Source organism: Lithobates pipiens, unplaced genomic scaffold (assembly GCF_037356315.1).
Source record: "Lithobates pipiens isolate NorthernLeopardFrog02 unplaced genomic scaffold, aLitPip1_a1.2 Scaffold_28, whole genome shotgun sequence".
NCBI classification, from domain to species: Eukaryota; Metazoa; Chordata; class Amphibia; order Anura; family Ranidae; genus Lithobates; species Lithobates pipiens.
This window is the reverse complement of record NW_027507789.1, coordinates 19,060,907-19,121,854: the sequence shown is the minus strand read 5'-3', so window position 1 is coordinate 19,121,854 and position 60,948 is coordinate 19,060,907. Positions and strand designations below refer to the sequence as shown.

At 44.6% G+C, this 60,948-nt stretch overlaps 2 protein-coding genes across 4 annotated transcripts; both read left to right on the top strand.

The window, feature by feature from the left end:
- Positions 1–2,073: 2,073 nt before the first annotated feature.
- Positions 2,074–26,334, top strand: LOC143935160 (adenosine deaminase-like). Of its 2 annotated transcripts, XM_077458817.1 has the most exons (11): positions 2,075–2,201; positions 5,401–5,462; positions 9,370–9,495; positions 14,578–14,721; positions 16,192–16,307; positions 16,641–16,765; positions 17,724–17,795; positions 19,314–19,415; positions 22,325–22,392; positions 24,440–24,572; positions 26,052–26,334. In XM_077458817.1, exons 1-11 carry the CDS (start codon positions 2,166–2,168, stop codon positions 26,145–26,147), a joined length of 1,080 nt encoding a protein of 359 aa, XP_077314943.1. In that variant the 5' UTR covers positions 2,075–2,165; the 3' UTR covers positions 26,148–26,334. The 2 variants fall into 2 exon arrangements, with proteins under 2 accessions (XP_077314944.1, XP_077314943.1); XM_077458818.1 differs by lacking the exon at positions 9,370–9,495 and having other exon boundaries at positions 2,074–2,201.
- Positions 26,335–42,387: 16,053 nt separating this feature from the next.
- On the top strand, positions 42,388–49,736 carry CCN5 (cellular communication network factor 5). Of its 2 annotated transcripts, none has more exons than XM_077458816.1 (5): positions 42,388–42,652; positions 43,866–44,085; positions 44,324–44,560; positions 45,792–45,970; positions 46,570–49,736. In XM_077458816.1, exons 1-5 carry the CDS (start codon positions 42,608–42,610, stop codon positions 46,786–46,788), a joined length of 900 nt encoding a protein of 299 aa, XP_077314942.1. In that variant the 5' UTR covers positions 42,388–42,607; the 3' UTR covers positions 46,789–49,736. The 2 variants fall into 2 exon arrangements, with proteins under 2 accessions (XP_077314942.1, XP_077314941.1); XM_077458815.1 differs by having other exon boundaries at positions 42,392–42,652; positions 45,789–45,970.
- The last annotated feature ends 11,212 nt before the right edge of the window (positions 49,737–60,948 follow it).

Genomic DNA, 60,948 nt, shown 5'->3' with positions numbered 1-60,948 from the left:
CACAAGCATTAAAACTTTGGTACCCGCCGTAGTTTTTGATATTTTACATTATTACATGTATAGATGTTTCCTTTATCAGGTCACAATATTTAGCACTACACATTCTTTGCACCTTACTTTGAACTTTGAGTGTTGGCTGCTTTTTGTATACACATCCGGTTTTTATTTTAGGTTTAGCGCAGTATTTTCCCTCCCCCATTTTCAGTTATACTGCATCAGCAAGGTCTCTCCCCCTGCAAAGATTTCAATGCAGGCTGAGGTTTCAAGATGTGCTGTTCAAGCTCTATTGAAGAAGCACAAAGAAACTGGCAACTATGAGGACCATAGACACAGGGATCGGCCAGGGACACTTGGGCCCCATTCACACCTGAGTGTAGCGTTTTCAGGCAGAAAATCACGCAATTTTTTGACGTTTTTTGCAGGGTTTTTTTTTTTTTTTTTTTTTTACGGCGTTGTGCTGCGATTTATTTTTATTTTTTATTTTTTTTGCAGGGCAAAAGGTCACCAATTTAAAAAGAAGGAAAAACGCCCAAATCTGCTTTTGAAAAAAAAAAAAGGTTCCATAACTTGTTTGAGCTTCAGGCGTTTTGTAGCTTCCAATGTTTTGGAGTGGAGATGTGAACCATCTCCATAAAGAATAATTGATTTTATTTTTTATTTTTTTCCCCCCCAGCGTTTTGTAGCTTCAAGCTACGAAACGCTCAGATGTGAATGGGGCCTTAATGCAGCAGATGAAAGACACATCGTGCTTGCTTCCCTTCCATGTCTAGCAGTGTCGCCACAGAACTGGCAAAAAAACAGTGGGACCCAGGTAATCCCAATCTACTGAAGTCTGGCCAGAAGTGGTCATCGTGGAAGCCATACCTCTGACATGGAAACAAGGCCAAGTAACTCAACTATGCGTGAGAACATGGGGTGCAGAAAAAATGGCAGCAGGTGCCCTGGGCTGGTGATAAGTCAATATGTGACATATTTGACTAGCAGGAGGCAGGTTGTTGGCAAAGGGCTGGAGAGCGGTGCAATAATGATTGTCTGCAGGCAACTGTGAAGCATGGTGGAGGTTCCATGCAAGTTCTGGGCTGTATTTCTGCAAATAGAGTTGGAGATTTGGTAGAGCTGCGCGATTAATCGTATATAGAATCGCAATCTCGATTCACACAACCGCAAACCCCCCCCCCCCCCCCCACGATCTTCAGCCAGGATTACTGCAATGTAGCGGATGTAGCCTGAGCTGTCGGAGCCAGCGTTGAACGCAAATGACGCCGATACCGGAACTAACGCCAGCAGCAGGAACTGACGTCAGCAGAGCAGAGCGCGTATTCGTCGGAGAGACCCCGGCTGGGAAACACTGCAGTGACTGCGCAGTTTCCATTCACAGAAGCAGGACCTGGAGGTTGCAGTAAAATGAATGCATCCTGAAGGTAACCTGAATGTTTGTGGTGTGATGAGTAATGCCGCGTACACCCGACCGGACTTTTCGAAGGACCAGGTCCGACGGTCTTCCCAGCGGACTTTCGGGGGAGGTCTGACGCACTTTCTGAACGAGCGAACTTTGCCACACACGACCGGACTAAGTCCGTTCGAAAGTCTGTTCATTTTGAACGTGATGACGTAAACGGGACTAAAAAAGGAAGTTCAGTAGCCAATAGCTGCCATTGCGTTGTATTTGGTCCATCGGACTAGCACATAGACGACCGGTTTTCCAGATTTTTATTTATTTATTTTGTTTTTAGTCCATCGGATAGATTTGAAACATGTTCTATTTCTAGGTCCGTCCTTCTTCTTTTTTTTTTTTTTTGTTTATAGCGCAAAAAATAAACACCGCAGTGGTTATCAAATACCACCAAAAGAAAGCTCTATTTGTGGGGGGAAAAAGGACGTGAATTATGTTTGGCTACAACGTTGCATGACCGCGCAATGACCAGTTAAAGCAACGCAGTGCTGTTTTGCAAGTCAAGAAGGAGGATAAATCCTTCCGGGGCTGAAGTGGTTAATCCGTCACTGATTGCAGCCAGCATTATCAGTAAACAAAGAATTTCTCTGTATTCCAATAATTACACATCTCTTTTTTTTTCTACAAGAAAAGATCACCACTCCCATCGGGCAACGTCCAACAGCCGCCTTCACCCCAGAGAAGCCTCAGAATCTTCACCGGAGCCGGAAGAATGGAGAATACCTTCAGCGTCTTTAACAAGCCAAAGGTAAGGTGCAGGCATATCGCCATGTTTATAAAGCAGCGATTTCCACATTCCGCTATCAATCTGCTGACCGAGAATCTTCCAGGACCATGTGACCGATTCTCCACCAAACAATGTTTAGTGATCACCTAACCTAAAATTTGTGGGGTTTTAGAGAAAATTTAGGGAGGACTCGCTATTTGAGAGTTGATGGGAAGATGGATGGAGCCAAATACAGAACAATCTTAGAAGATGTAATGGAAATTTGTAGGTTCTGTATATAATTGTATTCTATTTTATATGTATTGCACACTGCCCTCACTGTGCACACGGCACTAACAATGTTTTTAGTACATGTTTTGCATTCTTTCAAGTCCTGATTAGAATTAGCCTGCCTATGTTGTTACCATAAACGTACAATTGTAATATTAATGTGATACCTACGTAATCATGTGTATAAAAACCCTAAAATGCGTCATAATAAAGGAGAACGGTTATTTGGAAAGATGCTGAGCGTATGTTTTGTGTCTGTTCCCTACTGCAGTAGTTATTATTAATTTGGAACCACTAATCAATATGAGGATAGGAGTTGCCTATCTATAAAATATCCATTTCAAAGAAAATCCGTCTTGCATACACAGGGTCGCACAAAGTTGTCGGAAAATCCGATCGTTCAGAAGGCGGTGACGTACGACGGGACTATAAAGCGGGCAGTAGCCAATAGCTTTCATCTCGTAATTTATTCTGAGCCTGTGCGGCACTTTGTCCGTCGGAACTGTCTACACAGGATCGGAATTTAAACGATCGGATTTTGTTGTCAGGAAAATTTGAGATCCAGCTCTCAAAGTTTGTGTCGGAAATTCCCACGAAAAAAGTCTGATGGAGCCCACACACGACCGGATTTTCTGACAATACGGTCGGATCGCACATTTTTCCGTCGGAAAGTCCGACCGTGTGTACGTGGCATAAGAGTCTGCAAAAGACGCGAGACTGGGGGGCGGAGGTTCACCTTCCAGCAGGACAACGACCCTAAGAGTCGGTTCACCCAGGGGCAACTCGTCAGGCGACTTAGCTGCCTGACAAGTCGCGCCCCGTTCTGTGCAATGGAACTTGAGTCGCTCCGACTTAGAAAAAGGTTCCTGTACGACTTTTGGGACGACTTGCATTGACTTCTATACAGAAGTCATTTTGCAAGTCGCCGCTAAAGTCGGCAAATCGTGCTGCCTCAGTGTGAACCGACTCTTAACATACAGCCAGATCCTACAATGGAATGGTTTAGATCAAAGCATATTCATGTGTTAGAATGGCCCAGTCACAGTCCAGACCTAAATCCAATTGAGAATCTGTGGCAAGACTTGAAAATTGCTGTTCACAGACGCTCTCCATCCAATCTGACAGAGCTTGAGATATTTTGCAAAGAAGAATGGGCAAAAATGTCCCTCTCTAGATGTGCAAATCTGGTAGAGACATCCCCAAAAAGACTTGCAGCTGTAATTGCAGTGAAAGGAGGTTCTACAAAGTATTGATTCCGGGGGGCGCCATACAAATGTACCCCCCACACTTTTCACATATTTGTAACAAATGTTGAAAATCATTTTATCATTTCCTTCCACTTCCCAATAAAATACATTTACGTTTTTGGTTGTAACATAACAAAATGTGGAACATTTCAAGGGGTATGAATACTTTTTCAAGGCACTGTATATTGCAGCTTACCAATCATTAGATGTGGTGGCTGCATTCATTTTTTTTCTTTTTTAGGCCTTTTTTCCCCTCTGTTTTCACCTGGTGACCTGGCCAGTAACACAACTCCTGTATTAGAGTGCCTCCACTCTGGATGAAGTAAAACAGAGGGAGAGCATTTGGACAGCAGCATTGTCAGTCTGGGGGGGGTGTGGTGTTAAATGTACTAGCAGATTTAAATACACTAACAAATCGATGTCTGACTTCAGCCAATACTTTTTAAGCAGATGCAGCACACAGGTTTTTTTTCCTTTTTTAGGATAAAGGTTTTACATAAATAAAAAAAATCTGATTATTGTAAGCAAAGCTGTCAGTGGTAAATGGTTTGTCTCATCCTTGTAAACTGATACATTCTGCTGAGGAGCCTGCACCCTGAGACACTCCTCACCCCACACCTGAGACACTCCTCACCCCACACCTGAGACGCTCCTCACCCCACACCTGAGATATGCCTAGGGTTGCCACCTCATCCCCTTTTAATCTGAACACATATGAATTTAACGGGTTCTGAGGCTAATTGAATGCAGATAAGGCACCAAGTGAGTTAAATTATCACCTTAACCACTTGCTAACCGGGCACTTAAACCCCCCTCCTGCCCAGACCAATTTTCAGCTTTCAGCGCTGATGCACTTTGAATGACAATTGCACGGTCATACAACACTGTACCCAAATTACATTTTTATACTTTTTTTTCCCCCAAAAACCGCTTTCTTTTGGTGGTATTTGATCACAGCTGGGGCTTTTATTTTTTGTTAAACAAAAAAAATCATGTTTAATAGTTTGTTATAACATTTTGCAAACAGGTCATTTTTCTGCTTCATTGATATGCGCTGGTGAGGCGGCACTGGTGGGCACTGATAGGCTGCACTGATGGGGACAGATAAGTCGTTACTGATGGGCACTGATAAGATGACACTGATGGGTGGCACGGATGGGCACTGGTAGGTGACACTGATGGGCACTGATGGCACTGATGTGCAGCAGCGTTGTCCAGGCACTGATTGTGGCACTGACAGGTGGCACTGGTGTGCACTGGTAGGCGGCACTTGTAAATTCGGACAACGATTGTCCGATGGAGCATACAGAAGGTCGGATTGTCCAATAAAACACATCCATCGGACAATTGTTGTCGGAATATCCGATCGTGTGTACGGGACTTTTAGAGGGGATTATCTAATTTCCTGTCGTGTCTATGGGACAGGAACCAAAGAAAAATCTTATGAATGGGACACAGATGGAAGACAAAAATCTGATATGGGTAATTACAATTCCCCTATTCAAAATGGAAAATCATTTTTGATACGACTGATCTTTTATCAACATAACAAAATTCATCATTGCCCTTCCGAATCAAGGAAAAGGAGGAGGCACCCACCTCGCAGAGACAAAGAGGCTACAGCCAGCCCCTAATCGGTAGACTTTTTTTTTTTTTACATTTTGAAAATATTAACCATTCCATCCTTTCTATTTCTTTTACAGGTGGAGCTTCATATCCACCTGGATGCCTGCATAAGACCTGAAACGATTTTGTACTTTGCCAGGTAAGTGCCCCCTGTGCTGGGGGAGTTTAATTCCTGTCTGTATTTTCCTCTATATCCCCCCCACACCATTACACCCCCACCGCCAGCCTGACCCGGTGATACAAGGCAGGATGGATCCATGCTTTCATGTTGTTTACGCCAAATTCTGACCTGACCATCTGAATGTCGCAGCTGAAATCCGGACTCCTCAGACCAGGCAACGTTTTTCCAATCTTCTATTGTCCAATTTTGGTGAGCCTGTGCAAATTGTAGCCTCAGTTTCCTGTTAAATGACAGGAGTGGCACTCGGTGTGGCCTTCTGCTGCTGTAGCCCATCTGCTTGAAGGTTGGATGTATTGTGCATTCAGAGATGGTATTCTGCATACCTTGGATGTAACAAGTGTTTGAGTTAAGGCCCATGCACACAGTCGAACTTTTTGACAACAAACATGCAAATTAGCTGTTTTAAAGTGGTTGTAAACCCTCCCCCAATTGTAATTAAAAGCAATCGGACAGGACAGGTGTAGCCGATGGTTATTACACCTGTCTTGTCTGATTGCTTTTAATTACAAGCACCATGGAATGCTTATTCAATATTCTTTTCTAACACACAAAGAATGCATATGATATATGCAATGCATACATTCATGCTTTTCATTATTCTAATATATGCTATTTTACTTTTTGAGTAGAATTGTCCTGTGATTTTATACGTACCCCTGAAGGAGACGTAGGCTCTCCGAAACGCGTAGGGTGCTTAAGCATCAGAGATTGTTGTACTGTATATGTACTATTGATCATGTTGTCTATGCATTCCTTGTTATATTTGTATGACATTTATATTAAACTTTTTTTACATTCTATACATTTTATACTTGGTGGACGTGCCCTTAATAGTCCACCACTAGGGGTTCTCTAATCTTTGGTTCAAATTTGAGGAATTGGACACGTTGGAATTTTTTTTAAAAACGAACGATTTTCGAATCGATGAAGGGAGAATCGTGCGAGAAATGTAATAATGTCGGCAATACACTGTTAGATACGATTTGCGAAAGAAAATTCTCTTTCGAAATTCGAAGAATTTTCGTACCAATTAGTGGGGTTGCAGCAACGGACGATTTTTTTTTTTTTTTTTTTTGTACATACATCAAATTTGAGGAATCGGACATGTTGGAATTTTTTTGAAAAACAAACTATTTTCTAACCAATGAAGGAAGAACTTGTGCAATAAATGTAATAATGCCGGCCATACACTGTTCGTATTTCGAAAGAATTTTCTTTCGCAAATCGTATCTAAGAACTTTCATACCAATTAGTGGGGGTGCAGCAACGGCCGATTTTTTTTTTTCTTTTTTCTTTTTTTGTGCAGAAATCAAATTTGAGCAATCGAACATGTTGGAAATTTTTTGAGAAACAAATGATTTTATAATCAATGATGGGAGAATCGTGCGGGAAATGTAATAAGAAAAGAAAATTTACGGAGAGAAAAGAAGTTTCCCGGCCACGAAAATTATTTTCTGTATCCACATGGGGTGAAATTGTTGGCTTGGTCGGCCGAATTTCAAAAATCAATGGTGGCGTAATCAGATCACATAAAAAAACGTTCTGGTTTTGAAAAGATTTGTTCGAAATTTGACCATGTATGGCCTGCGTTAGGGCTTTTTTTTCTTCTAATTGAACAGGTGTACCTAATAATGTGGCCGGTGAGTGTATAACTTATCAAAAAAATAAATAAAATAAACAGAACATGTGCAAAATAAAGCCATAAATAAATTAACTGGACGCCTAATAAATTAATGACATTGGTTTGCACTTTTATAATCTTTATTATTATTAATCGCACACAATTAGCGCGGTTTATCATTTGGCTCACACGGATGGATTTTTTTCACATTGCACCTCAGTTACTTTTTTGCGGATTTCGCACAATGTGGATTTTTATTTATTTATGGCTCCATTTTACGTGTTATATTTGGCACATGATTATTCATTATATAGTAAATGGATATCAGTGTGGTTTAAAAAAAAATCTTCTAAAAGTATTTTGAATATCAGTAGATATACTAATAAAGCAGCTGGATAGGTAGGTTGTCCTTCCCATTTGGTACAGACATATCATTTCTAATATAACTCTATCAGTGGCATTGCCTGGGTTAGCTAACCTAGAACTAGTGATAGACAGGAGGGTGAAGCCTGTCATCGGTAGGTGGTGGCGGATTAGACATTAGCCGGCATGTTGTGGTTTATCAGCTGCTATTGTGGGGGGGGGGAACGTCAGGGGGGAGCCATGGAGGTCTTACAATAATTGGCCAGCATGCTGGTTGATTTTCAAGGAAATGCAACAGACGGCGATATCTTGTGGATCATCCGGTCTCCCTTGTTTCCATGGCCCTCGGGACCCCCACCCCGTCCATGATCAATGTTAGCCGGCTTAGTACATCATTCAGTGTCAGTTAGATACAGTTACATATCTTAGTACATCAGGCTGTCAGTTAGCTAAAGTTACTCGGCTTAGTCCATCACCCTGTTCGATGAAGGTACTCGGCTTAGTACATCAGGCTGTTAGTTAGATGAAGTTACTCGGCTTAGTCCATCACCCTGTTAGATGAAGGTACTCGGCTTAGTCCATCACCCTGTTAGATGAAGGTACTCGGCATAGTACATCAGGCTGTTAGTTAGATGAAGTTACTCGGCTTAGTCCATCACCCTGTTAGATGAAGGTACTCGGCTTAGTACATCAGGCTGTTAGTTAGATGAAGTTACTCGGCTTAGTCCATCACCCTGTTAGATGAAGTTACTCGGCTTAGTCCATCACCCTGTTAGATGAAGTTACTCGGCTTAGTCCATCACCCTGTTAGATGAAGGTACTCGGCTTAGTCCATCACCCTGTTAGATGAAGGTACTCGGCTTAGTCCATCACCCTGTTAGTTAGATGAAGGTACTCGGCTTAGTACATCAGGCTGTTAGTTAGATGAAGTTACTCGGCTTAGTCCATCACCCTGTTAGATGAAGGTACTCGGCTCAGTACATCACCCTGTTAGATGAAGGTACTCGGCTTAGTACATCAGGCTGTTAGATGAAGTTACTCGGCTTAGTCCATCACCCTGTTAGATGAAGGTACTCGGCTTAGTACATCAGGCTGTTAGTTAGATGAAGTTACTCGGCTTAGTCCATCACCCTGTTAGATGAAGTTACTCGGCTTAGTCCATCACCCTGTTAGATGAAGGTACTCGGCTTAGTCCATCACCCTGTTAGTTAGATGAAGGTACTCGGCTTAGTACATCAGGCTGTTAGATGAAGTTACTCGCCTTAGTACATCAGGTTGTTAGATGAAAAACAAGCTCTGGACTGCCGCACTCTTCAGAAGACCACTTTCTTTTATTGGAAAATCACATCACAGCTCAACAAACACAGCGAACAAGGAAAAATTGCTGACTTTTCGCACTAGTTGTAGTGCTTATTCATAGCAACTTGCGTTGCGCGTGTTGAGCTGTGATGTGATTTTCCAATAAAAGAAAGTGGTCTTCTGAAGAGTGCTGCAGTCCAGAGCTCGTTTTTTCGTCTGTTGCTAGTGGTAATAGCCAGCGCCTGTGGCTTCCCAGCCGAAGAGACAGTTTACAGCCTGCATGTGTGCTCCCGGAGCGGTGAGATCCCTTCTCCATCAGGATGTTGGCTGACGTTACTCGGCTTAGTACATCAGGCTGTTAGATAAAATTACTTGGCTTAGTACATCAGGCTGTCAGTTCGATGAAGATGCTCTGCTTTGTACATCTGGCTGTCAGTTGCAGTTACTCAGCTTAGTAAATCAGGCTGTGTCAGTTGGGTGCAGTCACCTTATCTCGATACATCAGGTTGTGACCGTTAGGAGCAGTGGGTGCAGCGATGGGACGTTATGGTAAATTTGACAATTTCCTGTTTTTATTATCAGAAAGAAACAGATGCACTCAGTGCACTTCGAGAACCTGGAAAGCTTTCAGAGAAGCGTGACGTGTTCTTCCCCCGGGAGCCTCACAGAGTTCTTATCCAAGTTTCACATCTACATGCCGGCCGTGGTGTAAGTTTTCCCTGTACACTTCCTGATCTCTGTGGGTTGTAGAGATCTCTCATATCTGAACTGACAATCAGTGTTTGCTTGTTACCTCCATTTTCCATCTTTTCTGGTATTCCTTGTCATAGTGAAAAGAGGCAGGAGACTCAAATCTAAAGCTGGCTGTACACTGTGCAATCTGATTGTACAATCTCCTATAGATTTCACAAAATGATATACTGTAATATGAGAATAATCTTAAAGCTGAACTCCAGGACACAGAATCTTTTTCATTTTAAATATTTTCTTGAAAATTCACAAAGGACTTAAAGAGGAAGTAATGATGGGTTTACTTCCTCTTTCATTCCCTGCAAAGGCAAAGCATAATGGACTACTATGCATCGCATAGTAGCCCATTATGTGTCACTTACCTGACACAGGAGCCAGCAAAGTCGCCGCTGTCCCCTGTAGTCCGCCACATCCATCTTGCTGGTGGCGTCTCGCAGCTCCGCCGCTGTCATTCGGCGAAGCCGGCGATGACGTCACTCCCGCGCATGCGCACGGGAGTCGACACGCGCGGCAGCTCCATTCTTGGAAATGCCGCGCTCAGTGCGCCTGCGCGCCGCTGTCTACGGCACATGTGCCGTAGACAGTGGTGCCCGTTTACGGGCAAATATCTCCTAAACCATATAGGTTTAGGAGATATTTCTTGGACCTACAGGTAAGCCTTAATCTAGGCTTACCTGTAGGTCAAAGTGGTTTGTAAGGGTTTACAACCACGTTAAATCCCATCTGTGTGCACTAAATGCCTTTGCAGTGCCAGATACTAAATAACATGTAGGGGGCGCTAGTTGGCAAAAAAACTATCAATGTGCTTAAAGTGGAGGGCCACTCTGGAAAAAAAAATACATAAAAAATTACAAAAAAAAATCTAAAAAAAAAAATGAAAAAAATAATTTTTTTTACTTACCAGAAATGCCTGTTGCTAGGCACATAATCCTAATCTGTCTCTTCCTCCTCCGCGGAGATCTTCTTTCTTCTCTCCTCGTCCCGCGCGTCCCATTCAAAAAGCGCTGCATGACTCGTGCATGCACAGTAGGAAACGGGCAGTGAAGCCGCAAGGCTCCACTGCCTGTTTCCCTTAGAAAGAATGGCGGCGCCGGGACCCGAGAGCCGAGGGACGGGTCGGCCTCGGGCGGCCGACATCGTGGACGCCCTGGACAGGTAAGTCGGCTTATTAAGTCAGCAGCTGTAGTGTTTGCAGCTGCTGACTTTTAATTATTTTTTTTTTTTTTAAACGGCCCTCCTCTTTAATTCCCCTCTCATTAACAATCAATGTTTTGCCACTCTTCAAAAAAATATGTGTAAAACTACCCATAATAAATTCACCATATGTAAAAAATATACAACTCACACATAATGTGATGCCACCCCTGTGGCAGCAGTTATTATAACAACAACTATAATATTAAAGTTCTTGTGATCCAAACTGCTCCAATTTAGACCCCTTTCACACTGGGGCGTTTTTTTAAGGCGCTTTAGCGTTAAAAAAAAAGCGCATTTAAAACGCCTGAAAGAAGCCGCAACTGCAATCCCAATGGGAAAGCCCGTGTGCTGTCACACTGAGGCTGCGCTGGCAGGGCGTCAAAAAAAGTCCTGCAAGCAGCTTCTTTGCAGCGCTTTTGGGAGCGGTGAATACGTAGTGAAAACATAGCCAGAGTTTAGGAACCAGAACGGATAGTCAGCCAATCCAAAACACCAGGGAGCCAAAGATGAGCGTAGTAGAACAGTAAGCAGGATCTGGAGCCAGAAGAGATGTCAGCCAAGCTCAGAGAAGGAAGGGCTGAGCCCAGCCCTGACAGTAGCAGAATACATTTTGGCCTAAATTGATGAAGAAATGTAGGGGTTTAAAAAAAATAATAATAATATTGCATATCTTTTTTAGCACAAAGTAAAAAATTGTTTTCTTTTCAAAATTGTTGTTCTTCGTGTTATAAATGTATCCCTTGAGGAAGCCCAAGGTGGCGAAACATGTCAGGACTGCTACATAACCATCACCCTCTATGTGATAAGATCACATTAATAATAACAAACTTTTTAATCTTTTGTATTAATAAAATATTTTTATATATAAATTCTCTGTTTTCAATGTGTTGGCACCTAAAAAAAATCCCCCCCCCCCAAAAAAAAAAATTTCTCTGTATCCATTAAATATTCAGGGATGTTGGTGCCTTTTTGAACCTGTCACAAATCCATATCACCACCCTTTCTCCTCCATGTAGCAGAATACATATTGGCCTAAATTGATGAAGAAATTAGATTTTATTTTTATTTTTTTTGCAGGAAAAAATATTGTTTTCTTTTCAAAATAGTTTTTTTTTTTTTTTTTTTTTTTTTATAGAGCAAAAAATAAAAACTGCAGAGGAGAATAACTACCACCAAAAGAAAGCTCTATTTGTGGGGGGAAAGGACATCAATTGTATTTGGGTACAGCGTTGCACGACCGCGCAATTGTCAGTTAAAGTAACACAATGCCGTATCACAAAAGATGGCCTGGCCATAAAGGGGGGTAAATCTCCCAGAGCTGAAGTGGTTAAAAGAGGGAAAGAGGAAAAAGAACAATGATGACAAAACGATAACATTGGGATAAAAGCAGCCCAATACAAACCCTGCAACTTAGGGGTGCCCTTGGTTGAGCTGAACCCTAGAAAAGCCCATGGTTTACACCCTTTTTCACACGAAGAAAACATTTTGTCTCAATTTTTTTTATATAATCTTTATTTAAACAGGTGAATAGCATACAGAGACAAGGTGACCATAGACAAATTACCAATTTGTGCCATTAGCCCGGCAAAAGGCTAAAACAGGCAGTCCCATGTCACCAATACAAAATACAGAAAAAAATAAATAAATAAATATATAAAAGGCAAAAACGAGTACATATGCAGTCTAGGGATCCGAAGTGTCATTGGCAAATGGCAGCTAATTTTAAGTCTAATGTTGCGTACAGACGATCGGAATTTCGAACGGGAAATGTTCGATGTGAATGTGTTGTCGGAAGTTCCGACTGTGTGTAGGCTCCATCGGACATTTTCTATTGGAATTTCTGACAACAAATATTTGAGAGCTGGTTCTCCAATTTTCCGACAAGAAACGTTGTCGGAAATTCCGACGCACAAATGTCCACGCATGCTCGGAATCAAGCAGAAGAGCCACACTGGCTATTGAACTTTTTCTCGGCTCGTCTTGCGCGTTGTACGTCACCGCGTTCTTGGTGATCGGAAATTCCGACAACATTTGTGTGACCGTGTGTATGCAAGACAAGTTTGAGCCAACATCCATCGGCAAAAAATCCATGTTTTTTTTTGTCGGAATGTCCAATCGTGTGTACGTGGTGTAAAGGGGAAACAAAAAGCTATATTAACCTCCCTAGCGGTAATCCCGAGTCTGGCTCGGGTTGGGATTTTAATAACAGGAGCGGTAACCCCGAGCCAGACTCGGGATCGCATCGCTGGATACAGGGAGGACACAGTGAGAGTTACTTACCTTGTCCCCTGGATCCAGCGATGTCCTTCGAGGTGTGTGATCGAGCTGTCCTCCGCTCGATTCACAGTGCTGAATGCCGCCGAGCTCCGTTCCCTGCGGCGTTACGCCGCACGGGAGCGGAGAACGGCGGCAAATTCAAAAAAGTAAAAACACACACAGCACTGTAATCTTACAGATTACAGTACTGTATTAAAAAATACACACCCCCTTTGTCCCTAGTGGTCTGTGCAGTGCCCTGCATGCACTTTTATATTATAAATACTGTTTTTTCTGCCTGGAATTTGGAGATTGTCCATAGCAACCAAAAAGTGTCCCTTTTTCAGTGTTTTAGGATTTGATTACATTATTGAATAATTTTTATTATTCTTTATATTATAAACTTTATCATACCCGGGATGTCTGGTTTGAACAGATCTAAGAGAGTTATTCCTAAGAATTACAGGACTACAATATAAAACGCCAAATTTCCATGCAAAATAATTGTACCGCTTTCAGCACCTAAATCCAGTCTGAATCATACCGCCACGGAGGTTAATCAGGAGGGTAATAGGACGATAGAAACGTATCCCTAAAGTCAACGGCACAGCCCACCAAGTACTAGAAATCAACAAGTAGCAAAAATTAAGTACTAACAGGATCCCAGAAGCATTAAGATGAAAAACACCATGTTCGTTTATATGGGGAAAAAAAATACAAGAGGAAAAGGGAATAAACAACTGAATAATTCCCTTCCCAATTGGACGCATACCCATACCACATCCTATACTAGAAACTCTCATACCGACATGTTCTGCTTAACAAGAGAGGAATAATTCAATAGCATGCATTCGGGGCTGTCTTTTTAATATTGACTGGTGGACCCTGGGCACACATTTTCTTGGGCCCTACTGAATCCACTTGTCAACTATTTTCAGGCAGTGTAGGCTCAAGGGGCAGCTACTTTGGGGCCCTACAACATTGATTTGGCCCGGGGCAGCTGCCCCTTTTTGCCCTGCCTTAAAGTTGGCCCTGCATGCATTGGTTGACCAATGACCTCTGTAATGCTAAGTAACCTACCTGATCGAGGGGTCTGCTAAATGGCAACACTCAATTTCCTTCAATAAGTGTTAAAAAAACACTTTTTGCCCAACCATACTGTACTAATTCAGAAAGTTTTTCCCCTCTCCTTCCACAGTTCAGCCTGCAGTATAACTTTTTTTTTTTTTTTCCTCCATAAAAGTAACTCTACAAAGTAATTCTGGATAGGAAACTATTCTCCAGAACCCAGCAAATCACAAGAAATGAACCCATACATCCATGCAATTATAGTCGGGGTTGTCACACCAGAATGATGAGATTCCTCCTGGAGGACATCAAAGCTGGGAAGACCTCCCGGATTTCATTCAGGGAAGATGGAGAAAACTCCATTGTGTCCAGAGTCTATAGAGACTGTGTCCTTCAAGTCTTTCACCAACAAAACATAAATGGGAGCTTTTTACTCTATATTGATGGGTACTTGTGGGGGTCACACTTATGTTCTGTGTATAAACTTTACAAATCAGATTCCTTTGTTTTCCCGTCCAGTGGTGACCGCGAAGCTGTGAAGAGAATTGCCTATGAATTCCTAGAAACAAAAGCTAACCAAGGGGTGGTGTATGTGGAGGTCCGCTACAACCCTCATCTGTTTGCCAACTGCAACGTCCATCCCATCCAGTGGAACCAAAAAAAGTAAGTATTGGAAGGAGCGGGAACATCTAACCGAGCCTTTATCAATATTTTTAATATGGAGGAACCCTTGAAATAACTTTTGGTTCTCAGGGCACCTCGGCCTATAGATGTTATATCTACAGCCTATGGTACATTAGTGGAGTGCTCGGAGATAGAAAGCCTTGGTGGTCAGTAGAAGGAATGCCCCCCTTACAGATAGCTAAAAAGATCATTGGAGTCAGTGGTTACATATCTGGGAGGTGACAAAAAAAAAGGTTTCTGCACTACTTCTCTGCGACTTTGGTGCAATTTGAGTGCGATAGACTGCAATGTTAAATCATAGACGTTGTAAGGAAGTCACAAGGAAATTGCGAGCAAGTTCTGCAGCGGGCCTTCTTCCTACCATCTTGTGGCCCCCCGCAGGGGCAAAAAGCCAGGGCCTGGTCGCAAGTGCAACCTTTGCGACATTGGTAGTTCCACCACTGTATCTATCTATTTATCTAGCTATCTATCAACCCTATAAGAAGTGCCAAGTGTTAAAGATAAAGACAATCTCAGGATCCCTTGAAAAGAGTCCATGGTGGAGCAGCATTGTGTCCCAGGTAATAGATGAGCCCATAACCATCCACCCTTTGCAGCCAATCATAGTGCTGTTTCCTTTAGATAGGTTTAAATCGAAATACTTACAATGCATTAATAGCTCTATTTTCGCCTTGTAAATGTAGTTGTTCAAGTTTTCTTATATGGATGTGATAAAACGTATAGTGTCTCTTGATCCTGCCAATTTCTGCTTCTTTAATAAAAGCTTCCAATTCTGCACAATGGTGGTCACTCTCCTGTGTGAACTACAGGTAGCTGTGCTTTCATCAAATCTACCACAGCCAGTGCCCACCTTGCTGATTGATTGACAGCTGCTGTGACCATTAGAAGATGAGAGTGGGACTTCCAATAAATGCCACTTGTGCTGGATAGCCATGACATTTTAAAGAGGAAGTAAACCCTGATGAGTTTACTTCCTCTTTGATTCCCTGCAAAGGTAAAGCATAATGGACTACTATGCATCGCATCGCATCGCATAGTAGTCCATTATGTGTCACTTACCTGACACAGGAGCCAGCGATGTCACCGCTGTCCCCTGTAGTCTGGAGCATCCATCTTCTCGGTGGGTCTCGCTGCTCCACCACTGTCATTCGACAAAGCCGCGATGACATCACTCCTGCGCATGCACACGGGAGCTGCCACTCGCGGCATATCGCCGTTAACAGCGGCGCACTCAGTGCACCGCTGATATTTCTTGGACCTACAGGTAAGCGTTAATCTAGGCTTACCTGTAGGTCAAAGTGGTTTGTAAGGGTTTACAACCACTTTAAATGTTGCCCAGAGTTCCTCTTTAGGTGTAACATAATGAAGAGACAAATAGCCACAGCATAATATAGTTGCAGAACTTATTATTGTATGGAAATAACTCTGGTTGTTGTAATATTTTGACAGAGGTGACCTCACCCCAGAGGAAGTTGTGGAACTCGTTAATGAGGGGCTGAAGGAAGGTGAAAGGGATTTCAACATCAAGGCAAAATCAATTTTGTGCTGCCTGAGACATATGCCAGGTAAGTCAGTTTGGGACATAAACCTGTACATGAGTGAAGCCTGACCCCACCAGGGGTGGGTCACCACTGACCGGGACCATAAGATCTTCAGCAGAAATGTGCTATTTGTGTTTTCTGCATGGGTAAGACCTAACCCCCACCCATCCCCAGAGTGGGTCACCACTGACAGGGACCTGACTCCACTCCACTCCATAGCGGGTCACCACTGACCGGGAACTATAGATAATCAAGACATGAACATTCATGGGGTGGTCACCACTGATAAGGACCGAGACCTGACCTCACCCAGTAGTGTTACCACTAACCGAAAGTGCTATTTGTGTTTTTTAACAGAATGGTCTCCTGAGGTTGTTGAGCTTTGTAAGAAATACCACAATGACACTGTGGTGGCCATTGACCTTGCAGGAGATGAAGGTTTGAAGAGTGAAACTTTTCCTGGGCATCTGAAAGCTTATGAGGTATGTATGTTAGGAGCATTCGGCTTTCCCAAATGTTCCATTATCCCCAACATGATCCCTTGTGGGGGTTGTATAACATTCAGCTCATATATTGTTCTGCAGTCAACAACATGAATTCCTTGTGCGATGTGTATGATGGGAACATCCACTGTTGCAGAATCCCCAACATAATACCTTATGAGGTTTGTACAATGGAACGTTCAGTTCATACATTGTTCCATGGTTCCCAACATGATCCCCTATGAGGTTTGTATGATAGGAACATTAAACTTGTGCCTTCTTCCAGAATCCCCAACAGGCTGGTTGTACCCAAGTTGATCAATCGTTTTTCACATACTGATAGCTCCCAACTGTTCCTGGTTTAAAGGGACTACCCCTGATTTGGAACAATGTCCCTCTGTCCTCCACATTTGTCCCTCATTTTGATCTGATCTATAGAGTTGTTTATAAAATGCATTTTTTATCTTTCAAAGTGTTTCCCAGTGCTAAACATTTCATCCAATTTCTAAATTGCTGCATTTGTAAATTTCAAAAGCCAATATAAAGGAATAGCAGTGGTTAAAAAAAAAAAAGTGCATTTAATCAATAATTTTTTTGCATAATTCTCCTTTAAGGGGGCGTGGTAGGGGGTGTGTCCTATGTCTGCATACTTTTGCTAATGGGTGTCCCTCGTTCCCATCCCAAAAAGTTGGGAGATACGAATACTGTATGTGCAGAAACATCTCATGTACTCAATGAAGGAAATGTTTTCAGCGATAAACTGACCACAATGGTGGCTCACCACAGGGACGTTTCTAACATTTTCTTTTACATTAAAGGGAACCTATCTGAAACCCTGACTGGTTGTCTCTGGGCCCAATATTCTGCTATCTATCATACAATTTGATTGGCAGCACCCTCTACCTCCCAAACAATTTGATTGTGTGCTGACATATTTGTCTTGATTTCCATCTTCCAGGAGGCAGTAAGGTGTGGGATCCATAGGACAGTGCACGCTGGAGAGGCTGGACCGCCATCCGTCGTTCGGGAGGTGAGACCCACTCTCATTTCTAGAATCCCCTTTAAACAAGTCACATTTGCGCAATGTAAACTGTATTTTTTTTAAATGCTAGATGCCTGGCTTCAGTACTTTACATTTTGGATCCAGACACTACAGATGTTGCCAGTGAACCTAGTGTTGTAATTTTTTTTCTCTGCACAGTGTATAACTCTGTTCACTCATGGGTTCATATCCAGCACAGCCTGCATCAAGAAGGAATCCATGTCTGAGCCGGCCTTCCTTCTCACGAGTCCTTTTCCCAAACTCGCTCATCCATGTCTTTATGGACCTTGCTTTGTGCACTGGTCCAAACCATTTGGTGGAGGGGGGATTATGGTGTGTGGTTGTTTTTCAGGGGTTGGGCTTGGCCCCTTAGTTCCAGTGAAGGGAACTCTTGAGGTGTCGGCGTACCAAGACATTTTGGACAATTTCATGCTCCTAACTTTGTGGGATGGCCCCTTCCTGTTCCCACATGACTGTGCACAAAGCAAGGTCCGTAAAAACATGGATGAGCCAGCTGCGAGTTTGGGGTGGAGGAACTTGACTGGCCTGCACAGAGTCCTGACCTCAACCCGATAGAACATGTTTGGGATGAATTAGAGTGCAGACTGAGAGCCAGGCCTTCTCCAACATCAGTGCCTGACCTCACAAATGCGCTTCTGGAAGAATGGTCAAACATTCCCATAGACACACTCCTAAACCTTGTGGACGGCCTTCCCAGAAGAGTTGAAGCTGTTATAGCTGCAAAGGGCGGGCCAACTCAATATTGAACCCTACAGACTAAGACTGGGATGCCATTAAAGTTCATGTGTGTGTAAAGACAGGTGTCCCAATACTTTTGGTAATATAGTGTAGGTACCACTCATGCCAGTACAAAAACATGATTCCTTTTTACTAGATGTGTATGAGAGATTATAGGAATTCATGTCTTGCTGCTTCGTGTGTCTCAGGAATCGGTGTTCCCAGGTTGCCAGATTACCAGCAACAACTCTGCCTAAATGAAATGCCAAACATGGAGGTGGTGGGCTCAACCTCTGTGTGAAGGACCAGGCTTCAGGTCTATCCATTTCACCCAGTGTTCCTTAATGTGCATTTCATGGGGACACTAAAAGGAGTCAGATTTTTTTAAAGAACAAAAGAAAACCTGAAAAATTCACCAAACTCTAAGTTATTCACAATATACATATTTTGTATAGATTTGGGGATGGCACCATAGCGGACCTGTCTTTATGACAATAGATTGTTTGGGCACATGGACTGATGGAACTCCAGTCCTCAAGTACCCCCAACAGGTCATGTTTTCAGGCTCTCCATTATTTTGCACAGGTGACTTGATCAGTTTCACTGCCTTAGTAATTACCACTAAGGGAAATCCTGAAAACACGACCTGTTTGGAGGTTACTTGAGGACTGGAGATGAGAAACATTGAGGGTAGAACACGCAGCAGGCAGAGGGGTGACAAGGCTGCTGAGATTTACTTTGATTCATTTTGGTTTGTTTTGCTGTCAGGCCGTTGACATGCTGAAGGCAGAAAGGATCGGACACGGCTATCACACCGTGCAGGACCCAGCGCTGTATGACCGCCTGCTGAAAATGGATATGCATTTTGAGGTACAGTTCCTGAATTTCAGGGGTTTGGTGTAAATTGCTCTAGATGGACACACACCAGGGTCTGATTTACTACAGAGAAAAAAAGGGGGCCAGTACCGTATATACTCGAGTATAGGCCGACCCGAATATAAGCCGAGGCCCCCAATTTACCCCCAAAAAAACTGGCAAACTTATTGACTCGTGTATAAGCCGAGGGTGAGACATGCCTGTCCATCCCTGTGTGTGTGTCCGTCCATCCCTGTGTGTCCGTCCATCCCTGTGTGTCCGTCCATCCCTGTGTGTCCGTCCATCCATCCCTGTGTGTGTGTGTGTCCATCCATCCATCCATCCCTGTGTGTGTGTGTGTGTGTCCATCCATCCATCCATCCCTGTGTGTGTGTGTCTCCATCCATCCATCCATCCATCCCTGTGTGTGTGTGTCTCCATCCATCCATCCATCCCTGTGTGTGTGTGTCTCCATCCGTGTGTGTGTGTGTGTGTGTGTGTGTGTGTGTGTGTGTGTGTCCAGCCTACCTGTGTCCCGAGCCTTTGTCCCGAGCCTCCGTCCCGTGCCTTGCCTCCTTGCCTCCGTCCCGTGCCGTGCCTTGCCGCCGTGCCTTGCCTCCGTCCCGTCCCGTCCCGTGCCGTGCCTTGCCTTGCCTCCGTCCCGTGCCCTCTTCGTCGGCGCCTCGGCGGCCATTGTAAAATTCAAAAGCTGCGCCGCCGCCTTCGCCTGTGATAGGCGGAACACTGAATTTCCCAGCAGCCTGTGTTCCGCCTATCACGGACATCGTATCATCCTCGTCCGTAGTACGAGGATGATACGATGTCCGTGATAGGCGGAACACAGGCTGCTGGGAAATTCAGTGTTCCGCCTATCACAGGCGAAGGCGGAGCCGGAGGCGCGGCTTTTGAATTATAGAATGGCCGCTGTCTGTCTGCTCGACACGCTGATCGAGCGGGCAGACAGCGATGACTCGAGTATAAGCCGAGGGGGGCACTTTCAGCCTCAAAAAAGAGGCTGAAAATCTCGGCTTATACTCGAGTATATACGGTAAGTGTTTTCTAGGATTCTGGTAATCAGTCACAATGTTCCTTCCACTTCATACATTTTCGGGAGGCAGAGAATCTTCCATATCCGTATAAGCCTTTAGGCCCTCTTGCCTTATTTGGAAAATTCAGAATTCATAAATTCGAACATTTGGAAAATTTGTGAATTCGGAATTCGAAAATTCGGAATTCATAAATTCGTAAATTCGTACATTTGGAAATTCGGAATTCGTAAATTAGAAAAATCGTGAATTTGAAAATGTGAAAATTCGGAAAATCTAAAATCCAAAAATTGGAGAATAAGAAAGGAAAATCCGAAAATTAGAACGAAAATCCAAAAATTAGAAATAACTAATAATTATTAAATTATAGGTATTGGAATTTCCTTTCAAAGTTAGCTGTTAGTGAACGTGACGAATACAAATTTATCCGAAGTCATGAATTATCCAAAATAAAGAATGCCGCATCTAAACAAATGGAACGGAACAAAATAATAATAATATGTTTTTATTATTAGTAATTCATTACATTCCATTCCTTTAGATGCGGCATTCGTTATTACAGATAATTAGTAACTTTGCATAAATTCGTATTCGTTACATTCACTAACGGCTACATTTGAAAGGAAATTTCAATACCTATAATTTAATAGTTCATCATTTTTTGGGAGGCAGAGAATCTTCCATATCAGTATAAGCCTTTAGGCCCCCTTGCCTTATTCGGAAAATTCAGAATTCGTAAATTCAAACATTAGAAAAATTCAAAAATTCGGAATTCATAAATTCGAACATTTGGAAATTCGGAATTCGTAAATTTGAAAAATCGTGAATTCGGAAATGTGAAAATTGGGAAACTCTAAAATCCAAAATTTAGAATGAACAAAGATCCAAAAATCAAAAAATTAGAAATGCTAACTAATAATAACTATTAAATTATAGGTATTGGAATTTCCTTTCAAATTTAGCTGTTAGTGAACGTAACGAATACGAATTTATGCAAAGTTATGAATTATCCAAAATTAAAGAATGCTGCATCTAAACAAATGGAATGGAACAAAATAATAATAATAATAATACGTTTTTATTATTAGTAATTCATTACGTTCCATCCGTTTAGATACGGCATGCGTTATTACGGATAACTAGTAACTTTGCATAAATTCATATTCGTTGTATTCAATAACAGCTACATTTGAATGGAAATTTCAATACCTATAATTTAATAGTTAGTAATAGTTAAGTTATTAGTTATTATTTCAGAGTTTCGTTCTTTAGAATTTTTGGATTTTGATGCCTATTTTTGGATTTCCAAATCTCAGAATTTTCGGATTTCACATTTGCAAAATTTCGAGCTTTAGAATGTCCAAATGTTCAGATTTCCTAATATTCGGAAATGCGAAAATTCAGGTGGCAAATCCACGGCAGAGACCACTTTTATCCTAAAGAGGACTGCCCGCCGTTACAGAAAATACTGGGGTTATTGCAGATATCTGCTGCCATGACCCTGGTATTCTACGTCAAAGTACCGACGTACAGCTACGGCGGTTTGCGGTAAGTGGTTAAAAAAAAACAATTGGAGAGCAAAAAATGAAAATAAAAAATTGCAGCGCTATTCATCCTGTACAAACCGGAAAAACAAATGTTAGATACCGTAGTTATTTTCTCTTTGGGTGGAATGCTCGTTATAGGGCGAATCATGAAGTACCAAATTATGGCCACTAGATGGAGCTGACAATAATCGTAAAAAAAGTATTTACGATCATCAGCTCCATCTAGAGGCCATAATGTGGTATTGTCCTAATAATAGCTGCATCTGATGGAGGATCCTACCATGTGAAATTCATGCTATGTCAGTCATTTTTTTTTTGTTTCTAATTATAGATGTGCCCTTGGTCAAGTTATATCACTGGCGCTTGTGACCCGGACTTCACAAAGCACCCGCTCATTCAGTAAGTTTAAATAATATTGTCAGAATAATGTAATGGCAAAAAGCAGAGCTGCAAAACACCAATTCCTACATTATTTAAATAAAAATTGAACCCATCAGCCTTACTTGCTCTTACTACACAGTCCTGAAACTGATATAGAGAAGAATTAGGCAGCGCTAGCATGCCATTTCTGACTAGTGATCGAATGAGGCCACAGGGATGGTTGTCCTGGGCGAAAAATTATTGGGGGGGTGGGGCAAAAATCCTGGTGTCTCGTAGACCCGGGCTGAATTCCAGAGCCCAGTGCTGGAGCAAATCCTGGCACTTGGCTCCACAAATTCACCTGGTAGGGGCCCACTTGTAACCAGTGCCCTTGTCCGCATCTCCTGTGGGGTGCCCTGAGTCCCTAGCGATGCAATCCGCAGGCATTTCTCCCCGCCAGTTGCCTGTAACAAAGATATACAGTGTGTCATAGATGAGGAAAGATAGGCACCTCCTTGGCGTGTATCATCTACTAGAAGAAGAGGAAGAGCCGGGATGTCCCCCTTGAGTGCCCGTTCACACTACCGCGACTTGTCAGGCGACTTAGCCGCCTGACAAGTCGCGCTCCGTTCTGTACTATGGAACCGTTCTAATAGGAGCGACTCAAGTCGCTCCGACTTAGAAAAAGGTTCCTGTAGTATTTTCGGGGCGACTTCAGGCGACTTGCATTGACTTCTATACAGAAGTCATTTTGCAAGTCGCCGCTGAAGTCGTGTGCAGGTCGCGTCTGTGAGTCGCGCTGCAAGTCGTGCCGCCCCTGTGTGAACGGGCACTTATTGAGCCACGCTGTTCTGAGGTCTGTTTCAAGGTTTCAGGGAGAGACGATTTGCAGTGGGGGGGGGGGGGGCACGTGACTTGAAGGGATGGGGTAGTTAACAAACATTTGTGCAGGGGGTGGATTTATGCTGGGAGGAGGAGTGGGTTGGTAAAAAGATTTGTGCTGAGGGTAATTTTGGGAGGGGAGAGGATTTCTGCTACATGGGGGATGGGTTGAATGAGGTAGGACTTTTGCTAGGAGAGGGGTCCGGAGGGAGGACGTTTTGTGGTAAAAGGGGAGGGATGGTTGAAGGGGGGGGGGGGGGTAGGACTTTTGCTAGGAGAGGGGATCGGAGGTAGGAGGTTTTGTGGTAGAAGGGGGAGGGATGGTTGAAGGGGATAGCTATTTTGCTAGGAGAGGAGATCGGAGGGAGGAGGATTTGTGCTAGAAGGGGAGGGATGTTTGAAGTGGGTAAAACTTTTGATAGGAGAGTGGATCCGAGGGGGGAGGTTTTGTGCTAGAAGGGAGAGGGATGGTTGCATAGTTACATAGTTAGTCCAGTTGTAAAAAGACACAAGTCCATTTAGTTCAACAAATAAAAAACAAAAAAAACATACAATCCCATATACACAATCCTATACCCACAGTGGAACCAGAGGAAGGTAAAAAACCCAGCAGAACATGATCCAATTTGCTACAGCAGGGGAAAAAATTCCTTCCTGATCCCCCGAGAGGATGTTCCCTGGATCAACTTTACCTATAAATAGCAGTACCCAGTTATATTATGTACATTATGTATATTGGTTTAAGTGGGTAGGACTTTTGCTAGGAGAGGAGATCGGAGGGAGGAGGATTTATGCTAGAAGGGGAGGGATGGTTGAAGGGGGTAGGACTTTTGCTAGGAGAGGAGATCGGAGGGAGGAGGATATGTGGTAGAAGGGGGAGGGATGAAGGGGGTAGGACTTTTGCTAGGAGAGGGGATCGGAGGGAGGGGGATTTGTGCTAGAAGGGGGAATTTCGGGGGAGGATTTGTTGGGTGGGGAACTCGCAGACATTTGTGCTGGAAGGGGAAGAGGTGTGATCTGGATAGAGGGGACTGTGTGGCCACGGAATTCCACGTTTCTAGTTTTGACTGTAGTTCTGCTATAAGCGATAACCAAGAATCGGGTGTAGTTATGTCTTTCTTGTTTCTGGTTAATTTTCATATTCCCCCTTCTACCGTCCTCGTGTTTCACATTCCTCTTCTCTAATATATCCCATTATTATCAGACTGAAGAATGACGGAGCCAATTACTCCATAAGTAATGACGGTTCCCTCCCCATGGGCGGCGTGGCCCTCGATACGGATTATAAAGTGGCAAAATCTCAAATGGGATTCAGTGAAGAGGATTTCATGCGTGCGGTGAGTATATGTTTTCACATGAAAAATAATTCAGTGTACATATCCTCACTCTCCAGTGTCCGTGTGTCCTGTCTCTGTATACTGTGCTCACAGATCCTCACTCTCCAGTGTCTGTGTGTCCTGTCTCTGTATACTGTGCTCATAGATCCTCACTCTCCAGTGTCCGTGTGTCCTGTCTCTGTATACTGTGCTCATAGAGCCTCACTCTCCAGTGTCCGTGTGTCCTGTCTCTGTATACTGTGCTCATAGATCCTCACTCTCCAGTGTCCGTGTGTCCTGTCTCTGTATACTGTGCTCATAGATCCTCACTCTCCAGTGTCCGTGTGTCCTGTCTCTGTATACTGTGCTCATAGAGCCTCACTCTCCAGTGTCCGTGTGTCCTGTCTCTGTATACGGTGCTCATAGAGCCTCACTCTCCAGTGTCCGTGTGTCCTGTCTCTGTATACGGTGCTCATAGAGCCTCACTCTCCAGTGTCCGTGTGTCCTGTCTCTGTATACGGTGCTCATAGAGCCTCACTCTCCAGTGTCCGTGTGTCCTGTCTCTGTATACTGTGCTCATAGATCCTCACTCTCCAGTGTCCGTGTGTCCTGTCCCTGTATACTGTGCTCATAGATCCTCACTCTCCAGTGTCCGTGTGTCCTGTCACTGTATACTGTGCTCATAGATCCTCACTCTCCAGTGTCCGTGTGTCCTGTCACTGTATACGGTGCTCATAGATCCTCGCTCTCCAGTGTCCGTGTGTCCTGTCACTGTATATTGTACTCATAGATCCTCACTCTCCAGTGTCCGTGTGTCCTGTCACTGTATACGGTGCTCATAGATCCTCGCTCTCCAGTGTCCGTGTGTCCTGTCACTGTATACGGTACTCATAGATCCTCACTCCCCAGTGTCCGTGTGTCCTGTCACTGTATACGGTGCTCATAGATCCTCGCTCTCCAGTGTCCGTGTGTCCTGTCACTGTATACGGTGCTCATAGATCCTCGCTCTCCAGTGTCCGTGTGTCCTGTCACTGTATATTGTACTCATAGATCCTCACTCTCCAGTGTCCGTGTGTCCTGTCACTGTATACGGTGCTCATAGATCCTCGCTCTCCAGTGTCCGTGTGTCCTGTCTCTCTGTATACTGTGCTCATAGATCCTCACTCTCCAGTGTCCGTGTGTCCTGTCTCTGTATACTGTGCTCATAGATCCTCACTCTCCAGTGTCCGTGTGTCCTGTCTCTGTATACGGTGCTCATAGATCCTCACTCTCCAGTGTCCGTGTGTCCTGTCACTGTATACTGTGCTCATAGATCCTCACTCTCCAGTGTCCGTGTGTCCTGTCTCTGTATACTTGGCACACAGACTGCACTACACAGTGACCAAAGTTACATTGCAGTGAAAAGATTAGCGCTACAGAGTCCATCAGAGCCGCTGTGTAATGATGACGGTTGTAGAATGACATCAGACAATGTAATTATTTGTATTTTTTTTTTCCCAGAATATAAATGCAGCTCGTTCCTGTTTCCTTCCAAAAGATGAAAAACAAAAACTGCTCGAGTTATTGTATGAAGCATATGGCAGGAGAGACTTCTGACTTTGGTTTTGTCTGGCACAAGGATTACCATGACATATCCCATGTCTCATTATAGCCTCATTATTCCTGTTATAAACAATATATACAGATTTAAATGTACGTTGTATTATTATTGCTATCATGGACCACCACAGAATCCGCATTTTTGTTTACAGCCTGGATCAATAAATATCTTTCTCATTCTGGACCACTATTAATTTGGTTAAAAAAGTTCATGCACGCCTATGGCCATTTATACCCATCCAACTACTCGCCCATTTTTTTTCCCCGAAACTTAAACTTATGCTCGCCTTCTGGAATTCTCAGTTTTCCTGGATAGGCTGCATCCGCTCTGTCAAAATGTCCATATTACTCTGTTCCAGAACAACGTCCTTTAGAACCAAAGGCCAAATTCCCCTCCCCCATGAAGTGTGTACTTCTTTAGCATCATAGGTTGCAGGCCTATCCAGATTTTGTATGCTAAAGCATGCAAAATAGTGTTAAAGCGTTCATTTGGACCAAACTGGACCAAAAACTTTCCTGGAGGACTGAGTGTCTCTCACGACTGGACTTTTCGGAGGACTAGGTCCGACAGTCTTCCCGACTGACTTTCGGGCGGAGTTCCGATGGACTTTCTGAACGAACGAACTTGGCCACACACAAGCACACCAAAGTCCAACGGATTTGAACGTGATGACGTACGACCGGACTAAAATAAGGAAGTTCATAGCCAGTAGCCAAAAGCTACCCTAGCGTCGGTTTTCATCCGCCGTACTAGCATACAGACAAATGGATTTTTCGTCTGGACTCGAGTCTGTTGGAAAGATTTGAAACCTGTTTTAAATCGAAAGTCCGTCTGATTTTCAGATGGGAAAGGTCCGATGAAACCCACACACTGTAGAATTTTCCCATGGATTTGTTCCGTCTGACCTAGTCCATCAAAAAGTCTGGTCGTGTGTGCACGGCATAACCTGCTCAAATATTATAAAGCAATACACATAACTCATACAGCCCCAGTTACATAAACCCAAAAATCCCCAATGGTGGGTACTGCTAGAAATCCCAAACTTTTCCTTGTCAATGTCAACCCCTTGCATGGCATGCCAGTCTTGGCCCGTAGGATTCAATATTGAGTTGGTCCTTCCTTTGCAGCTATAACAGCTTCAACTCTTCTGGGAAGGCTGTCCACAAGGTTTAGGAGTGTGTCTATGGGAATGTTTGACCATTCTTCCAGAAGCCCATTTGTGAGGTCAGACACTGATGATGGACGGGAAGGCCTGGCTTGCCGTCTCCACTTGAATTCATCCCAAAGGTGTTCTATTGGGTTGAAGTCAGGACTGGCTTAGTCATGTCTTTATGGACCTTGCTTTGTGTACTGGTGCACAGTCCTGTTGGAACAGGAAGGGGCCATCCCAAAATTGTTCCCGTAAAGTTGGGAGCATGAAATTGTTCAAAAGGTCTTGGTATGCTGACGCCTTAAAGAGGAAGTAAACCCTGATGAGTTTACTTCCTCTTTCATTCCCTGCAAAGGCAAAGCATAATGGACTACTATGCATCGCATAGTAGTCCATTATGTGTCACTTACCTGACACAGGAGCCAGCGAAGTCCCCGCTGTCCCCTGTAGTCCGCCGCATCCATCTTCTTGGTGGGGTCTCGCAGCTCCGCCGCTGTCATTCGGCGAAGCCGCGATGACGTCACTTCCGCGCATGCGCACGGGAGCCGACACGCGCGGCAGCTCCGTCGTTGAGAATGCCGCGCTCAGTGCGCCGTAGACAGCGGTGCCTGTTTTCGGGCAAATATCTCCTAGACCATATAGGTTTAGGAGCTATTTCTTGGACCTACAGGTAAGGGTTTACAACCACTTTAAGTGTTCCCTTCACTGGAACTAAGGAGCCAAGCCCAACCCCTGAAAATCAACCCCACACCATAATCCCCCCTCCACCAAATGATTTGGACTAGTGCACAAAGCAAGGTCCATAAAGACATGGATGAGCTAGTTTAGGGTGGAGGAACTTGACTGGCCTGCACAGAGTCCTCAACCTGATAGAATACCTTTGGGAAGAATTAGAGTGTAGACTGCGAGCCAGGCCTTCTCGTCCCACATCAGTGCCTGACTTCACAATTGCACTTCTGGAAGAATGATCAAACACTCCCATAGACACACTCCTAAACCTTGTGGGCAGCCTTCCCAGAAGAGCTGAAGCTGTTATAGATGGAAAGGGTGGGCCAAGTCCATATTGAACCCTACGGACTAAGACTGAGATGCCATTAAAGTTCATGTGTGTGTATATAGGCAGGTGTCCCAATACTTTTGGTAATAGTGTATTTTTTTTAGAAGGAGCTGGTGCAGTTCTCAGTCTCCCAGCATATAAGGTCAGAGGTGTATTGTAGAGAGTATATGGTGTTGAAGTTAATGTATGACCACCATTGGAAGACCAAAGAGTTTTCTGAAGTGGGCTGGAACATGGGGCTTTCCATTAGAATAGACATAGGTAGATGGGCTGAGATTGAGGATTTGGAAATTTTGAACGGTAGAATGGGGCTCAGAGAAGGGAGACGAAAATGGATCCATGGAAGGGATCGACCGCGACTAGGAGAAAAGTTGGGTATTTCGGGCAGTGCCCACCAGGGGTGATCTCAACCCGATAGAATACCTTTGGGAAGAATTAGAGTGGAGACTGCGAGCCAGGCCTTCTCATCCAACATCAGTGCCTGACCTCACAAATGTGTTTCTGGAAGAATGGTCAAACATACCCATAGACCAGGGGTGCCCAACCACGTGGCCCGCTATGTCTTGCTCTAAGATGGCGGGTCGGCAATCCCAGATCACGGATTCCCGACCTGCCATCTCCGAGCATTAGTGCGAAGAACAGAGCCTGTCCAATGGAAACAGTAACCTAGGTACTATGGAAGGAGCAAATACTGCATCATGAAAGTAGTTTAAGATTTAGTTACACTAACAAATTGAAGCCAAACTCCAGATTACATTTTATAATCAGTTCCAGCTTCTTTTTTTTTTCCTTTTGGGATAAAGGTTTTACATGAATAAATAAGTTGATCATTATAAGCACCCCTGCCAGTGTTAAATAGTTTGTCTTATCCCTGTAATATCTCTGAATAAATCTGCAGTAGAGATTGTGCTTTTGAAAAACAGACTTGCTGGCTGGATTACCAGGTGAAAATAGAATTAAGTCTAAAGAAGAAAACAAATGCAGCCATCACATTCTATGAATTGGTAAGCTGCCATATAATAAATGTTTACTTTTGGCTTTAAAGGAGAGGTACAGCCAAAGCTTATTTGGCTGTAGTTAGAAGGAATAGTATTGGGGGGATGGCTGTACTTCTCCTGTGGATCACAAGAGTGCAGTTTGTTCTGCACCCTGTGACCCGTTTTCAGCAGACAGCGGGCTGAAGCCCGCTGACATTACAGAGCCGATCCAGGCTCGTGCAAGATCGCGACAATGAAGTTGGGATCCACCCACGTGGCTGGACCGGCACCGCTGTGAGCCGCTAAGAGCCTGAGCCGGCTTCTTCCGCCCCCTCCACAGCTCAGTGCTCCAGTGAGCGAAGGGGGGAGGGGGGGGTCAGTGGGCAGAGCAGACAGCGGTGACTGATCACCAACTCTCTGCTCAGGGAGCTCTAAGAACTGAGAGCTGACGTTACAGAGCTGGTCCAGGCCTCGTGCAAGATCGCAACAATTAAGTTGGGATCCACCCACGTGGCTGGACCAGCACCGCTGTGAGCCGGTCGCTTCCACCCCCTCCACAGCTTAGTGCTCTGGGGGGGGGGGGGGGGGGGTCAGTGTGCAGAGCAGACAGCGGTGACTGATCACCAACTCTCTGCTCAGGGAGCTCTAAGAACTGAGAGCTGACGTTACAGAGCTGGTCCAGGCCTCGTGCAAAATCGCAACAATTAAGTTGGGATCCACCCACGTGGCTGGACCGGCACCGCTGTGAGCCGGCCGCTTACGCCCCCTCCACAGCTCAGTGCTCCAGTGAGCGAGGTGGGGGGGTCAGTGGGCAGAGCAGACAGCGGTGACTGATCACCAACTCTCTGCTCAGGGAGCTCTAAGAACTGAGAGCTGACGTTACAGAGCTGGTCCAGGCCTCGTGCAAAATCGCAACAATTAAGTTGGGATCCACCCACGTGGCTGGACCGGCACCGCTGTGAGCCGGCCGCTTACGCCCCCTCCACAGCTCAGTGCTCCAGTGAGCGAGGTGGGGGGGTCAGTGGGCAGAGCAGCCAACGGTGACTGATCACCATCTCTCTGCTCAGGGAGCTCTAAGAACTAAGTGACCTGCAGTGTTTGATCGCTCGGTTATCTGTGTTAGAGTAGGTAGGGGACAAATGCTGCATCCACCAAGTTAAGTATGATTCTGAGAAAAAAAAAAAGTTCATACTCCTCTTTTATTACTGCTTTAACCCATTTGGCTGATGTCCATTGGGAGACACAGAAAACACTGCAGCACAGTGTCCCAAATTGCTTTTTTGGAATGGAAATGTCTCCCAACACATTCAGTAGTTTAGGTTTAATGGGTTCTCCAATCTGGAAAAAAACATGAAGCCAAATGGCTGTTTATCCCCCCCCCCCCAACAGTATGGAAACTGACATCACCCATTCCAAATTTCCTCTGGATGTCACTTTACTTATGAATACCAGGATTGTCCTATAGGACTGGAAATCCATTGGTGTGTCTACAACAAGTCATTTCCAAGAGTCGTGTACTTCTGGTCTTGTGGATCACTCAAATTACAAATCACTTCTTCACTAGACAGTGGTTTGGTATCTGTTGAAAAACCGAAATATTAAATAATTTGGTTGCCTCCTACACTTTTGTAGTGGTACCCCTTATAGGGGCTGCTAAGTGATGTGGCCCACCTGTCGCCCTGCCCAGCCCGTCGTTCACTCCTCAGTCACTCTCAGGCAGAAAACAGTCCATGTGCTTGTTTTTTTGTTATTTTTATTAGGGAATTTAACGTGGATGGGGTAAGGGAATTATAAAATGCCCAGCAAATTGTATATCAATCAGTTTGGTGGATTGTAGACATGGCGCCATCCAAAAATTTGTTGTTTCATTACGTTCTGTTTCGTATTCAAAAAATAAATCTTAATTCGTGTCCGAAATTCAATTCGAATTCGTACGAAATACGAATTTTCGTTAGATTCGTAAACTTTTCGCAAAAGTTCTTTATGATTAGTTTATTATTATGAGGGGCTCCCACCATCCCTGTGTTGTGTTTAATTTCCTGGGTTTTTAACCTTTAGTTTAGTTAACTTTACGTAAAAATAACGAATGTTTGTTATGATGAATTTATCATTATGAGGGGTTCCCACCATCCCTGTGCTGTGCTGACTTCCTCTGATTGGTGAACAAAATGCCAGTCATGTTTCCGTTGTAACGGAATTTGGATCCAAAATTCGTTAACGAAATTTCGAATAAAATTCGTAAGCATAGAAATTCCCTAGGGTTCCCATCATCCCTGTGCTGAGTTCCTGGGTCTGAGCGTACACCCGCTGTGCCCATTATGAGGGGTTCCCACCATCCCTGTACTGAGTTCCTGGGTCTGAGCATACACCCGCTGTGCCCATTATGAGGGGTTCCCACCATCCCTGTACTGAGTTCCTGGGTCTGAGTGTACACACGCTGTGCCCATTATGAGGGGCTCCCACCATCCCTGTGCTGTGCTGACTTCCTGGGGTTTTAACTTTTAGGTTCGATAACTTTTTGTAACAAATACGAATGTTCGTTATGAATTTGGATCTGAAATTCGTAAACTAAATTTCGTATTTTGTACAGAATTCGTATGCATAAAAATTTGTATTTCAGATTCGTACGAATGTACGGTTTTTTGATTCGTAGGAAACTAATCGCACACGTCTAGTGGATTGTATATCAATCAATTATATGATTGTATATCAATCCATAGTGACAGTTATGTACACAACACTTCTCCAATCTACTCCTGCACAGCTCTTGATCTCCCAGGAGCAGCTAGCACATGTTTAGGCCTGACACTGGCTCAGCCAGGGCTAAGTAACTTGCTCTTTGCAGGCAGGGACCGCAGGCCCCCATGGTGTAGCAGAAAAAATAAAGTATTTTGTGCTAGCTCTCCTATAGGTGGACTACTGCTCCCAGTCAGTCCTCTTCAGGCCCTGCCACAGCCCTCCTGGCTGCAGCTGCCCAAGTTCATTGCACATGACATTACAATCTTCCCTACTGGCTCTGCACCCATCTCCAGCCTGCACATGTCACTCACCAGCACCTCCTAGTTGCAACCGGTGGTTCCCTCCTGAAGACTTGCTCGGCAGTACTAGCTCTTGCCGTCCTCTCTTGCTCCTCCTGTGCATCCTGTTCAAAGCTTCCACAATTTCTTGGAGGGCTCCCTCCTGCACCCGAGCAGTGTGTCCAACCGCCCGTAGATTTACGGGCAGCCCGTAAATTTAACCCCTTTTTCGGGCTGCAGGTAAAAGTCCGTTACAGGCACCGGTGCCCGTAAAAATGATGGCCATTCAACTGTGCATGCGCCGGCCAGGCTCGGGAAAGCTCGCACACGCTCAGCCGGGCGGCACAGTAACGTAATTGCGCTGCCCGGCGCCGTTTTTGAATAGATCGAGAGATCATACTTACCTAGGGGGTGCTGCATCTGTCCTCCGGCGCATCTACACTGAGAACCGAGCAATCGAACACCATCGGTCGCTCGGTTCTCACAGCTCCTTGAGCAGAGACCTGCTGACTGTCAGCCACAGCTCTCTGCTCTGTCACCCTCCTCTCTTACTGGAGTACTGGAGTTCTTTTAAGGCATGGCGTGTATGGTGTATACACGACCTGATTGGTGGAAGCGAAGGTTCCAGGTAGGGCTTTGGGCAAGAACCGGCAGAGGCAGAGAAACGGATACCTCAGTCGGTGGTCATCGGATGGCGAAGTTGGTTGGTTCGAGGTTTGAAGTCACAGAAGCCTGGTGGTTGTGGTCTTTGGAGGCGGTAAAAAAAATCAGTTCTAGTCTAATGGTTGGGGACCCATTTGTGGTGTCGATTGCATTCCCAGTTAACTGGAAACTGGGGACATAGAGGTCTCTGCGGATAGATTGGTTATTGTTTCTGAGCCTGTGTTTTGCAACTGGGGGCCTATTGTCCTGCAGATACAATTGACCAGTTTTGGGTGTAGTGCCTCCAAAGATTAGCTACCTTAATACATATATTTATGTTTTAATGGAATTAGTTTTGTTACTATTGTTACATGATGATAAAAGGTTGCTATGGCCAATTTGTATCCAAACACTGGTGTGGTCTGGGTATTGGCAGGTATAGGTACATGATTGGTTTGGGATGGCATAGCAGGCAATCTTATTAGGAATGGGGACATCTGTTCTACTTCAGTCATAACCCCTCTACTTCACTCCTCTTACTGTATACAGTATCTGATAGTATTGCCATTATCCACCATTAACCTTAGATAATTATGGACTCAAAAAACCTTTTTCTGCTCTAATCTGAATCTATCCAAACATCATTTTTTTTTCTTTGGCTTAGGAAAATGTTTTTCTTGTTCTTTTTTGCTGCACATAAAACAAATTTATTTCCAAGCCAAGACTTCCTACTTTGGCCTCAAAACATGGAAATTCTTAGTAGTGTAGCTATTATACTTTTGTTCATTTGCGTAAGTAAAAATTCCATCCCTGAGTGTTTAACATTTTAGTACATGTTTGATGAGTAACAGCTTTATACTATATTGTGTGAGCACAAATGAGAAGTAGATTCTATATAGAGCTGATGAGCCGATGTCCACCAACTTTTGGCCATGTAGTGTACAAAACAGGCATGTACTGGCCATCGGGACTACCGGGAGTTTCCCGGTGGGCCGATGGCTCAGTGGGCCACTCTGATGTAAGGGGGCTGGTGATGGGACACTCTGATGTAAGGGGGGTGGTGATGGGACACTCTGATGTAAGGGGGCTGCTGATGGGACACTCTGATGTAAGGGCCTGCTGATGGTACACTCTGATGTAAGGGGGCTGCTGATGGGACACTCTGATGTAAGGGGGCGCTGATGGGACACTCTGATGTAAGGGGGCTGGTGATGGGACACTCTGATGTAAGGGGGCTGCTCATGGGACACTCTGATGTAAGGGGGTGCTGATAGGACACTGATGTAAGGGGGCTGGTAATGGGACACCCTGATGTAAGGTGGTGCTGATGGAACACTCTGTTGTAAGTGGCTGGTGATGGGACACTCAAAATGTAAGTGGGCTGGTCTAGATGAAGTCCAGGGCCAAATTTCTGTCCCAGTCCAGCCCTGGTACAAAATAATGATAGTCTACTGTTCATACTCACCAAGATGTGAAGAAGTGCCTCCTGGTGTAGATTTGCCATAACATACTAAGGAACTGTTCAGGCTGATGTGTAGGTATGTCTTGGGCTGCAGTATATCCACCGACCAGAAGGGGGCACTGTGTGATTTCTTTAGGCTGGCAGTAGACCATTGAAGACTAATTTGTCACCTGGTGTGGACTTCAGGCAGCCATCTTGGAGAGGATGGCATATCTTGCTGGATGTTGAAATGCCCAAAGATTTGGGCAGCTATCGCAATGTGGAAGTCTTAAAGGGTAAGTTTAACTTTACCAAAAAAGTACCTATATAGGTAAGGGGTGCTTGTGGATAAAAAGTTAAATGATTCCTTTGTTAAAGGGGTAGGCCATTTAAGTACAGTACCTCCCGAATCCTGGTCAAAAAAACTCTCATCTAGCCTGCCTTGTTGCTAGGATGTCACTAAGGCACATCCAGTCAATTCAAAACCTCTGTCTCATTTGAAAAGGGAAAGACAGTGTTGGACCCATAGGGTTATCTTACTGGTATTGTTCTCTTAAAGTATTGATGCTAATGTATATGATGCTAATGTAGGCGGCTTCTACTGTACACCCTAGAGGATCTCTGCCTGAGGAAATATATGACCTACAACATACTGCTTGTTGTGCCATTGTTATAAACTCAAATTTCTGTGATCGTATAATTATCCACTCGTGACTGCGTTGTATTCACAGGTCTCATACATGTAGTCTCCTCTCCTTGAAGACATAGGCTAGGGCTGCTGAATCTGTATGCTCATCTCCAACACCGACTGGATGTCTCTTAGCGATGCATGGGGGTCCATGTAGCACAGTGGTCTCAAACTGTGGCCCGGGGGATGGATGTGGCCATTTGTTTGCCTTTTATCTGGTTCTTGGGGCACTATTCCACCAACTGACACCAATAATGGGGCACCATTCCCAAACACCATCAATGGGGCATTATTCTTCTCATTAATCTCAACAATAGGGCACTATTCCCCCCATTAGAACCAATGCTGGAGCACTGATGTTGGAGCATTTTTTACTTCCATTGACCACAGTTTGGCCCCCCTAAAACGTGAAGGACAGTAAAATGGCCCGTTGGGTAGAAAGTTTGGAGACCCCTGATGTAGCCGTTCCACACCTGACCTCATTAGTAGTGTTTAAATAGAAGTCAGACTATTTAGCCTTCTTCTAATCGTGGTTTCCGTTGTCTGAAACTTGGCTTTTTTGATTTTAGAACTATTTTCTGGATCCAATCATGACTGAATTTTGTTTTCTCTCTCCCTGCCTGCTTCACCAGATGCTTTTCTGACCATGCTCCTGTTCTGTGATTTGATACGTAGGCTGCATTTAGGTTTCCTGCTAGTTTGGTTGGTATCATCAGGGTCTTCCTGTGCAATATCAACAGATCTGGTGAAGACCTGACATACCAGGCTGGCACTCCTTTGGTGATATGGAGAATCCACTGGTAGAATAAATTATACACTTTTTAATTCTCACAGTGGGCCCTGATCAAGACATACAGAGAAGCAAATGTAAAGAGAGACTTCAGTGGAAAGGACTTTTCTCCCCAGTGTCAGCGTATGGCTATTAGGAAGATAAAGCCTATAAAGTGTGAACATTCGGTCACATACCAGTCATCCCAATTCCCAAGGTCTTCTACTACTGCTGTTGCTCTCTTTGCTCAGAAAATGGCCAAAGTCCTGTTGGAGAGTAGCTAATTGCCATGTATGCTGCAGAAATAGCCCTTTTATCAGCCTTATAATGGGGACTTTACATATTTTTTTACCCATCCTTGTACCTCTGAAATGTATTCATTCTCCGTTCTTTTACACATTGTAATATTACACTGACTTCAAGAGTAAACTTCTTTAGATAATAATATGGCTCTAAGATCGTCACTTCGTTTTTCAACATTAACCCTCTTTATACCCCGAAACTAGTGGAGACATCACCGTCATGCTTTGTTGAATAGCTACATGAAATGAATTCTGGACACCGAGGGGGGAAAGTATTAGAGGTGCAACCTGGCATTCTCCAGGAATGTAGCACACATACTAAAGACAGCAAGGTATACATTACCAAAGGTGTTACATACGCACATCCTCTCTCCTCTCCGGACACTGGATTGGAAATTCTTAGAAATTAGTAAACTTTGAGACTGCCAAGGCCACCAACATCCTATATCGCATAGTCAAAAAGTAAGAGGAAGCAAGATGGACTTTTCAGATGACAGACCAAAACAGTGATATCAAATTTAAACATTTCTATTACTACAATGTATATATAATCAAATATAGTTTAAGAGTATAGACAAATGCATTGTACACTTGTAGAACCCTGATGTTTAGGCAGGGTTGCTATTAAATTTATTTGCCAAGCGATAGTTGCCTTGGCCAATTGTTAGGAGGTCAGTTGATTTCACCCTAATTCTGGAATTGCTGAACTTCACTCTTCTGTCGCTAGATGGCCAGGTATCTGGTGACATTAGATAAGACAAGGGCATTGCACGGACAGATTAGGAATGAATGGGGTGTCTCAGCCAATGGGCTCTTGGCCTGCTGGGAGAGCCTATTTATTTGGGTGGAGTCAAGTGATCGGGGTTCTGTGCCACCTTGAAGGCTGTCTGGATGGACATGTGTCGGATTGCCAGAGACCTAAGGCCTATCCTGGGGACATCTGGCTACTAGGCTATCTGAGAGCCTATCCATAAGTAGTGCAGGGCAGGGACTGCAGGCTTGTAGTTCAACCATAAGTAGTGGTTCTGCCAGCCGGGAACCAGTCTTCCTTACACCCAAATCGTAATCCCGCAACCAAAACCTCCTGGTCTCCACCAACCGTCTTTGGGCAGACTATCTCCCCAAAGACCAAAGCAAAGAGTCTCGGGGTTGTTTTAGATGCACAAATGTCAATGGATGCGCAAATAGGAGCAGTAGTGAGTGGATCTCGCCATCTGCTGCGCATGCTTCGCAGACTCATCCCTTTTATCCCAAAGAATGATAAAGCAGTGGTAGTTGGAACAATCATTAATTCACGACTGGACTACGCAAATTCGCTTTACATAGGATTACCACAATATCAACTTGCGCGATTACAACTGATCCAAAACACGGCGGCAAGGCTGATAACAGTAAAAAAACCCTGGGAATTCATCTCTCCTTCACCGAGGAGCTTACATTGGCTAACCGTAAAAAATCGGATCACGTTCAAGACCCTTTGCCTCACCCACAAATGCGGGCATAGAGAAGCTCCGCAATACCTAATGGAGAAAATAAATTATTACACACCAAACCGCAGTCTTCGATCAGCCAAAAAAACCTCCTCCTCGTGCCCAAAGCCCGGTATAAATCCAAGGGGGATCGGAGATTCGCTGTCCAAGGGCCTCGGCTATGGAATGCCCTACCAATCAACATCCGCCTGGAAGAAAATCACCTGGCTTTTAGGAAAAAACTCAAGACCTTCCTCTTTTAGCAGATGATCAAAGCTCACCACAGCGCCTAGAGGCAATTCAGTTCGCATTGTGCGCTATATAAGTATTTCATTCATTCATTCATTCATTCAGTCTTGGTCGCAGGTAGAGGGGAAGCTGTCGCCACAAAGGGACCATCCACCTTGCTACCGGAGACCATTGTGAGTAAGCTGAGGCCAGTACCAGAGCAGACTTCTCGCCAGCCAGGGACGGTGAAGAAGTAGGAAAACTTCAGCAAGTGCCAAGTCAGGGACCCAGCGGGATAGCAGAGGTGACGCTTGTGGAGTGCCAAGCCAGGGACCTAATTTGTCAGCAGGATTGAAGCTCAAGGAGTATCTGTGAGTACCAAGCCAGGGACCCAGCAGTGAAGCGGAGGTGACGCTTGAGGAAGATCCTTGAGGAGTGCTACAGTGAAAGAGCTCAGGGGATCCAGTGGCTAGTGGATCTGAAGTCTAGTGAGAGAGGCTAGGAGCTCGTTGAGTGAAGACCCACAGTGAGTGAGTGGGTAAAGAGAACTGTTCGTGTTGCAGATAGATAGATAGTTGAATACCTTTACCGTAAATAACAGCTACACAATTGTTGCCATAGGAGACAACAATCCTACCTATACAGATGTGGTGTCTGGCTGGAGGTCTTCACCTGTATAGCTGTCTACCTATAGGAGTCTGCCAATTAACATTAAATCTACCTAAGGGTGTCCTGGCCCTAACCCTCTAATATAAAAAGTCCATTATACAAACATAAACATAGAGCAAAAAATATAATCTTAATGCATTGTCCAAAAACTATATATAGGAACACGTGCTCCGTGTATCGCACAAAAAAAATCCTTAGTATTACAACAGTCCAAACGTAATAAACCATGATGGTGTTGTCTTCATGCAGGTGTGCACACCCCCCACCAGATGTGCCCTCACCTTAAGTGCTTTTTTAAAAAGCCTGTGATAAATAATATTATCAGCTTGGGAAAATTCTCCTATGGTCCCTCTTTCGTGTAGTGGTTCTTTATGGCTTAAATGCTGCTACAAAGATCACTCCTTCCTCCTGATCACAAGACACTAACCTCCTGGCTGCCAGCTCTTCATATATCACACATGTGAAAGACCATGGAAGCTTGCAATGGTGTGATTAACTTTTAAAACAGTTTTATTAAACGTAAAACCCCACATAGATGTACACGCACATTTAGTATAATAAAAACAAGCCTTGATATATTTATGGACAGCAAAAGGGGGGTGATTTTATAGTTATTGGTTTTATATTCATTTTTTAAATGTATTTTATTTATGTTTAGCGCCGCACATTTGGTAAGTGTGTGTAGTGTTGACAGCTGTTTATTTAGAATTTAATTTTTATTTTTTATTTTTGTTTTATTTTCATTTTTTTATTTAATTTTTATATATTTATTTATTTAGTTTCTATTTATTTTTATTGAGGTTAGTAGGGTGGCAGCTCACAAGGTTATACCTACCAGAAAATATTGATCCCTATAACGGTGATCAAATCAGCATGTTGGAATAGTGGAAAATCTCTACGCAATTAGATAGGTATTTGTGGAATTCTTCTGCTGCAGGCACGTGGAAATAGGCATCTTTTAAGTCGATTGAGAATAGTCAATTGCTTAGCCGTGACTGAGTATAGCATAGCCCAGGCCAACAGGCGTATCAGGTCGATATACGCTTCTCTCAGGAAGGCTGCTGCCAACTTCAATTCCTGGACTGCTGAGCGCACCAAGCCAGTTCTTCTGAAATGCCCTTGAGCGCAGACTCTACATCTTCTATCCAGGCTTCCATCACCTTAGACATTGCCACGAGGGCTAAAGTGGGTTTGCAAGCCATATCGGCTAACCTGTATATCCTCTTGAGGTCTTGATCCATTCTCCTCTCACGACCGTCCTTAAAGAACACAGCATCCTCTAAAGGGAGAGTAAAATGTTTGGCTAATCGCATTAATGCTGCATCTACTAGGTGAGCATTTTCAAGATACTTCACTTCTGCATTGAAGGAGTATAATCTGGAGGTCTTGCCTGACAAAGAGGTTTTCTTGTCTACTCTGCTCCATTCTTTGTCAATGATAATCTTTAACTCTGAAAGGAGAGGGAAATTGTAGCGTTCCTTCCCCAGGTGCTTAAAGAATTTCTTCTGCTTAGCCAGGGGAATGGAAGAATCTTCCCACTTAAGGGCCTCTTTGACTGTCTTAATCAGTGGTGAAACCAGGGCGAAGTTGAAGCCACCTACAAATTCATCTCCCTCTATCTTGCTGTCTGAAGACCCGGGAGATGCGTCATAAGGCTGAGATGGGCCCGGATCCTTATGGACCTCGTCAGCCAGGAAGCCTGATAGAGTGGTGGAATGGCTCCGTGTGCCAGTTGTACCCCACTCCTTGAGGGATTGCTGCACCACACGCTTAACTAATGACTCCATCTGTTGGCTTTCAGACTCTTATTTTCCCAGACCGCCTGGGCATAACATGGGTCACATAAGAACTTGCGCCCCATATTCCCAGCAGGCTCTGCGATGGGTCCTAGATGGAGAGTCACGTCTGGACCTAGATGAGGAAGGTTGATGTTGCGGCCTGGCAAGGTCTTTGTCATCTTGAATGGTAAACTGGTGGTCTGACCTGGACGGGCTAAAAGGTGAAGGGTAAAAAGCATGACATTGGGGATATGTCCATTCAACTGTGGACCTGCCCCCCTTCCCCCCACACACACACACAGACCCTACATACCTAGAGCATGAGGGCTGGCCACACGGAGGTGGTGACCTGTCTATGGCACCCTGGTGGACAAATAAGTGATGATCCTGCAGCCCTGTAGGAACACCCACATGTCCTAGAAGAAAGGAGTACAAGTGACAGCAGAGAGAGCTTCACCTTTAAGAACAATCTACCCCGCTCACTCGTGCACCATGACCCTGGGCTGGAGCTTACCTTAAAGCGGGATTCCACCCTAAAGTGGAACCTCCGCTGATCGGATCCCTCCCCCCCTCCGGTGTCACAATTGACACCTTTCAGGGGGGAGGGGGGTGGAGATACCTGTCAAAGACAGGTATTTTCACCCACTTCCGGGCATAGACTCCCGTGGGAGTCTACGCCATTTCCAGCAGCCAAGAGCCGAGCGATCGATCGGCCTCGGCTGCCGGCATCGCTGGAACCCGGGACAGGTGAGTATCCATTTATTTAAAGTCAGCAGCTGTAGTATTTATAGCTGCTGGCTTTTAATATTTATTTTTTTGGTGGAATCCCTCTTTAACCTGAGAACCTGGTGCCTGGATGAGCTGTCGCAAACTGCCCACAGGAATCCCCAATGTAACAGGGGCTCACAGGGACTTAAAGTCACCACCGTGTCCCGTCCCCGGTCCCATTGCGCATGCGTGAAACCAAGCCTCGGTTTAGTCCGAGGATCACGCATGCTTGGAAGTTCGCCAGAGCCGTGACCCGGAAAGGGGAGCCACGTCCTGGAACACAGGAGGCGTTCCAGTCACCGTAGAAAGACCATGGAACAAAGAAAAGAAGAAAACAGGGCAAGGGAAGCCATGAGGGAGAGACAAAAGAAAAGACATATATACACAAACTGCTGCCATGGAGGAAAGCTTCAGACCTTGCCAGCCAATCCTCCACTCGCGGGCATACTTAGGCCGTCCCCACAACTGGAACGTATGCCTGGCACCAACCTCAATCAATTGGACATCCATAAACGTGAGTGCATTGTTTGTAGGTCCAATGAGGAGGACAAAAAATGAACGCAGTCTCTGGCTGTGAGCTCATGTTTATGGGAATGTTTATGTTTATACGCCACCCTTTTTCTTCAAGCCAAACCCGAACACTTTAGTGCCCTGGGACACATTTGGGTGCCCCCAAGGAGAGTAGTAGTAATGCAGTGCGCATAGGGTGCTACAGCGGACAGTGGGTGTGGCCAAATTGTTCTTGCTAACATAATCGCTCTGCCCCCCAGTGATGCCAAACCTGCCCCCAGACAGCCGCCTACAGCTCCTGGACGGCAACAGATTTGTGTGTGACTTTCTTGGTTACTTGGGGAGCCACAACCCTGTCTGAATACCGTGTCTGGGTTTTAGTCCTGAAACCCGGGCACCTGATTCAAAACACAAACTGTCCAGGTGAATCCCGGACAGGTGGCAACCCTAGAATGGGGTCATATGGTATTGGAGAGGGGGCGTAGACTGCCATGGAGTCTGTCAGGAAAGCTGGGTTTATAGCTTGGAAGGAGAAATGGATCTATGGGTTAAAGAAGAAAGGTGCTGCTGTATAATTTTCCTGGTCAGAGTTAATTCCGGAACTGATGAGTTCCATGGCCCAGGGACACAAAGTGGTGCCAGTTTGAACTGTGTCCGAGAATCGTGGTTCCAGCATTCATGAATGACCAGTGTGTCTGGTGTGGAGGGTTCAGGCAGCCACATTCAGGTGAGGGCTGCACAGTTCCACCTATATGTAGACATATTCTCCCCACCGCTGCACGGCCAGCTTCCTCCGACAGCTCACAAGTCAGCTATTTCCTTTAAATAATAATAAGAATATATTTTTAGTTTAGAGGTGAGTGAAAAACATCATGTGGAATGTGGAAATTTGGACGAGTGTCCAATGTTTGTGCTGCAGCCTGTGAGTAATATCCCAGCCCCGTGAGAACAGAAGCCATTCTTCAGGCTCTACGCTCTGCACAGACGGATTATGCTCACAGCTGAATGTTTTCTGCTCTTCGTCGCCCTGTCACAGGTAAGTGGCACTTTGGGACAGATGTCTTATGGCAGCACTGCCATTGCAAGGGGCCATCGAACAACCTAATGCGTAGGTGTGTAGCCTCCTGTAGCAGTCCAGCTCTTAGCTGTCATAGTGCTGTAATCTTCCCGGGACAGTTTACATTTGGAAATCCTATTATATGATCACTGTCATCACATAGAGTTCCAAACCTTTCTGATAAACAGTTCCCCTTATAACCACTTACCAGGCACTTTCACCCCCTTCCTGCCCCAGGCCACTTTTCAGCTTTCAGCAGTGTCACACTTTTGCTGCGTACAGACGATTGTAATTTCCGACAACCAAACCGTGGATTTATTTCCGACGGATGTTGGCTGAAACTTGTCTTGCATACCACGGTCGCACAAATGTTTTCAGAATTTCCGATCGGCAAGAACGCGGTGACGTACAATGCGTACGACGGGACTAGAAAAAGGAAGTTCAATAGCCAGTGCGGATCTTCTACTTGGTTCCGAGCAAGCGTGGAATTTTGTGCGTCGGAATTGTGTACACACGATCGGAATTTCCGACAACGGAGGGTTGCAGGAGGGTACACCCAGAAGAGTACAAGACACTGCAGGGGGGTACAACCAGAAGATTACAAAACATTGCAGAATGGTACATTAAGATGTGTACAAGACACTACAGGGGGGGGGGGGGGGGGTAACAACCAAGGTAATACAACCAGGAGAGTAGAAAGGCACACACAAAACAATCTTCAAATCACATAGAGTTGCCTGTTTATTTATTTTTAACAATAAAGATTTTTACTGAAACAAAACAATACAATACTATATCACACAATTTTGGTACAGTTATCAGGAGCATGTTTCACATCGGTATGCATTTTCAAGCCTATATGTAAACACTTATAAATGCGAATATGAAAGTTTTTGTTCGCAATGTTTTTTTTTTTGTTTTTTTTTAACAATAAAGATTTTTATTGAAACAAAACAATAATATACTACCGTATATATCACACAATTTTGGTACAATTATCAAGAGCATGTTTCACATCCGTGTGCATTTAGAGTTGTCTGTTTAAATGCCTCCAAATCCTATATACATTATAATTGTACCATTCCAGAGCATATTTTCCAACGGCTCTATATGCATGTGTAGGAAATAAGGTCACAGCTGCAGAATTTTCTTCTCTCCAACCATACAATATCTCATGATATATTTCCATCAGATTTCGGCTCAGCTCTGCCCCAGCCAATGCACATGTTCCTGGGCTCCAACAAGATGTCCTCCAGGCGTCCCACTTCTTCTGGATGGCTGCGGATGCTGTAAGATTTGTGCACGCCGACTTGGTGAACCATGTAACCAGATCTACCTATGTGATCAGACCCAGGAGCTTGTTTGTGATTATTCTACAAGCAAGGATGGAGGAAGAAGTGGAACCTGCAACTGTAAGATACCTTAGCGGTCCCCATTTTGAAACATCCCTTCATTTCATAACCATTACATTGATATAGCATATGATCTGCCCTAGGTCCATTCAATATACAAGCCAGCAAGCAAGATCTTCTCCCAGTTTAATATCTACCCTACTCTTTTATTTATTATTAGAATCAGATAACATGAATTGATCATTAGATGTCACTTGTAGCAGGATAATGATGATGTCACAATATGGTGTTTCCCCAGATAATGACGATGACAGCTGTGACTTGGATGGGAAGGTGTATCAAGATGGAGAAACATTTCAGCCAAGCTGTAAACTCCAGTGTAAATGTGAGGATGGAGGGGTGACATGCGTCCCACTTTGCAGTGAAGATGTCCAGCTCCCAACGCCAACATGTCCCTTCCCGCGCCGAGTAACGGTTCCAGGACAGTGCTGTCCGCAGTGGAGATGTGATGGACACCCAAGCAGTCTGGAGACAGGTAACCATGGTTTTAGATATAGGCCAAGACACTCTATGTAAATTCAGGCTTGTGGTGTCACTAACCACACACACAAGGTCACTTGTGTGGCAATTTTGTAAGTTGTCAAACAGTTTTTTTGATTTCACAGAACAGCTTGGTTTACAGCCAACTGTCAGGAAACAGTTGTCAGTCTTCCAACCGCAGCTGACTTAACTGCAGTTGCAGTGGTTCATTGATTCCCACTGCAACTTGAATTGTTTTGTTCCTCTCAGCTGGGTGATTATTAAAGTTGTAACTGTCAGATTGGTGTAGAACAGGGATATGCAATTAGCGGACCTCCAGCTGTTGCAGAACTACAAATCCCATGAGGCATAGCAAGACTCTGACAGCCACAAGCATGACACCCAGAGGCAAAGGCATGATGGGACTTGTAGTTTTGCAACAGCTGGAGGTCCACTAATTGCATATCCCTGGTGCAGAATATTCAGAAAATGTTAAACCAATAAAAAAATAAATCCAAAATTGCCCCAAAAAAATTCACATGCACAGTCATTATGAGAGTTCTTTGCATAGTCTACTGTGATCACAATTGGCATTACCAGCAAAACATAACAAAATAGGCAATGCATGTTACTGATAAAGCGAATTATCTGCCTCATAAAACTAATGTAATATATTCATATACAGTACTTTATTTACCATGAAAGCCTTCTTTCACAATAATCTTTTGTCTATATAGCTGCTCTGTTGAAAAAAAACAGTTGCTTGTCTGTCTGGAAACCTCTCCCCTTGGGAAGAACACTATCTGAAGCTCCAAACTATTTTTGCACTCCCCAGCCACCATCTGGGCCCACCTCCCCAGTGATTGGCTAGGGCTGCATAAATATTCAGGCTGCTCATTTGAATCTTCCCACCCACTATATTCTAGAAGCCTCCAGAAGATAGGGGGAAGCAATCAAACTTGCAGCCTGTAGAGCCCAGAGTAGACCAAAGCATTAATATGCTGCTCTGCTGATTACAGCAGAGCCATAGCACTAAATGTACCTACCCAAACTAGCAGCCTACCTGGAAGGATGCTACAGAAGAGACTGGCATTTTAGAACCTGCAATAAAAGGGGGGGCTATTGTCAGCATAGTACCTTTCATTCATGTTATAAGAATATATTGATGTGTTTCGTAGAATGGGGATCTTTATGGAATTTTACATTTTAATGGAATATTACATTTTTGTCTTGTTTTGGTGCAGAAGGACTGACACAGACGGCACCAATAAACTGCCCGGAATGGAGCACAGAATGGGGAGCGTGTTCTGCTCTTTGTGGCATGGGCATCTCCTCTCGTGTGACCAACCAGAACCCATACTGTAGACTGGAGAGTCAGCATCGCCTGTGCATGGTGCGACCCTGTGGAACCCCATCAGCTGCAACTGTAAGTCTGCACTACAAAACCCAGAACCTTAACTTCCTACAGTGCCAACTCCATGACATTTATATAATTATAGGAACTCAACCCCAGCTTCATATGACTTGTGTGTCATATCACATGTCATATGTATGATTATAGGAGGCTACACTAGAGGACATCAGCTACATATGGAGGTTAGTGGTAGAGTGGCTGGAAGTTAATAGCAAGGTGACTAGATGATAATAGTAGATTGGCTGGTGGTTAGTAGCAAGGTAACTAGAGTACAATAGTAGATTGGCTGGTGGTTAGTAGCAAGGTGACTGGAGGATAGTAGTAGATTGGCTGGTGGTTAGTAGCAAGGTAACTAAAGTACAATAGTAGATTGGCTGGTGGTTAGTAGCAAGGTGACTGGAGGATAGTAGTAGATTGGCTGGTGGTTAGTAGCAAGGTGACTGGAGGATAGTAGTAGATTGGCTGGTGGTTAGTAGCAAGGTGACTGGAGGATAGTAGTAGAGTCTGTGATGTCAGTATAAAAGTCGAGAACTTAAATTTGTATATACAGATTAAAGTTGTACATACAGAGGAGAAAAATTACTGACAAAGATTTTTTTTTTTTTTTTTAGGGGATCACAGCCTGCAAGCCAACCCTAGTGTCTTCCCATCCAATTAGGTGGGAGACTCAGGACTGCATCAGCATCAGAACTTTTTGGCCTACATTTTGTGGTTCCTGCGGCAGGAGGCACTGTGTCCCCTATCAGACTGTAAATGAATTGGTTGCATTCCAGTGCACTGCAGGGTTGAGGATGAAGTTGATGATGTTTATAGTGTCCTGTGTTTGCTAATAACAAAATTAGAAAAATGAAGTGTACTATGGACGCACCAGTCCATTACCTGGTTTACCTGGTCATGTATACAGACATGGAGCTTTGGAATGTCCCCACTAGGATCACCTGCTTGTGTATATTATTATTATTATTATTATACACGATTCATATAGCGCCAACAGTTTACGCAGCGCTTTACAATGTAGAGGGGGGACAGCACAATTACAGTACAGTTCAATACAGAAGGGACAGGAGGGTCCTGCTCATAGAGCTTACATTCTAAAGGGAGGGGGTGGTGGTACAATGTAATAGATAAGGGGAATGATTTGATGGGGGTGGCTCGGGGACAGTTGTTAGGTGGGTGTGGGATAGGCTTCCCTTAATAAGCGAGTTTTCAGGGATCTCCTAAAGGTGGACAGGTTAGGGGCTGATCGGATATACCGGGGCAGGGAGTCCCAGAGGATGGGAAAGGCTCTGGAGAAGTCCTGAAGGCAAGCATGAGAGGAGGTAACAAGGGAGCTAGAGAGCAGGAGGTCCTGGGAGGAGCGGAGGGGAGGATTTGGGTGATATCTGCAGATGAGGTTGGTGATGTAGCTGGGGGCGATGCTGTGGGTGGCCTTGTATGTTGTGGTTCGCATTTTGAATTTTATACGGTGGGGTAGGGCAAACCAGTCAAGGGATTGGCAGAGAGGGGCAGCAGCCACGAATCGGTTAGTGAGGTGTATTAGTCTAGCAGCAGCATTCATAATAGACTGAAGGGGGAATAGCCTGCGTAAGGGTAGGTCATTAAGGAGAGAGCTGCAGTAGTCAAGGCAGGAAATAATCAAGGCGTGAATACGTTGTTTTGTGGTCTCGTTAGTCAGGAAGGGTCGAATTCTGGAGATGTTGCGGAGGTGAAGGCGGCAGGATTTAGCCAGCGATTGGATGTGGGGGCTGAAGGAGAGGTCAGAGTCAAGGATTACACCCAGGACCCTGGCATGTGTGGAGGGACCAATGGTTTGCTGTTGATCTTAATAGTAAAGTCATGGGGGAGGCACCTGGAAGGCGGAAATATAACATATTAAAAAAATATATATTATAAAATTATAAAAAGCTCAGTTTTAGAAAGCTTGAGTTTGAGAAAGCGGTGTGACATCCATACCAAGATGTCATTCAGTAAGTATGAGATCAGTGAGGAGATCGAGGGGGTGAACTGAGAGGTGGAGAGATAGATCTGGGTGTCATCGGCGTAGAGGAGGTGGTATTGGAGGCCATGGGAGATTATCAACTGGCCCAGGGAAGAGGTAAAGAGCGAGAATAGGAGGGGCCCAAGGATGGAGCCTTGGGGTACCCCAACAGAGAGGGGAAGAGGAGCGGAAGAGATGGAGTTGTGACACCTAAAGTGCGCTGAGATAGGTAGGAGAACCAGGATAAAGTAGAATCACACAGGCCAAGGGAGTGCAGTTCCCTGAGGGGGAGTGGGTGGTCAACTGTTTCGAAGGAAGCAGAGTGGTCTAAGTGTATGAGTATGGAGTAATGGCCATTGGTTTTATACTGGGTGTATACAGACTCTGAAAAGTCCCCACCGGGATCACCACCTGCTCATGTACACGGACATGGATCTCTGGAAAGTCCCCACCAGGATCAACACCTGCTTGTGTATACAGACATTGCCCTCTGAAAAGTCCCCAGCAGGATCACCTGCTCCTGTACACAGACATGGATCTCTGGAAAGTCCCCAGCAGGATCACCTGCTCGTGTATACAGATGTGGAGCGCTCTGGAAAGGCTCCACTTGGTTCACTTGCTCATGTATACAGACATGGAGCTCTGCAAGGCCTCGCCAGGACCATCTGCTCATGTACTTAAATACTGGGGTGTATGGTGTGGAGTATTGAATGTACTGAGATGTATGTTAAGCGTATTGAGGTGTACTGTATGTTGAGCATATTGGTGGACATGGGAAGGGAGCTAGGTCTATTAGGAATTTTCTGTGGCAGTGTCTAAAGGTAGATGTGCTGTGAGTATGGTAGTATGTATATAGGTTGTGAGTGAGCTTCATGTATGGGGGTGTGCTGGGTGTTTTTGGGGTGTATGGGTGGTGTGAGCTGAGTGTATGGAGCCAGTGCTATTATTGAGGTGTATGCAGCAGTGCTGAGAGTACTGGAGTGTATGGAGGGAGTGCTGAGTGTATTGGGGTGTATGCGTGGTGTGATTTGAGTTCATCAGGGTGTATGAAGTGCTTGTATTGGGGTGTATGATGGTGTGATTTGTGTATTGGGGTATATAGAGGGAGTGCTAAGTGTATCAAGGTGTATGGTGTAAACAGTGTTGGGTATATGGAGGAAGCACTGAGTGCATTGGGGTGTGTTGTGTGTATTGGGGTGTATGCTGGGTGTATCGGGGTGTAGGAACAGAAACTCTCTTCTCTACCCAGAAGAGAGGGCAGACATTACATCCTGGATTCATTTACTTGTTATCGGTTCTAAAAAATAATCTGATGAAGGATAACTAACCATCATCCGCCATGGCCCAGTGTGGTAAGACTCCTAGGAACAGGTCAAGCTGCAGATTGTAAGGAAAGCATTGCTCTGTATTATGGAAGGTTCCAGACTGTTGCCATGCCTATCAATGCAATACAGCCAGGTCCTCATTTTTGCTGAGCCTGCACAGTTTATGTAGAAGACTGTACCATATACTTACATTTTACCTTCTCTGTGCTTGTAGGAACTGCAAACAGAGTGGGGTGACAGCGTGTCATACTCTTCTAGTTGTCTAGGCCAAGTGATTAGATTAGCCAATGGGCTGGGATAGAAATCGAAAACAGAAGGAAGTTGTTCTTGGTGGGTAGGAAGTTCAATGCCAGCCCAAAGCCAATTTCAAGTAATTCAGTAGATGTGAACTATATAACTGGAGAATACTTTATTTGCTATGTGCACTATGTATTATAATGAACTGCCATTTTTTTTATTAAACTCTTTGTTTTCATCTTTTTCCTCCTTTGTTATATGTCAGTGCTGCTGTTGTCCTGTGACCTCTTTGAAGCCACTCCTTGTCTACATGCAGTTTAGCGATGGCTGCATGCCATTTCTCAGGGTTGGTCTCCTGATGGTGGCAACATGGACCGTGCCCACGTAATGTTTATTGAAACGGACACTTGTAGTCTCTGTCAGAAGCTGAGTGAGAAGATGACAAAGCAGGAGAACAATGGGAAGTCAGGGGGAGAGCGTTGCCATACTGCAACCAACAAAGGAGATTGGGTCACAGCCAATAATGGGCTCTCACCTGATTGGTTATCTATCATTTCAAGGATCTGTGCCCTTCAAAAGTCTTCCTTTTTACTTTCTAACACAGCCTTTCTCAACTTTTTTTTTTAACATAGAGGAAGCCTTAAAATAATTTTCCGGTCTCAGGGAACCCCTTCTAATAATTACTGTACCTACAGCTCATGGTTCGTTAGTGGGATTGTCAATGGGAAGAATGCTCTTTTACATTTGTTGTCATTGGTAAAAATCATCCTCTTACTGATGACTAAAAAGACCATTGGTGTCAATGGCTACTTACAGTATCTGAGAGGTAGAAATTGCTCATTGCTCAAGGAACAACTAGCAACCTCTGGTGCAACCTTAGACCCCTTTCACACCGGGGCGTTTTGCAGGCGCTATAGCGTTAGAAATAGCGCCTGCAATCCGCCCTAAAGAAGCGGCACCATTGTGTGTAGTGTGAAAGCCCCGAGGGCTTTCACACTACAGCGGTGCTCTGGCAGGACGTCAGAAAAAAGTCCTGCCAGCAGCTTCTTTGGGGCGGTGAAGGAGCGGTGTGTTTACCGCTCCTCCACCGCTGCTCCCCATTGAAATCAATGGGGCAGCGCTGTAATACCGCCGGCAAAACGCTGCTATTGCTATTGCTTTTTAACCCTTTCGCGGCCGCTAGCGGGGGGTAAAAGCGCCCCGCTAGCGGCCGAGATGCGCCGCAAATCCGCCGCAAATCCGGTGGTAAAACGCTGCTAAAAATAGCGGCGTTTTACCGCCGACGCAATGGGCGGTGTGGTGTGAAAGGGGTCTTAGGGTTGAGAAAGGTTGCTCTAATGCAGGTGTGACAGACTGCCTGGCACCCCTGCTGGGCGCCTCCGCCAAGATACAGCTTCCTTCACTCTGGAACTAGGAACCAGGTATTATAGCTGAGAATTGCACCCAGGAACTAGGTGACACTAGCTTAGGTGCAAACTGGAACTCTTGTAGGTTCACCCAGAATTTTTACCACACAAAATCAGATAAGAGCCTGATCATATTATCGTAAACAATGCAAACTTTAAACCGTATTATCATCCGTACATCTAAAGCCTGGTGCACACTACAAGTTTAAAAAAAAAAATGTCCGCTCCGGTTGGAGCCGCTGTACTCACTATGCAAAGTTAGTACAGCGATCTCCCCCTCTGAGCTGTTGTGTTCTGACAGGGGGAAAGCCCCCCTCCCCCACCAGAACACTCCGATCAGCGCTCTCTGCCATTGGCTGAGAGTGCTGATCGGGAGTCAGTCGGTTACTCGTTTTCCTGCCTGCTCGTTCGACAGACCAGCATACACTTGGGTCGAATGTTGGCCATTTTTTTTAACCAGCTGATGTCTCCCGACATTCGGCCCATGTGTACGGAGCTTAACAGTGAATCTAATGAACAGCTAACCATCCCAAAATGGTTCGGTAACTAGGTAAAGTGGACACAACACTAATCACATCTCCAAGAGTATTAGCAGATAGACAGAAACAATAGGTGACTCAATTAACTCAATTAACAATGGGAATTCACATCTAGGAAGAACACAATGGGGGAATTATACAATGAGAGACATTTTAATAAACAGATTTACAAAAAGCAGCAGGAGACGCCACCATCAGGTTGTTTGAACTGATTATAATTTTCTGCTGTGAGTCTCTCAGTCTAGGAGGGGGTTGAAACAGCCAAGACTAGAACAGGTTGCTGATTCCACAGATGTAAAGGAGAGAAAGGTGAAAGCACATCCAGCAGAAAATCTTCTTACTTTATTGTAGATCTACGAAACGAGAAGACATGCATGCACTCACAGCTCAAAAAACAATTCAGCGGACGCGTTTCACACACCTGTGCTTGGTCATTGCAATGATGAATCACCGGTGTGTGAAACGCGTCTGCTGAATTTTTTTGAGCTGTGAGTGCATATCCTCCCTTTTCATGGATCTACAATAAAGTTTATGCTGGATGTGCCATCACCTTTCTCTCATTTTGCATCTGCTTCTTGGTCGCGGACCCTGGCAGGCTGACTGTAAGCAGTGGGGGTAAGGCGGGTAGTAATTAATTGAACTTCTTGTTTTATAAAAGCACAGATGCTCTTTTACGCTAGGAGAACATATTCTTTTTCCCTTGCGTAAGGGACCAACCAAAACATTATGCATCAACTTAGCACCAAAGGCTCCAGAAGGCTTCATGAAACGTCTGGTGATGTTAGAGTTTGATAATACACAGGAAAATAAATTTTTGTGTCCATGCCAACCAAGATCATTGATATGGGAGGCTGTCCTATATATGAATTACAATGTTCACTTTGTGGACAGCCGGCTCTTGTCCAATACAGGTTTATATATATATATATATATATATATATATATATATATATATATATATATACTTAACTGTCCCTCTTGGGATTTCATTGGACCCTAAAATACACCTCGGAGGAAATTTCTGTATATACATCACGGAGAAGAAAACCAACTCTGAGGAAGGGAAAATTGTCATCAGGCTGAAATGATTTACAAGCCCTGGCGCCTTTTTCCGAAATCCAACCTATACAAATATAAACATACAGACATAACTGTGAATGTAAAAAGCAGCTAGCATAAACCGTTGGTGATAATTAGCAAAAAAATAGAAATAAAATTCAGAGCTTTTAAATATACAAAAGTCCTTCAAAGTGATCCCTATAAATCCAAGGAGAGCACCCAAAGAGCGCTCAACCCTCCCATCTGGCATGATCTGGTTCCCAATGGCCTGCACAAAGTTTTGTAGTTCAGTCTTGATATCTCTACTAGAATCATCTCTCCAAAGTTCAAATCGCCATATATGTGTCAAAAGTAGAACAAAAAACGCCTCACGTTGTGGTATATACACTGTTACCAAAAGTATTGGGACACCTGCCTTTACATGAACTTTAATGACACCCCAGTCTTAGTCCGTAGGGTTCAATATTGAGTTGGCCCACCCTTTGCAGCTATAACAGCTTCAATTCTTATGGGAAGGCCGTCCACAAGGTTTAGGAGTGTGTCTATGGGAATGTTTGACTATTCTTCCAGAAGAGCATTTGTGAGGTCAGGTATTGTGGACTAGGAGGCTTGGCGTGCAGTCTCTGGTCTAATTATTATTATTATTATACAGGTTTTATATAGAGCCAACAGTTTGCTCAGCGCTTTACAACATGAGGGCAGACATTACAGTTACATTACAATTTGGTACAAGAGGAATCAGGGGGCCCTGCTCGTTAGAGCTTACAATCTAAAAAGGAAGGGTCAATTGATACAAAAGGTAATAGCTGTCGGCAGGGCAGGACTTAAGGTGGTGGGGGCCCCTGGGCTTGAGTCACTTTCCGTCCCTACCTTCTATACATTACCATATTTATCGGCATATAACACCCACCCTAAATTTAGGAGGGAAGTTTAACCACTTCCCGACCAGCGCACGACGATGTACGTCGACAGAATGGCACGGGCAGGCATATTGGCGTACATGTACGTCCAATATTCGTTGCCGCCGGCGGCGCGCTCCCGCGCTGGTCGGGACCCCTGTGAGTCCAGTCGCGGGACCCGTGGACTCGATCGCCGCGGGCATCCCCGCGATCGTCTCACGGAGCGGCCGAATGGAGGAAATGCTGTATAAACAACATTTTCCCATTCTGCCTAGCAACTAGTGACGCTGATCTCTGCTCCATGTGATTGGAGCAGAGATCAGTGTTCACTAAATGAAAGCCCAACCCCCCCACAGTTAGTAACACACCCCTAGGAACACTTAACCCCTACACTGCCACCCACTGGTTAACCCCTTCACTGCCAGTGTCATTTACACAGGAATCACTGCATTTATATAGCAGTGATTACTGTATAAATGACAATGGTCCCAAAAATGTGTCAAAAATGTCCGATGGGTCCCCGACAATGTCGCAGTCACAATAAAAATCGCAGATCGCCACCATTACTAGTAAAAAAAAAAATAATAAAAAATTATTAATAAAAATGCTATAAAACTATCCCTATTTTGTAAACGCTATAACTTTTGCGCAAACCAATCAATAATCGCTTATTGCGATTTTTTTTTACCAAAAATATGTAGAAGAATACGTATCGGCCTAAATTGAGGGAAAAAAATGTTTTTTTATATATTTTTGGGGGATATTTATTATAACAAAAAGTAAAAAATAATGCGTTTTTTTCAAAATTGTCGCTCTATTTTTGTTTATAGCGCAAAAAATAAAAACCGCAGGGGTGATCAAATACCACCAAAAGAAAGCTCTATTTGTGGGAAAAAAAGGACGTCAATTTTGTTTGGGAGCCACGTCGCACGACCGCGCAATTGTCAGTTAAAGCGACGCAGTGCCGAATTGCAAAAAGTGGTCTGGTCTTTGACCAGCAAATTGGTCCGGTCTGAAAGTGGTTAAGGCAAAAACTTCCATTTAAATGCCCATCAATGCAGCCTCTTATTAATGTCCATCTGCAGCCTTGTCCATCCATCTGAAGCCTTGTTCAGTGTCATTTGCAGCCTTGTCAATGTAGCCTTGTCATTTGCAACCTTGCCCCAGTGTCATTTGCAGCCTTGAAGTTTAAAAATGGCGCCGCCGAGATACAGAGTCCTGTGTATCTCCTCGGGTCCTCTCGCAGTCCCAAACGGAGCCGAGAGTAGCCGAGTTTATTTGGCTCGGCTCGCAGTCACGCCCAGTCCCTGTGTTATGTCCATTATAGGGCGGGACTGGGCGTGACTGTGAGCGTAGCTGAACCGAGTACACTTGGCTATGTAACTCGGCAGGGCCCATGGGCTTGAGCCCAGTCAAGCCCAATGGTAAGTCCAGCCCAGGCTGTGGGGGGATGAGCTGATGGAGGAAGTAAAACAGTGTTAGAAGCAGGATAGGCTTCTTTGAAGAGAAGGGTTTTCAGGGATCAGGTTCATTCCAAACATGTTCTATCGGGTTGAAGTAAGGATTCTGTGCAGGCCAGTCAAGTTCCTCCACCCCAAATTCGCTCATCCATGTCTTTATGGACCTTGCTTTGTGCACTGGTGCGCAGTCATGTTGGAACAGGAAGGGGCAGTCCCCAAACTGTTCCTACAAAGTTGGCAGCATGAAATTGTCCAATATTTCTTGGTATGCTGACGCCTTAAGAGCTCCCTTCCCTGAAAAACAATCCCACACCATAATCCCCCCTCCACCAATGATTTGGACCAGTACCCAAAGCAAGGTCTATAAAGACACGGATGAGCAAATTTGGGGTGGAGGAACTTGACTGTCCTGCACAGAGTCTTGACCTCAACCCGATAGAATACCTTTGGGAAGAATTAGAGTGTAGACTGAGGAAGGTCCATAAAGACATGGATGAGCGAATTTGGGGTGGAGGAACTTGACTGGCCTGCAGATAGAACACCTTCGGGATGAATTGGAGTGGAGACTGCAAGCCAGGCCTTCTCATCCAACATCAGTGTCTGACCTCACAAATGGGCTTCTGGAAGAATGGCCAAACATTCCCATAGACACCCTCCTAAACCTTGTGGACGGCCTTCCCAGAAGAGTTGAAACTGCAAAGGGCGGGCTGACTCAATATTGAACCCAACGGACTAAGACTGGGGTGCCATTAAAGTTCATGTGCGTGTAAAGTCAGGCGTCCCAATACTTTTTGTAATAGGTTCTAGATTGTTTCCACTGTCCATTCACACCTACCTCCTAGATTGGAGCCATATTAAAGGTGGAATACATATTTCAGCAGAAGTAATGTACCAAGAGCTGCATGGTATCGGGTGTTGAGACTATTTGACTTGTAATGCAAATGTACGGAGACCCAGGATGGGGCCTGCAAAAGGTGAGTGCAGAAAGAGAAAACAACATTACATCTATTCATTCTTATTCCTTTCATTATTACTGTGGGGTACATTGTTTTGCAGAAGTGGTTTTGTGCCACAAGCTGCATAGTATTGGGTGTTGGAAGATCTGACCTGAAATGCAAATGTACGCGGCAGGGGCACAAAGCGGAAAAACCACATCTTTAAAAGCCAAGTTCACTTTTTCCGGTAGAATTTCACTTCTCAAATGTAGACGTAGCCCTGTATAGTAACTTATACAGTTCCTTGAAAACGTATTCATACCCCTTGAAATTTTCCACAATTTGTCTGAACAAATTAATGGGGTGGGTAACTACATGGCAAATGACGTTTAATGTAGAAAAATTAAAAATAATGCATTTAGGTGGCAAAAATATACATGCAATCTACTCACTGAGGGGAGTACCTCTGGGCGAATCTCGGATGGAAAAGGATCTGGGGGTCCTAGTAGATGATAGGCTCAGCAATGCCAAGCTGCTGCTAACAAAGCTAACAGAATATTGGCATTAAAAAAGAGATTCATTCCAGAGATAAAACGATAATTCTCCCGCTCTACAAGACTCTGGTCCGGCCGCACCTGGAGTATGCCGTCCAGTTCTGGCCACCAGTCCTCAGGAAGGATGTGCTGGAAATGGAGCGAGTGCAAAGAAGGGCAACAAAGCTAATAAAGTGTCTGGAGGATATTGGTTATAAAGTAAGGTTGCGAGCAGTGAGCTTATTCTCTTTGGAGAAGAGACGCTTGAGAGGGAATGATTTCAATGTACAAATACCGTACTGGTGACCCCACAATAGGGATAAAACTTTTTTGCGGAAGGGAGTTTTTTAACAAGACACGTGGCCACTCATTAAAATGATAAGAAAAGAGGTTTACCCTTAAACGATGTAGAGAGTTCTTTACTGTAAGAGCGACAAGGATGTGGAATTCCCCTCCACAGGCTGTGGTCTCAGGGCATTTTGAAAAACTATTAGATAAGCACCTGAACGACCACAATATAAAGGGATATACAATGTAATACTGACATATAATCACACACATAGGTTGGACTTGATGGACTTGTGTCTTTTTTGTGTCTTCTGATGACGCCCAGAGGGAGGGGCGAAACTAGTCAAGAGAGAAAGCATCTGTGAGGACTGTTTGGATGCCAAGGTGGCAATTTTTAAAGTTTTTTTTTTTTATGAATTGATGTAAGTGTAATGATTTTAAACCTTTTTTTTTTAAATAAACTCAGTATTACACTATATATCCCTTTCCTCCATCTTTGTCTAAACTTTACCTTTACTGTCTATGACCGTGTAAAGTGTGTGTAGGACCTATGATATAGTGGAGAAGGAGGAGGGATAGTTTTCCGGAGAAGGATATACCAATACACCCACCTACCCGGTGGACGGAGCACACCGACCTATCTGGTGGATGGAGGCCATCTGTGATATACAGGATTTTTTGTCTGCTTCATCTGGTGAGTGGGGAGCCAGGAGGGGAGCACAAGAAACCACCTGAATCGCACCTGATATCTGTGTTTACCATGAATCGCATGTTTGATGAACTATTCCAAGCACATTAGTGATATGTTTTCACTATCATTAACATTTTATGCATAGAGGATACATTTGGATGAACTTCCTCAGACAACACAGGATATTTATACATAGACTTCACATGTATTTTTTTATTTTTTTATGATTGATTTATTGAATGCATATTGTAGTCTGGCACATAGCACTTTAATTGGCCATATTTTTATTTTGTATAGCACTTTAAGGCCTCATGCACACGAGACGCAGTTAAACGCACGTTCAGATGCAGTTGGACAGTTTTTTCAACTGCACCTGGACTCATTCAATGTTATCCTATGTGTCCATGCACACAGTCTCGTTTTTTTCCGTTTATATGCAGTTGCGTTTAATCTCGTTTTTCCAGAAGCAAAAAAATGCGTTCAGAAACAAAAATTTCTGCGTTTCAGATGCAAAAAACGCGGCTAAACGCGGCACCCGCGTTTAGCCGCGTTTGCGTTTATATGCGTTTTTAAAGGTGACCTTTTTTTTTACATTAAAAATCTCAAAAATGATTGCAAATGATGAAAAACCATTAGAAAAATATTTTAAACAATTGCAATTGCAAGTGGACAATCCACAACTTGTGGCAAGTGACGTGGCAAGTGGACAATCCACAACTTGTGGCAAGTGACATGGCAGGTGGCAAGTGATGTGGCAAGTGGACAATCCACAACTTGTGGCAAGTGACATGGCAGGTGAAGTGGCAAGTGACGTGGAAAGTGGACAATCCACAACTTGTGGCAAGTGACCTGGCAGGTGACGCGGCAAGTGACTTGGCAGGTGACGTGGCAAGTGGAAAATCAACAACTTGTGGCAGGTGACTGGCATGTGACGGGGCAAGTGGACAATCCATAACTTGTGGCAGGTGACGTGGCAAGTGACGTGGCAAGTGGACAATCCACTTGTGGCAGGGGACGTGGCAAGTGACGTGGCAAGTGGACAATCCACTTGTGGCAGGTGATGTGGCAAGTGACGTGGCGAGTGGACAATCCACAACTTGTGTCAGGTGACGTGGCAAGTGGACAATCCACAACTTGTGGCAGGTGATGGGGCAAGTGATGTGGCAAGTGGACAATTCACTTGTGGCAGGGGATGTGGCAAGTGACGTGGCAAGTGGACAATCCACAACTTGTGTCAGGTGACGTGGCAAGTGGACAATCCACAACTTGTGGCAGGTGATGTGGCAAGTGATGTGGCAAGTGGACAATCCACTTGTGGCAGGTGACGTGGCAGGGGACGTGGCAAGGGGCGTGGCAAGTGAACAATCCACAACTTGTGGCAGGTGATGTGGCTGGTGACGTGGCAAGTGGACAATCCACATCTTGTGGCAGGTGACGTGGCAGGTGACGTGGAAAGTGGTGTGGCAAGTGGACAATCCACAACTTGTGGCAGGTGATGTGGCTGGTGACGTGGTAAGTGGACAATCCACAACTTGTGGCAGATGGCATGGCAGGTGACGTGGAAAGTGGACAATCCACATCTTGTGGCAAGTGACGTGGCAGGTGATGTGGCAAGTGACGTGGCAAGTGGACAATCCACAACTTGTGGCAGGTGACGTGGCAGGTGATGTGGCAAGTGATGTGGCAGGTGATGTGACAAGTGGACAATCCACATCTTGTGGCAAGTGACGTGGCAGCTGACGTGGCAAGTGACATGGCAGGTGACGTGGCAAGTGACATGGCAAGTGGACAATCCACATCTCGTGGCAAGTGACGTGGCAGGTGATGTGGCAAGTCACGTGGCAAGTGGACAATCCACAACTTGTGGCAGGTGATGTGGCTGGTGACGTGGCAAGTGGACAATCCACAGCTGGTGGCAGGTGGCATGGCAGATGACGTGGAAAGTGGACAATCCACATCTTGTGGCAAGTGACGTGGCAGGTGATGTGGCAAGTGACGTGGCAAGTGGACAATCCACAATTTGTGGCAGGTGACGTGGCAGGTGATGTGGCAAGTGGACAATCCCCAACTTGTGGCAAGTGACGTGGCAAGTGGACAATCCACAACTTGTGGCAGGTGCCGTGGCAAGTGACACGGCAAATGCAAGTGTACAACTGCTCTCTATGCTGCTGCTGCTCACTCTGATCAAAATAGCAGAAATAGTTAAAAAAAATGCTTTGAGAGCTTGGGGAGGGTCTACATGATGTTATCTTTATAAACGCGTTTAAACGCAAACGCGTCTAAACGCGGCATGCAAACGCAGCAAAACGCGCGTTTCTAAACGCGCGTTTCAGCTTTTTTTTAACAGAGGTTTCATCTGCGTCTCGTGTGCATGAGGCCTTATTTGTACTTATATTTCTGTGTGATGATTATGGATACACACTCATACAAGAGGAGGTGCATCGCTGATTTTAAAATTTTCACTGTCACCATAATACTGACCTATAATCACACACATAGGTTGGACTTGATGGACTTGTGTCTTATTTCAACCTCACCTACTATATGTTACAACCAAAAACGTAAATGTATTTTATTGGGATTTTATGTGATAGACCAGTGATGGCGAACCTTGGCACCCCAGATGTTTTGGAACTACATTTCCCATAATGCTCTTGCGCTCTGCAGTGTAGTTGAGCATCATGGGAAATGTAGTTCTGGGGTGCCAAGGTTCGCCATCACTGTGATAGACCAACACAAAGTGCCACATAATTGTGAAGTGGAAGGAAAATTATAAATGGTTTTCAAATTATTTCACAAATAAATATGTGAAAAGTGTGGTGTGCATTTGTATAGAGAGTGACGTTTTTGCCCATTCTTCTTCGCAAAATAGCTCAAATTCTGTCGGATTGGATGGAGAGCGTCTGTGAACAGCAATTGTCAAGTCTTGCCACAGATTCTCAATTGGATTTAGGTCTGGACTTTGACTGGGACATTCTAACACATGAATATGCTTTGCTCTAAACCATTCCATTGTAGCTCTGGCTGTATGTTTAGGGCCGTTGTCCTGCTGGAAGATGAACATCCGCCCCAGTCTCAGGTCTTTTGCAGACTCTTAAGCCCTGTACACACGGTCGGACTTTCCGACGGAAAATGTGCGATCGGATGGTATTGTCGGCAAAAACTGATCATGTGTGGTCTCCATCAGACTTTTTCCATCAGAATTTCCGACACACAAACTTTGAGAGCTGGATCTCAAATTTTCCGACAACAAACAGGTTTTCTTCTAGGATTGTCCTGTATTTGGCTCCATACATCTTCCCATCAACTCTGACCAGCTTCCCTGTCCCTGCTGAAGAAAAGCATCCCCACAACATGATGCTGCCACCACCATGTTTCACGATGGGGATGGTGGGTTTGGGGTGATGTGCAGTGTTAGTTTTCCGCCACACATAGCGTTTTGCTTTTAGGCCAAAAAGTAAAATTTTTGTCTCATCTGACCAGATCACCTTCTTCCACATGTTTGCTGTGTCCTCCACATGGCTTCTCGCAAACTACAAACAGGACTTCTTATGGCTTTCTTTCAACAATGGATGTCTTCTTGACATTCTTCCATACAGGCCAGATTTGTGGATGACTAATAGTTGTCCTGTGGACAGAT

Excerpts from the sequence above, each read along its gene's own strand:
- LOC143935160 (XM_077458817.1), top strand. The coding sequence starts at position 2,166 with ATGGAGAATACCTTCAGCGTCTTTAACAAGCCAAAG. Across the intron at positions 5,463-9,369 it reads ACGATTTTGTACTTTGCCAG|AAAGAAACAGATGCACTCAG; the intron begins GTAAGTGCCCCC and ends TTTTATTATCAG. Across the intron at positions 9,496-14,577 it reads ATCTACATGCCGGCCGTGGT|TGGTGACCGCGAAGCTGTGA; the intron begins GTAAGTTTTCCC and ends TTTCCCGTCCAG.
- CCN5 (XM_077458815.1), top strand. The coding sequence starts at position 42,608 with ATGCTCACAGCTGAATGTTTTCTGCTCTTCGTCGCCCTGTCACAG. Across the intron at positions 44,086-44,323 it reads AAGAAGTGGAACCTGCAACT|ATAATGACGATGACAGCTGT; the intron begins GTAAGATACCTT and ends GTGTTTCCCCAG. Across the intron at positions 45,971-46,569 it reads GAACCCCATCAGCTGCAACT|GGGATCACAGCCTGCAAGCC; the intron begins GTAAGTCTGCAC and ends TTTTTTTTTTAG.